The following is a 72,089-nucleotide window of genomic DNA, read 5'->3' as shown; positions in this document are numbered from 1 at the left end:
CAATAACTGACTTTTTTTATATGTTTTATGTATTTATATTTATTTATTTGTATGGTACACTGGTATGTATACACACACACACACACACACACACACACACACACACACACAGGCCTTAGCACAGTACCTGATACAAAGAAATGCATATTAAATATTTTGCCAATCATTTTTATTAATTCTTCAGGTAGAACTGTGTGTGTGTGTTCCCAGTACCTAGTTGTATCATATAGCAGGTATTTAATAACAGTTTAATTGACAACTGCAAGAGTAAAAAACAACCCAGAAATGCATAAAAGTTCTTTGGAAGAGAGAGTGGTGCAGGAAAATTCAATGATATTGCTGTGATAATGCATAATAATACATTTTCTTTACTGATATGATATACAGCTGACTGTAGAATTCTATTCCATTGCAGATGTCCATTAAGCTCAGAATCATCTTTGTTTCAAATTCCAGTAACATGGCATAATCTATGCCAAGATTTTTCCTTGTCATCTCATACATGTAAATCATATTCTTTCTAATATCTAGGGAAGATCAAAGACCTAAAATAATAATTAAAAAGCCATAACTTTCCCAACATCCGACTAAAGAATTTTTTTTTAAAGTATGAAAATGTGTGATCGTGATCATTTGTATTTCTCTTTCCATATGGAAATCTTAGACTGTGATTTATGAGCTTCATTAAAACCATACAGGATAACAATGCTGTCGAACAAAGTTGGCTCCAATGTGCCTATTCAAAGTGTTACCCTGTAGGCTAAAAAATGATTTATTATAAAAGCTTTGAAATCAAAAGATATCTGTCTAAAGCTATTTACAAAAATATTCATTTTGACCTTCAATTTAGAATGTAAATTCTGTAGTTAAAAAATGATATTGACCAACAACAAATGATGATGCCTAACACAGTGCTATGTACAAAGTGGGTGCTTAATTAATATGTGTTTATTGATTAGTAGAAAAACAATCAAACATTGGAGATTGTAGGCAGCACCATGAAAAGAGAGCTGGATTTGCACTTATGGATCCTATATCAAAATCAGAGCACTGCTACTTACTACTCATGTGAATATGTATGATAATAATATTAATAATAATAGTACATACCTAGAGTTGTGAGAATTAAGAGATAATAATTATGAAGCATTTAGCATAGTGTCTCACACATAGCAAGCAATATAAAATGTTAGCTATTAGCTTACACAGCAATAATATTAATATTACTTATTGATATTAACATTAATATCATATGTATCATTTACTTCTACAAATACTGCCTTTGAATACTCAAATATGTGGCATTATTTCATACACCCATATACACACACACACATGTGTGTATATGTGTATATATATGTGTGTGTGTGTATACATATATATGTATGTATGAACCATTAAAGGGGACAGACTTGAGACACATGTAGGGATGCAGTGTGTGTGTGCATGTGTGTGTGTGTATGTATATATATATGTGTGTATGTGTGTGTGTGTATACACATATATATACATATATATGTATGTATGAACCATTAAAAAGGGGACAGACTTGAGACACATGTAGGAATGCAGAGTGAGAGTGCGTGTGTGTGTGTGTGTGTGTGTGTGTGTGTGTGTGTGTACACAGAGCTCCAGGCCTAGCATCAGGAAGACCTGATTCATTTATGAGACATTTAAGAGAGAGATAGAGAGAAACAGAGACACAGAGAAAGAGAGAGATGTGTTTCAAAATATAGAAACATAGAGACAGGTGGATATAGATATACATATACACATATATGTATATATGTGTATATGTGTGTGCATATATATGTATGTGTATATATATATGTATATACACACACACACATATACACATACAACACATACTGTCATGCAGATGCCCTTCAAGATTGCCTTTTCATTATATTCTTGGCTCTTAGTTGTTTCATTGGCTCCTTCCAATCAACAAGCCACTTTTAGCTCCATTTAACAAATACAATGCAATACACCTGATACCAACATTTATTGTTACTTGGTAAAGTCATGTGGTTTTATTCCAAAGACATTTTCTGTATTTTTTTTTACCTACTTACCATTTGCTTTGTAGGAGCATCTAGTTCATCTTGAAACACCAGCCAGCCCTGAATTTGTAGCCAAAGGGGCTGATTTGAATGTTACAGTGTCATAGTTTGCATTTACATAGTGTGCACACATACTCCTCTCATATCTCTCTGTCTGTGTATTGTGTCCCTCTGCTCTCCTCTCCTTTCTTCTCCTCTCCTCTCTCTCTGTCTCAACATGAAGAAATATAGACCAGGAAGACTTGTGTGTTCAAACCTCAAATCCTACCCTAGAAAACTGACTACCTCTCAGTGCTAGAAATTCCCTATGCACTGAAAATAACAGATTTAGTCCCTACCCCTCTGTTTTCATGACTGTAGTAATAGGGTCATTTCCAAACTGTTTTGTCTTTGATATTTGTCTGAACAAGGAATTTACCTGACCATATGCAATACAAAGAAATGTCTGCTTGGTTCCAAAATGCCCCCATGTGTTTCCTTATGTTAGCTACAGACATAGAATTAACCAATGGAGAAAGTGATGCTAAATAAAGTTCAAGATTTCTAGATCTATTGCCACACCCAAATTTGAGGAACAGTAATCATAAATACACAGTAAACAGCAATAACAGATGCAGACTCACAAAGAAGATTATTTGTTCACAACATTGTGATAGACAAATTTATAATTATGTTAATTTTTGTAATAACGTTTTAATCAAAGTGGCCTTTTATTAGACAGCAAAGTCATGAACATCTCTTCTGAGAAACTTGTCTGCAAATGAAAGCTGAGTGTCTTGGATTGTATAATAATACATACTTAGGCATTCAGTAAATATTGTTGGTTGAATTCTTAATACTTTTTTTTACATACAGTTTTAACCTGTATGTAAAACAATGAAATAGCATTGCCCAAGATGAAATAAATATGAAATAGTAAGGAAATAAAGGTTTTTACAGTTGTACTCTTCAAACCCCTGCAGGGCTGTTTTGGCATTCGGTTTACTAAAAGATGTCTACTTCAAAGGAATATAACATAAGGCAAGTTCTTTTCTCATAAACACACGGAAGCCAAGTAATCCTGCTGTCCAGATTGGCAATTAAAACACAGCAAGCTATTTGAAAAATTAGGGAAGGAGAGAATAACCAAGTTCTTGATACTAGATAATTGTCTATATTGAATGTTACAATAGATATCAAGAAACTGAGTTAGTTCTGGCAAATCAAAACGTAGCTATCTGGTCACCTAGCTCACAAATTTATAAAGATTTCTAAGTTTGCAGTGAAATATTAGGACTAAATAAAAACATCAATAAAAAACTTACTAATAAGTCACAAAAGTCTGTATGAGGTAAAAAAAAAACCTTATCTCTATGGGTCACAATTTCAAAACACACTTTGATCTATTCACAAATAGATATGCATGTCAATGAATCTGGATATGAATAGCCCCTCCAATAAAACAGATTGTGACACATCTATCTCTTGCCGTTCCATGCTAATCTTTTCCTTATCTTCCAATGTATTCCCCACAAAAGATTTAATCAATGTACTGGAAACCACAATTTAATTACATTTATTTTTATTCTTCTGTTTTGAACCTATGGTTTCATCAATGTGTGGGAATTTCAGTAAGGGAATTCTCTCCACCAAAACAGAGAGATAGTTCAGGCACTACTTAGAATTATGAACAGTTAACTGGAAGATTGAATGGTTAAATGATTTTCCCATGGTCACTCAGACTGTATATGACACAGCTAAAAGTTGAATGCAATTCTCTCAACTCTAAGGTTGGCCCTCTCTCCACCACAGTTATGGTCTTTCACACACACACACACACACACACACACACACACACACACACACACACACACACACACACACATACACACACACACATACATACAATTATATATACTTATTTTAAAAGGCATAATACACAATTTGACTTTTTTTTCAATACATGCAAGCTATCTATCAATTTGACAACTAGGTGGTTCAGTGGATAGAGTACCAGGCCTGGAGTCAAGAAGACTTATCTTCTGGAGTTCAAATCTAGCTTGCTAGCTGTGTGACACTGGGCAAGACACTTGACCCCATTTGCCTTAGTTTTTCATCTGTAGAATTAACTAGAGATGGAAGTGGAAAACCACTACAGTAACTTTGCCAAGAGAACTCCAAATGGAGTCATGAAGAGTCAAACATGACTGAAAATGACTGAACAATAACAATCATTCAATTTGTGTAAATTGAGAGAATTTAAACACTGAAAACATGTAAAAATGAAAACCAATTACAATTCTATGTCACATTTTTGAGATATTCCAGAATACGTTTGGATTTTAGATGATCAATAAAATAGTTGTAATTCTAGCAGAAATAAATGTAATAAAACAAAGTTTGTCTAAAAATAAGAAGGGAAATGTAGATTAGTAAGAGGAAGTAAGAAAAGGCATTACTATGACAAGGAGGGCAATTTATAGGAATAGACGTTGTTCTTAGAATTGTTCAGTAAAAAGGCTTAAATTTTATAAAAATACCACATTGACACACTTTTCATTTAATTATACTAATTTCTTTTGATTTTCTCCAGTGAGACACTTTGTTCATGTACTCTGTTGCTTTCTAATCCTGAAAAGCCCATCTGTATCCCTCATGCACTTTCCCTGGTCTCCCTGGTGAATGCTAATGCAAAGATGTTCAAGGGGGCAACAATGCCAGTTTTATCTGTCATTAAGCCCCATTTCTTGTTTTCTAAAATGTGAAATCTCCTTCAACAATCACTGCCTCTTTATATCCTGTATTTAGAAATTTCTCTGTCACATTCACATATAATTGCTCCTCATGTATGAAATTCTACTCTGTTATGCTCTATAAATGTGGTTTATTTTGATTCGCAGTGATGAATATCAGAGCTACCTCTATTATAGACAGAGTCTTTTGTCTGAAAGATTTCCGTATCCTAATTCTTGAAAATTTTGATAAGGAAAATACTAAATGTGGGCACAGTTAGGAGTAGGAATGGTATTTTCTTGCTGCTGCTACTGCTGCTGCTGCTGCTACTACTACTACTACTACTACTACTACTACTACTACTACCTACTACTAACTGCTACTGCTGCTGCTGCTGCTGCTGCTTTTTTCTAGGGTTTATTAGCCTCAAGGAAAATTAAACAGTAAATAAACGTAAGCAAATATTTTCAAACTGACTCCTCATCCAAGGAGGAGGGGATACATTGTCTTAATTATTGCTTTTGTATTACATAGATAGCCACAGTTTCTTAGGCCTTTGCATAGTTCATGGTAGTACTGGTCTCATGTCCCTATGCTGTCTAAAATATAATTGAATCAGTCAACAATTAATAAGAATTTATTAAATGCTTGTTATATGACAGGAACTGCATTAAGCAATGAGGATATAAATAAAAAATGAAAATACTCCCTGCACTGATAGAATTTACATTTTAATGTAAGGTATCAGCCCTAGATAGAAGCCTCTCTTCTAATCTATATATGTGACTGCCTACATGCCAAGGTTGCATCTTCACCTCAGTAAAGGTTACCACAATTCCACTGTCTATTGCTCACCTCTGATGAATTTCAAGCTGGAATGGTCCTTGGATTTTATTTAGTGCAATTAACTCATTTTCCAAATTAAGAAAGTGACCCCCAGAGAGTTTAATTACTTCTTCAAAGTCAGATAGAAATACATAAAGAGATGTGACTTCAACTAAGATGTTTTCATTCTAAATCCAACTATCTTTCTAATAAACCACAGTTTTCCTAAGCATGCCACTTGGACAATTCTCATGGATGATTTTAGCAAACAATCAGATTGAGATGATCTCAGGGTCATTTTTTCTAAAAAAAAAATCTCCAGAAACAGTTTATATTATACCTGTGTATGTTTGCTCTTTTTATCTGACCTCCATCACTGAATAACATGGGTACATAATAAAAGAACATACCATAGTGAGGCTAAGTGATAGCATCTCAAGTGTTCCTCTCAGATTTTGTTTAATCTTTTCCATATGGTTTTATACACAGGTCAGAGATCAGATGTGTCCCAAATAAAACCACCATTTTCTGAGGACCCCTTAGGGTGTCTTACAATGATACACTAATATTGTCTCTTCTGGTGTTTCTGGTAAGTATTCTCAAAAGTAACTATCCATGGGCTTCTTAGTACAGCCCATTTTACACTGAACTTTCATTCAGCAAGTGCTTATTAAGTGCCTAATATGCAGCAGGCAATATAGAAACTGAACCCAACAGATAGAAATCTCTGCCTTCTTATATTCTTACATTCTATGGGAAGTGGAAACGTATGTACATAGAAAAATCAATACAATACACATACAAATAATTTTGAAAAAAATCCCATTATAAATAGTTGTAAGTGAAAAACTTTATTTTGTCAAAAAATAGAGTCATTTTATGTGTACCTTTAAAAGGTACCAGTGTATTTATAGTTTCATTTTAATTGGCCTGAATGCATCTTTTCTTTGCTTTAAAGTGTGAAATTATCACCACCTACCTTTGTTGCATTTCCCTGTGTTAATTGAACACATTTCCTTTCTCTTTTTTTTGTGGGGAAAACATTTTTACCTTGGTCATATGTTAGTGACACAACATTTTGTTTTAACTAAAGAAAATATAAAAAATGATTTACTCTGCATGTTCAGCACAGATAACAATTCTGCAAATAATTCTAAAGGACCTAGAACCCTTCAGTGTTCAAAATATTTTTTCTTAGGTGGTATGTTATTGTGGTAGAACTGAAATCTCTCATCAGTAATGGTTTTCTTTATCTTTTCATTCTGAATATCACACCCTCATCTTCCTTTGGTTTTAATACACTGTTCTATAGAAAGAAAATCCCATTATAAATTTTGGTCAATTGTTCCTTCAAATGTCTGGCTACAGTGATTCCATCTGAAATGTCTAGACACTTATTAAATTTTTTTTCCTTACCTCATTGCTTTCAATCTCTTCTTGATGGAAACCATGATCTATTTTTTCCCTTTATTCCATCTACTTCTAAAAATCTTCATATACCAGCATTCAATTTCATAGTTCTAGATGGACAAATGTCCTCACTACCTGCCTATAAAATATCATCAATTAGATGTACATAATTCTAGATTGCCGTTATTTTTGCTTTCTCTTATTGTTATTAAAGTTTCATAGAACAAATCACAGTACTACTTAACAATTATAATTCTGTTTTTTTTTTCCTTCCCTGATGTACAAAATGTTACTGTAAATTAAAGACTGTCCATTTTCACCCTAAGAATCGGCATATAGGAGATGAAGGGAAAATGATGGCTAATAGATTGCCAAAAGCCTCAGTCAGTAGCTGAAGAGGTAGACCAAGGCAGTGGAATCATTCAGGAGCTACAGAACAATGCCTAATGGAGAAAGAAAGCTTCTGTATTATCAAATTTATAAAAATTGTTCCATTGCTTAACTTCAATAAGTCACTAAAACAGAAATAATTACAGAAAGCTTATGATGTCCAGTTCCCTAAATGTCAGTTTCAATTTTTTCATAACATTGCTTTATGTCAGAGTTGAACAGGTAGTACCAGCTGACTAGTGGTTTTCCAGCCTTTTCTTGAAGATCTCTAAAGTGAAGGAAGGCTATCTTTCCAAACACTGATCAATCCATTTTCGAACAGCCCTAATTGTTTGCAAGTTCTCCAGGATATCAAAACTATATCTGCCTCTTGAAAGCTTTATCTATTTTTCCAAGATATTGAAAAAAAAAGCAGAAAAAAAATAAAAATGAGACCTCACTTCCCTTTCCTTGATGGTTGGAACAAATAAAGAAAATGATGGAAAAAATCTGATGAAATTCATCAAAACTATTTCATTGTTAACTGTGGCTCTTTCAAAACATGAAAAGTCAAGTTCTTCATAGGCAATTTGTTGACAGTAAAAATAAAAACAGTAATTCAAAGTGTAGTAGTAGTAGTAGCAGTAGTAGTAGTAGTTCTTGTTGTTGTAAAACAAAGGCAGAACCCACTCTAAGGCTATCTTCTTTAACTCACAGTTATACGCATGTTGGGCTATCACAGAGGGCGGCTACTATCTAAAGTTCAATGGCACACCATTGATCACCACTCCTAAAACTCCTGAACCCCCATTGATGTGCTTATTCTCAATACTTAACTAGTTGACACAATTGGTTAGGAACAATGGCATTTACTAAAATGAATTAATAAGAACAATACATATAAAATGTTCTTCCCCAGAATATAAATCTTTAATAAGTTCCTAATATGTTTAATATAATATGCTAGGCTCTGGAGGAAATACAAAGTGTAGATAAGATGCAATCCTTTAGCACTAAGAGCTTACATTTTTGTAGACTTTTGGCAACCATCTTGGAGTAGCAGGTATACAAATATATATATGTAGAAGTAGATATACAAAAACTCATACATGTGCACAGAGGTACCTATACTATTCATTAAAAAATGCTTCAATTCTAAAAGGATGCTTAATTTCAAAACTGTATGTTTCTTTCACCATTGCACCTCCCAGCCCAACTTTTTATCAAAAGAAAGTCCTTTTGAAATTTCAATGTTCAAAATAGTCATTACCTTAATCCCAAAACAGCGATGAGCTACTTTAAATGCAGCTAGATTGTTCCTCAGCAAGACTGACTTTCAAAAACCGGCCTGTGCCTGAAGCCTTCTTGGCTTTATAAGAATTTATAATCCTTGCTTTCTACTAGAGTAGATAGTCATCAATGAATTATGATAAAGTTTTCAGGAGGCATTCAAGAATATTAATCAATTAAGCTTCAAATTTTGATGATAATCATAGCTCTTGGTACTATAGATGTGAATGAATTAAAAAATAAAATAATCTCAACTGACAAGGAGCTTAAATTTTAATGTGAGAAATGTGTGTGCGTATGTGTATGTATGTGTAGTTAATAAATATGCATATATACAATCAAATACAAGGTGAGAGAGAATGCTAGCAGTTGGACAATGAGATGAATTGAATCATGCAGAATATGGTCCTCAAATTGAGGGTAAAACATGTTCCACAAATGGGATGGTCAGTCTGTTTACAGGGAACAAAGAGGATGATTTAGTACTAGTAGAAATCTGCCACTTGCAGGTAAGTTTTAGAAATATCTTCTTTGATGTACTCACAGTATTTTATAGAGAGTACAGAACTATATGCTAAATAAAGTTGTCATTGATATTCAGTAAATATAAAGCAAAAATCACTGTTTTTTTCAGATTGAGGAAAAGTAAGATAATGGCAGATCCACAAAGCAAATGGAGATCCCGCCATTATTTAATGAATTTACCTCAAGGAGCCACTATTTGGAATCATTCCGATTTTTTCTACTCAAATATGGGCTCATTTCCTATGAGAAAATATTTATGTTTGGAGAAATTAGAGAATGAAAGGGGAAAAAAGAGTGGGAAGGCTTCTACAATCAGTTGTACATATAAATTTGAACTAAAATTAGCAATCCCAGATATCCTAGAATTAGGAATCAGTAGGAAAAGAATCTATTGTTTGCTGATCGTTTTAACATTAGAAAGTGAAGTCCTTAAACCTGGGATTATTTTTGTGAATTTCTTTTTATCCCCAGGGATTAAAGCAATACCAGTCTTTTTTTTTTTGTCTCACTAATTACTTATTCCCTTCAATATTTATTTCAAGAACCTGCTTAGATTAGATTCCAGAGAAAGAAGAAAATAAACTAGATTTCAAGAGAGATGGATTTTTACTTTACTAAATTATTTTAGTAATAACTTTAGTAATTTATTACTAAATTAAAGGAATAGACAAGAACATGACTGTTAATTCTTCTAAAAATCACAGGAAATTTTTTTTAAAAACTTTGTTTCATCAATTTCTGCTTAATGTAAAAAAGCTAAGTTCAACTGAAAAGAATATTGTTTAAATTAAAGCAGTTTACACCGGAAGTTCTAATTTTAAGAAGAAAAATATTTGAAGGAAGGATTGATACAATGACTGATATTTAGAACTTCATCTTTTTCTATGGATATCTTTAGTTGCATAACATCAGAATATTTGGGAATATTCTGAATAGCTTATATATCTAAAGGTTAGAAGGGGAGGGTTGTGGCTTGCTGAAGGTCACACAAGTACTAAACATCAAAGATAAGATTTGAAACAAGTTCTTCCTAGTCTTTAGTCAGTTCGCTTTCCACTGTATCATGCCACCTCCTCAATATACTGCAAAACTCCCTTTTATTATTCTTATAAAATTTTATCAATATATGTGTTATGGTTCTTCCATTGAGTGACTTCACATTCCTGCAATGTTCAGAGATTAGTGAACCTTGTTCATTGCTTCCTTGTCCAGAAGGCCAACATTAACCGCAAATTAAATAGGTATGTTTCCAATACATAGAATTGAAAAAAAAATTTGGGGATTCTTACAAGGTGGTCTGGAGCAGCAAAGGAAGTGAGGTGGAAAAGACAAGAGAAGAATTATCAGTTCCAAAAAAAAAATATCACACTGGGAATTCAGAGTTGTGAATTTGAACAGAAGCCTTCCCCAACATCAGCATATCACTAAATTTAGCCAGTCACAAATAACCTGAAGTGATAATGATAAAGGTGATCCTGCATTCTCCAGGCAGCAACCATCATCCTTGAGACTCTTTCCATGGTCCTCCACTGGCCTGTGCAACCCACAGTTAAGACCACCCATTGGATACTACCTCCCCAGAGGGGAAGAAATCCTATTTCCTGTGGCCTGGAATCTCTGGAGGGATATATTGCCCTTTCCTCTTGGAGCACTGTATTCATGGTAAAACTCTCTGTGTACCCTCCTACCACAGACTTATCCCCTTTAATTAAATTTGCCCCACTCCAAAAATCCATAGTCAAAGCTTGGATATACCTGGGAGGAGGATCTTATTGATGGGTTGAGGCTACATCTAGACACTGCTTTGCCTTATTGGTATCATCCTACTGTCTCTACTTGAATAAATTAAATATGTGAGACTAAACATCAGGATGAATTATGATATTTAATTTATGTTATACTTTTCATAGAAAAAATAAAACTTTTCAAATCTCCAACTAATTTTCATACAATGGATACATTGTAAAGACAAAACAGTAAACAAAATTGGTTAAAGAGAAGGAAGAAATAACTCAATGGCCACTTTGAACCATAAGTAAATGGGGCTAAATCCTCAGTTCAAAACACCAGGATGGTTACTGACAATGATTCCTGTGGAGGAGGGGGGAAGGCATGAAGTGGGGTGGGAAGGAGTCCAGATGTTCTATGTTATGTCCCGCGGGCCAATCATGCACCATTGATTAATATCTCTGTTTGAGCTACTTTGATGAAGGCACTATATAAATTCAAAACATAATCACTTTAAAAAATCACTGAAACAGCTTTCAGAAAATTGCTAAAACAATTAATTTTTTTGAAGGGCTGACTTTTTGATCTAGGCAATTCTAAAGGAATTCTTCTACCACTGGTGAGAATGAAGAACTAGATTAATGAAAAACTATGTTAATTGAATATCAAAAACAATCAACGTAGATGAAAAAATAATAAGGCAAAATTATACCCTGGGCTGATTTTAACCTCTTTAAATCACTTGTTTTCTATATCCTACTATGACACTTTGTGAAGAGTGAAGAATTTAAAGGCAGAGGACAGTTGTTCAAATCTCATTGCTCCTGCTTTCTGCTTTTGTGAAATTCAGCATGTGTCTAAAACGTTCTGATCTTGGTTTGTCATGTATACAAAATGAACTTATATGACTATGAAAGTACCTTCTAGCTCTTAATACATAATTTCTATTTCCTCCATTACACTACATACAATACACAGATTTTCCATTATCTCTCTTCACTGATAATTCATGAATATGTGTTCTAACATGGAGGAATCAAAAAATTTAAGTATTCTGTAAAGTCACTTTGGAAGTTTTTGTAACAAGAAATTGCTTTTGATAGTCTTATTAAAAGTTCCTACTTTTGTGCCAGCTAGGTGGCACAGTGGATAGAACTCTAGCCTTGGAGTCAGGAAGTCTGACCTCAGACACTAGATACTTCCTGGCTATGTGACCCTGGGCAAGTCACTTAACCCTGATTGCCTCATCAAAGAGGGGAAAAAAAGCTCCTAATTTCAAAGAATTTTATTTTATGGTTTATTTATTGATTTATTTTATGATTATTAGTTATTACTCCAGAATCTTTTACAGCATAATATAAGACTGCATGGGTGGAAGCCCTGGGGTAAAATAAAATAACTATCACTATTCAAGTTCTATTTGTCACTCTGGCTAAATTTAATGTTGTGCTGATGTTGTGGAGGCTTCTGTCCAAATTCACAACTCTGAGTTCCCCAGTCTGATGTGTCTTTCAGGAGTTGATAATTCTCTTTTTCTCAATTCATTCCCCTCTGCTCCAGACTGCCTTGTAGGAATCCACATTTTTTTTTCAATTGAAAACATATATACTTAATTCATAGTTCATGCTAGCCTTCTGGAAAAGGAAGCAATTAGCTACTGCTTTTTACATATGCTATGTTCTAGCTGAACCAGACTATTTTTTAAATTCAATGTTCTTATCTTGTCCTTCTGCTTCTCTGTGATTTTGCTCAAACCAACAATCTCACCCTTGGAACTCCATACCAGGTGAATTCTCCCCTTCTTTATTACTATTTTCAAGTATTGAAATCCTTCCCTTCAATTGAGATGGGGGTTCACTCTTCCAGAAAGCCTTCCTGACCACTTCCAAACTTCACCCCTGCTTCCCCTCATCTTACTCTTCCTTGTATTATAGCTATTTGTGTGGCTATTTGTACCCTTCATACACCTTTAGCTTATGGTACTTAAGAGCAGAGACTATGTCCTATTCATCTTTATATCCCCACTGTCCAATAATGTACCTTGCCAACAATAGACACATAATAAACATTGAATTTGAGTTGTCCTAGTATTTCTGGTCTTCTACTGCTATTATTGTGTGTGCATTTGTGTATTTGTTGGCGGGGGGAAGGGAGTCCTTTTTTCTAACATTTCAGATTCATACCTAGTTGTTCAATCAATTGTAATCTGGCCTGGGGTGAATATGAGGCCATATTTGCCCAAAATGGTGTTTATGTTGATCTCATATGAATAAGCAACATTGCCAGCCACATTACCAAAAGGATGGTGATACAGGTACCATCAACTTCACACTGTTCATTTTTTTTCTTCTTTTAATATAATTTAACCAAGCAGCTTCAATAGTCTCACAAATACTTTCCATCCCTCTGGAGAGTATCTGTCCTCACAGAGAAATTTAAAAATGAAGCATGCTCCCTAATGTTTCTTTTAGCTGTTAATAGCCCTCTTTTATCTCACACTGCTTTGCTACATGGGTCAGAAAGTATTGTCTGTTCATGTTCTTACTCACTAGCTATCAGCTGGAAGGAGCGAGTGGCAAAGTTATAGGGAAGCATTTCTGCCCCAGTCTTTCAAGTTGCATTGAAATCCACCAGAGAGATCTGCTGCAGCTGCCTCCAACCTGCTGACTGAGGCACCTTTCCTAAGTGTAGAGCAGTGCCTCATCCAGGATGTCAGTTATTTCATTCTCAGCTCATCTTACTTGCCTTTTATGCTTTATCTAGAATCCTGTAAAACTGATATCAAGGGAAGTTACTAGGCTCTTTATAGGGTACATCAAAAATTTGCGACAACATTAGGCTTTTCTGTTACTAATGGACCTTCTGACAGATTTGGGCTTTGTAGAGTGGTTACAGTCTGGAACAATTCTATTATCCTGCTGAGGTTTCCGTCTGCTAGGTCTGCATCTAACTTAGGGGAAAGAATTGGGATATTGAAGTTCTAAAAAGTTCTTCATCCTCCTTTACTCCCCCCATTGACTACAGAAGACTGTCTATGGAGATCAGGTTGGGGAGCCAGGAACTTCTCATGAACTGTATGGCTTACACACTATCAGCAGATATCCTGCTCCTAACATGTCCCTTGATGAAAGGACTCTACCATCAGGCTTCATAGTCCATGTGTACCTGTAGCAACAAAGTCCCACAAGAGGGCAGTTAGGGTTTCACTTAGGAGAAGGCAAACTGCATAAATACCAAAAATAGAATGGATGAAATGGCTTTTGAAAGAATAACCAAAAAAAGGGTTTTGAAGAAGTGTTTTCAGGGAGTATTTGTAGGTGAACTAGTATGGAATCATGTTCACAGAGAAATTCAGTTCAGTGTTTGGTAATGAGAAATCATTATGCTTGTACCATACTTTTTGAAGGAATCTTGACTGAACAAAGTCATCAATTGGAGGATAGGGCTGAGAGGGGCACTACAAATAATGTTTTTTAGAGTAAATAAACAAATAAAATCCTAGAAATTGCCAAAAATACATGGTTGTAATTATGCAAGAAAAGTGACTAAATGTTCCACACTCTGATTTAGAAATTCAGTTAGTGGGCATATAATACTAAGTCAAAGATAGAAGCACAGGTCCAATATATACTGAATTACTAATAGGAGCATTTGGTGATAACAAAGGACTAGAAAGAAAGCAGATACCTACCAATTGGGATATGGGTGAATAAACTGAAGAATAAGACTATAACGGAATATTACCACACATTAGGAAATGACGAAGAAAAATAATTCAAAAAAAAACCTTGAAGAAATGCTAAGTGAAGTAGGTGGAACAAAAAAAAAATAATATATTCAAAGATTACAAAAATGTAAATAAAAAAATTAAAAAGAAGCTAAACTCTGAGTAACTGAAAAACCAATAACAGATGATGAAAAAATATACCTTTCTCCTGTCAGCCAAGAAGTGGGGGGCTATTCAGGGAGAATGCTGTAGAAACTGATGGTTTTGTTTGCCCATTTTTCCTCATTACAAATGAATGTTCAATGTTCAGGACAAGAGGAAGGAAGGAAGTTATTTCCAGAAATTATTATAATTCAAAAACAAAATTCATCAATAAACTATTAGGAAAAAAAAGTAAATAATTAGCAAGCATTTAAGTGTCTACACCTACTATGTGCTAGGCATTGGAGATCCCTACCTTCAAAGAACCCACATTCATTTTGGGGAGACAAAGAAAACATTATTGGGCACTCAAAATATATATCTGCCCATATGAAAAGGAAAAGGTGCTCAGAGAAAAGCAAAACAAAACTATCCACAAACCCTTATAACTAAACAGGCATTTTCAGGTTATTTGTAGGAGAAAAAGAATCATTCTAAAAAGTAGGAAAAGATAGAGACCACAATTTATGAGCAAAAAATTGGACAAATAATTAGCTTCTTTGGATCTCAATTTTCTCATTTGTAAAACAAGTGGGTTTGACTAGATTGCCTCTCAGTTCTCTTCCTAACTCTAGTTCTCTGAATAGTTAATGCCTCATTATAAGTGGAAGAAAAAAAAAAAACATGATAGATGATAGGAAACAGACTAGAAGTCTGATGGGTCAACAGAAAAAAAACCCCACAGTATTTGTATGGACAACTTTGAAATATAGTAGACAGTAAAACACTAGATTTGGTGTGGAAAGAGATTTGTCTAAATACTTACTCTACTAGTAAAACCTTGAGAAATCATTTTTGGGGTCTTATTATCCTCACTGGTGAAATGAAGTTAGACTAGAAAACCCCTGAGCTCCTTTCCAATTTTGAATCTATAATGCCATGAAATTGTGCAGATCTTCAAAGTCATTGAAGAAATTCATTAAATAGGTTAAAGGAAAGAAGAGAACTACTACCATTGATTGATTGCTTATCTACTTCTGTCTGGTAGGGAGAGGGTACTGTTGTATATGGGGGGAAAGCTGAGTTATGGGGAAAAAAATCACTAAAAGAGATTTTTTTATTCAGTTCCTATCATATATTAGGTACTTAAAATTATTGTTGGTTGATATTTTTCCCCACAAGATCTCTTGGGTAAATTGCAACTTTTTTTCACTTTATACTTTCTCTATATTTTCTTCTTCAATATTGTAATAATTGTAGTGTACTCATATATAAAGAACAGTAAAACTTACAGAATAAACTTCTCAACCCCATTCTATGTTGCATTAGAGTGTTACAACTGTTATTATATCAGTTTTACAGGTGGAGAAGTCACTAATTTGATCAGGTTGGCAGAATTGCTTGACAGGATGAAGTAGAGAGCCAAGTTTCTCTCTCTCTAAATGAATGAAGGAACCCAGTTCAGTGTTTGGCAAGAGATACAAAAATAAGAGATATAATTATGCAATTACCATACTTTTTGAAGGAATCTTGACTGAACAAAGCCTTCAGTGGGATGGTAGGGTAGAGAGGGGCACTGTAAACATTATTTTTAAGAGTAAATAAATAAGAAGAATCCTATAAATTATCAAAAATACATATTATATCTTGCTAAGCCAGTTTGTCATTTAAATGGCATATGGATTAAGAAAGTTAAAGATACCTAATATTTTATTACATAAATCACATTTATTCAGCATTGTTCATTAAAAGGTTAGAGCTCACTGTGGGATAGAAACATCCATGAAGACTTCATGAAGGAGATCTGTAGGTGGTAAAGTACTCCTTATGAAAAAAAAAATTGAGCTCAGAAATTGTCCCTCCTCTCAGTGACTTTGCTACTAAGTGATGGAGACAAGATATAAAAGTTTTCCAGATACATTGTCAATTACACAATAAGAATACAAACCCATCAAACATTATCCTAATTTGCTGTTTCCATAAAGAATAACCAAGTCAGTGGATCCTTCTACCAAGTTTTCAATTGCCTTTTCAAACATCTATAGTACCACTACAGTAATGAGTTATGTCTTGTCAAATATCATTGTTATATAACACACCTAGCACCTCTAACTATTGGAAAAACAACATGTGTATTTTTAATGAACTTATTAGAGCTGGATTCCACATAAATGATTCCTTTGATCACCTATCCCTAATTTACCCATTTACCTCCAGTGCTTAGAAACAGTGTGTTCACCAATGGCTTCACTGTATCTCAGTGGCTGTATCCTTAGTGTTCTATTGTCCCTGGTTGTCTGTTTTTCCATCATGAGGCAATGGATGCAAACACTCCTTTCTAATTTAAATTGTCTCAACAATCTGGTTTAAAATGTATTTCTTGTCCTTTGACCAAGGTTTGATTTGTAAAACTTGTTCAGGTTGATAGAGTTGCTAGTTAGAACAATGTTGGAAACAGAATAAATTAGGGAAGAAAAAGATGGCATCTGGTAAATATTTTAGGAGGCTATCAAAATAGCAGAGGTCATAGGACCCCAACATAGAGGTGGAAGGGATGTTAGAGCCAATCTCCTCCAATACTTCTTGTTTTAGAGATAATTCTTAGAAATGATAATTCACTTATTACAGTTAACAGAGGTAGTATTTACCTCTTTGTCAGAAATTAATTCATGAGAGCCTTTGCTAGAGTTACATTAGTAGTAATTGAAAGTAAGCAATGAATGTAAGTCATTACTGGAACAAATAAAAATGGTACCTAGTGATAAATTGCACAAAAGAAAGTGAGGAGTAAGAGCTATGTCACATTAGGAGTTGGAGATGAATCCAAAAGATCAAAGAAGGTGGAAAATAATCACCTTTCTTGTTGGGAAATCATACATGACACATGACTAACATTCACGAGATAATTAGAGAATGAACAAAAACAGTATATAAACAAGCACTCAAGTTTTTAAAGATGGCCATTTTTTTATTCCAATATTTTCTTCATTTTGTCAATGTACACTAGTAATTAGCTAGAATAGTTTCATCAGAAATAACATATCAATTTATATCTGTGAGTTGGATATAAATTAATCTTATTGACTGTGCTACCACTAAAAATAAAGAATTTGAAGGATATAGAAGAAAAACAATTAGTAGATCTAATATACCAGGTTATAGTCTTCAGATAAGGACATTTCTTCCTAGTAATACTCTCAGCACTTTGCAAAGTCCATTAACTTTTTTCTGAGCTTTCACGTATTACTCAGTGTATTGATTCAGTGATTGTTCATATAGGGCCCAAAGGAAACTGGGTGGAATTGTACTGGGGGTTGGGACACTGGATATCTATGACTATAACAAAATTTAGAACTACAAGAGACCTTGGAGACCAAGTACTTCAACTCTCTTATTTTACACAAGAGGGGAATGAAGACTAGAAAGGGGGATTCCTATGTGTAAATTCACAGTAGTAGAGGCAATGCCTGGGTTTGAACCCAGGAAATCAGATTCTAAATCTAACGCTATTTGCAATATATTTCTCCATTTATGGCCAGAATCTGGGTTTTCTGTATACCCTTAGTCATGCCCCTTCTCCATTCTGAGTCTTTGGTTCTTCTATTAAATGTCTATAATGGAAGAGGTGGGAAGAATTTTGTTCATCTAGATTGTCTCTACAGCCCCTTCCAGCTATAAAATTTTGCTGGAGTTCTCATCATTTCCTCTGTCTCTATGCTCTGTGTTACTCTTACACTTTAATCAGAAGATACACCAAAAAAACGTCAAAAATGAAAACTTTTTTTTTCCAGAAGGAATTATTTTCTAATTTCTAACCAATATCATGATTAGTATCTTACCTCAAGTAGGGTGATCCCTCAAACAACGTATCTAGTTATATGGTCCATAAAATTCATCTGTTGGCTATTTTAATTTAAAAAATAGACTACACTGACATTTTGGTGGGGACACTTTTCTCTCTACTAGAAATCTACCAAGAAAGTAAGAAAGTTCTCTTAATTTCTGCTTTATTTGTTTTTAATGAAAGCCTACGATTTTCACACCAATGGAAATGACAATTTATTTGGCTATTGTATTTCAGGTGCTGATGATAATTTAAAAGACAAAATTTTTGTTCTATGGGTTAAAAACACACCTGACTAGAGGTTTTTTTTCCCCTTGCTGTGGATATTTCTTCTCATCCTTTTATTAAAGATCTAAGCTGAAATTGTACACATTACTTTTAAATTCACAGATAGTATGTTGTCCCACAATACTTAAAATCTTAATTCATTTTCTCAAAAATAAAATTCTTCTCTCAACAAAAAAGTACTTCACAATGTTAAGAAACTCTAGGCCTTAAAGGAGAACATTGTCAGTAATGCCCTTTGCCTGAGTCAGACTACACTATGGACATAGAGGTCACTGGGCATTTCTCTGCTAGCACTAGTTCTGCTTGCTATTTTTTCATGTAACAAAGGATGAGATAAATATCTCATCAACCAAATCCCATTTCTAAGCTAAAGCTGGAATTGACAGGCAAGTCATTTAACTATTGTTACCCTCCATTTCCTCATCCATAAAGGGATTTAGTGGACTAGATCAACTCTAAGGTTCTTTCTAGATATCTATATCTATATATTCCTAAGTCATGATCAAATTGAAAAAAGTTGTACAATTATTTCATAAATCTTATTCAAAAAATTTTCAAAGGATATGAGATTTTTTGTTTGTTTATATATTTGTCATGGACTACAACAGTTTGTTCTTTAAAAGATCCAATGAAGTTTTTTTGGAAATATTCTTTAAAACATTTATTCATTCAATGAACATACATTGTTTTGTACAGAATAAGCACTAAAAAAAAATAAGTGTTTTACTGTATTAAGAATCTGGGTAGCTAGGTGACTCAGTGGATAGAGTGCCAGACCTAGAATAAGGAAGACCCAAGCTCAAATTCGACCTCAGACAATTTCTAGTATATGTGTGACCCTGAGCACATCACTTAACCTTGTTTGCCTCAATTTCCTCATCTGTAAAATGAGTCACAGGAGGAAATGGCAAAGTACTCCAGTATCATTCAAGAAAATCCCAAATGGATTCATGAAGAGTTGGACAAGACTGAAAAGACTTGAAGAACAAACAATTAAGAATCTCCTGTATTTATAGTGCAATGTTAAATGATGAGAGTCATGGGACTCTCAAATAAATGAAAAGAGTTTGGATCAACACAATCCCTCTCTTTAAGAAGCTTAGAATTAGATAGAGAGGGAAATAATGAGATTTTTTTTTAAAGAATGGAATGAGGAGATTAAAAAACCCACATAATTATCATATATAATGGGTAAGTAAACATAGTATGTATAAAATCTGAGAAAGAAAAGATGTCAAAGAAGTAGAACAAAAATACAGCCCAAGAGATAGATACAGAGATAGAGGAAGAGGACTTTAATATCAGAAGCTTAAATCAGTTCTCAATAAGATTATTGTTAGGCATGGTAGGACATAACTGTACTATCTACTATTAAGGAGGCTGAGGCTGGTAGATAATTCAAATTCAAGAAGTTCTGAATTGCAGTATGGCTTAAGTCAATTGGATGTACTCATTAAGACCAGCACCAATAGGGTGAGTCCCTGTGAGATTGGGAAAAAAACTAGGCTACCTAAAACAGCTCAGGTCAGAAACAGAGCATGTCAAAAGGTCCGTATAATTCAGCAGTTGGGTATGGCCTGTATTCATAGCCACCATATTTTTGTCATTGGCAAAATAAAAAGAACTTCTCATAAAAAAATAATACAATACAATACAATAAATAATAATATAGATATCAGCCAAAATCATAGAAAACTTTGAGTCTTGAAACTTCATACTTTATAATTCAAATATGTATATATGTGTGTGTATATGTATATATGTATATATGTATTGTGTATATATATATGTGCATATATATATATATATATATATATAGTTTATTAAGAAATCTATGTGATATGTGAGTGGAGTGCCTTCTCTCATTTTATTCTATATGCTTAGGTATAATCCATAAATATAAAGAGTTAAATACTAACCATTTGAGATGAACATTTATCTTTGATAAATACCTAATAGATCTAGGCTATAAACCTTGAAAAACCCAAACAAAGCCTTAATTTCTTAATCAAACAAGTATTGGGGCAGCTAGGTGGCACAGTGGGTAGAGCACAGGCTCTGAAGTCAGGAGGACCTGAGTTCAAATCTGGCCTCAGACCAAACAATTGACATGTACTAGCTGTGTGACCCTGGTCAAGTCACTTAACCCCAATTGCCTAAAACAAAAACCAAAAAAAAAAAGTGTGTATGGTATCATAGAAGTAGTAAAATATTTTAAAAAGTCAATTATTCTTATTTTAAGCACAGCACATACTACAGAATATGTAAAATGACATAATATGGAGAGGTTCAAACTTTGATTCAGAGTTACCTGAGTTCAAGCCCTACCTTTTACATATTCTAGCTTTCTGATCAGGGGCAGCACACAATTTTTCAGTAGACCAAAGCAATTTTCGATGACCCTAAGTTACAAATGACTTGCCATGCTTCATTGATGGGTGAAAATTTCCACTGTGGGAGTTCTCTGCATCAATTAAATCCTAGCTCAAGAACAATCTCCTTAGATGCTCAAAGAAATGTGCAGGATGGCCCAGCTATAGTCCATCCTTGGGAACTATTGTGTACAATTGATTTTTAGTGGAAATCACCTTATAACAAGACTTTCAGTAGCTAAATAGTTCATCTAAATTCTACAGAAGAGTACTGCTTAGGGCAGTTTCAGAGCACTGTTAAGATACTTTTTGGAAATATAAAGTATTGTATGTGAGAAGGGAACATCGTTAACAATCTTCAGTTACTCTATTGCTTCTAAGATAAAATATAAACTCCTCAGCCACAATATGGCAACAACCCATCTTTTTGGACTGATTTCATATTATTCCCTTTCGTTTGTGCTGTATTCAAGCCAAACTGGCTTTCTGTCTGCTCCTTGAATTCATCATTAGGGATCCCCTCTCTCTGTCTTAGCACACTGTGTCCTACATCCCTGAAGGATACTCTCTTCTCACCACCTCCTCTTACACTTTTCTTCAAAGCTCAAATGCCACTCCATACTGGAAGTTATATTTTTTTGTCTCCCTGACTCCCTCAATTGTTATTTAATCATGCACATATTTTATCCCTCCCCATCAAGAAGATGTAAAATCCTTGAAGGCAGGGATATTTTCACCCTTTTTTATTTTTACATCTCTAGGAAAAAGCACAGTTTCTTTCTTTTTTTTCTTTTATAAAATTGTTTACAAGACTTGGGATAGGAAAATCTCTGTAAGGGAGCTCCCTCTACCAATACAAACTTGTATTTCCTCTGTAATTCAGAGGTCTTAAAAAGTTGCCTGGGCCACTGAGGATAAATAATTTGCCTAGGGTGATCAAGAGTCAGAAGCAGGGCTTCAAATAAGTCTTCTTGACTCTGAGGTGGCTTTCTATTTACTGCAGCTGGATGTAGCTACTTCTGTCATTCAATTAATCAACAAGAATTTATTAAGTGACAACTATAGACGCTAGAAATATGAGAACAAAGAATGAAGCAATTTCTACACGCAAGGGGGTTAAATTTGAATTGGGAAGGCAAAGAGTAAATATATAAATGTATATATAAAATAGAGTTAATGAGTTTGAATATACACAAAGTAGTTAAATATTAGGACATTTGTAAGGGAGGCTACTAACAATTGGAGTAGGGTGAGGAGAAGAAAGTGCTTCATGAAGAACATGAGGCCTTCTCTGCAACATAAGAAAGACAGGGACTCTATGAGGAAGCATAAGGAAGAAGAACATTCCAGGCATGATGGATACCCAGTATAAAGGTACAGAGATGAAAGTCGAAGTATCATATGTAAGAAATAGAGAGGCCACTTTATCTGGAATTCAAGAACAGGACAGGGAGCAATGCACAATAACATTGAGAAAAAGATTGGGGCCAGCTTATTAAGGGTTTTAAAAACTAATGGAGTCGATTGAGGAAGGAAATGACAGGGTCAGTTATGAATTTAAGGAAAATTACTTAGGCATTAGTGTACTATATAGTATGGAACAGAATGGTGAGAGAATTGATACAAGGAAAACAATTAGGAGGAAGATACAATATTCTAGGTGAGGGATGATGAGAGTATACAGTAAGGTGGTAGCTGTGTGAGTGGGGAGAAGAGTCTGGAGGGTAACAGATGTTGCTAAGATAGAAAAAACAAAAATTGCCCACTGATTGGATATGGGGATTGAGGGAAAGTGAGAAATCCTAGATAATGTGGAGGTTAGGAACCTGAGAAATGGAAAAGATTTTGGTGCCTTTCAGAGAAATAGAGAGGTTTGGAAAGAGAAACCGTGGTGGGGGAGGAGATAATAAGTTCACTTTTGAGTTTAACATGTCTCGATGCAAGACTGGTGATCAGAGAAGAAACTGAAATGGTATTTTATACCTGGGAATCATTTACATAGAGATAATAATTGAACCCCTAGGAAATGAGGAGGAGGAGGAGAAGGAGGAGGAGGAGGAAGGGGGGAGGGAGAACAGAGAAGAGGGCTTAGTATAGAACCTTAAAGAAGACCCACAGTTAGAAGGGATTGATCATGTGCTAGTAGAGGAAATGGAAAATGAACATTCTGATAGGAAGGAGGAGAAGCAGGAGAGATTATTGTAATTATTATGATCATTGTTGTTGTTATCATCATTTGTTTGTCTATTTATTAACCTCTATTCAGCAGGCCTCTAGTCAGATGAAGACTTCATTCCCTAAATGTTTTATTACACTCCCGTTGAGCTCACACAATGTTTATAGAGCAACACTGAGGTGTGCTGGTAAATGTTTAGAAGAACCAGGATGGCTAGGTTGGCGAGAAGGTGTATTCTCCAATACCTTTATGTTAAATCTTCATTATTAACACTTTCTTAGGTCTATACAATAAACAAAACAATAGTTGTTTGGCAATTTCTGAGGGTAAATAAGCATACTCACACTGAAAATAGGCACTTAAGCCAGCACACCCCTAAATTAAGTTATTTGAACCTCATTTTCTTATTTATAAAATAGGTGAAACAGTTGAATTAGGCATCACATATAGGGATTTTGTTAGTATTTTTTTCTTTCTGTAAATTTTAAAATGCCATATAAAGTGAATTATTGTAGTGAAAACTACAAGTGAGCTTTCAAGAGACATCTCTATTGAAAAATTATACTTTCAGAAAAGTTATTTAACTTCTATAGGTCTCAGTTTCCTCATCTATAAAATAAGGATAATAAGAATATCTACCTCAAAGAATTGTTGTAAAGAACAGAGGAGATAAAACACTTTGTAAGTCTTAAAGGGCCATATTAACGCAAGCTAAGAGGCAATGGTTGTTGTTGGTGGTGGTGGTGGTGGTGGTCCTTGGAGAAGGAAAGATCAAATCATTCCAATATCTTTGCCAAGAAAATCCCAAATGGGGTTATGAAGAGTCAAGCATGACAGAACAACAATATCATGCAAGCTAAGAAAGCTTCAGTTAAATGATCTCAAATTTCACCTTGCCCATGAATTTATAAATGCATATAAGTTTTCAATAGATGAAATAATTTTAAAATTAAATTTCCTGGTTGATAGGTTGATGACGAATCACCTGGAAAGATAATTTTATATTTCCAAAAATATTTTAAAGATATGGTTAAATTATTTTAATAAATAATTATTGGATTCTGGAAGTCAGGCACGTTCTCTATTTGTACCTGAACTAAAGCATTAGAAATGATTTCTAGAACAAAAGTCTTTCATCTTACTTTCAGGTCAGAAAATTTTCTTCACCAAAGATCTGAAATTTGGACATCTTAGATGATCTCCTTAACTTCCCACAACTTCCTATAGCTCTATTATAACCCTGATATTCCATCTGGCCTCTGCTTTAGGATTGAGCTATTCAAAAAGGGAATAGGAGGCTTTGTAATGTAATGACCTTACTAAAAAGTTGGAACTTCTTCCTCACATACATCCCAGATCTCCCTCATTATAACATCCACTTAATAATATTAGTTCTAGAAGTATGCAAAATTGGTGTCCTGCCTAGTCCATATGAAGACTTATTAGTGCTCCTCCATGATCTCCCCACCCCTTTTCCAATTAGACAACATTTGTCTCTCATCCACCGCTTTATAAAGGAGAAGAGAAATACAGACATTACTCATAGAGGAAGAATTAAGTGGGCAGGCAAAAAGGAACAGGTATTGGCAAAGTAAGGATACCAAAGTCATATTTTATTTATTGATTTTGCAAAGAAATTAAGGTTTTACACTCTCATGGTGAAATCACATGAGATAAATAATTCTGATTCCTAAAGAGTCCTATATATATATATATATATATATATATATACACACATATATATATACACATATATATATACATATATATATACATATATATATGTATATATATACATATATATATATACATATATATATATATACATATATATATATATATATATATATATATATATATATATAAAACAATAAAGCATAGGATCACAAAATGTTAGAACTGGAAAGACATATTTAAATACATCATTGTAGAGATGTGGAAACTACCTCCAAGAATTTAATTGAATTTCCTAAGTCATCCAACTGGGTTGTATGAAATTATAATATCATAAATCCAGAGTTGAAAAGTGCCTCAGAGATTTTGTAGTGTAACCTTGCCATTTTACAGACAAGGAGACAGAGTCCCAGAGAATTTAAAGTGAGTTGTCTGATGTTGCTCTGGTAATATACTTCACAGGTGAGATTGGAACTCAGATATTCTGACTCCAGCACCAGTGACCTTTCCATCGTATCATGCTGAAACGAATTTCCTTCTGCTTTTTAATTTACTTTTCTTGGGTGCTATTGTAACTCTAAGTCTACTTAGATTAACTTTATTTAGTGACATACATAAGATGTGCTTTAATAAAATTCTCAAAATATGTTTACAGTCATCTCTGTTGAAAATTAATTTATTATTTTTAATGATATATGGTTTGAAAGTTTTAGATGATGCCTGATCCTCTTCCAAATGAAATGCCACCCATGTTATCCTTAACCTAGTGTACTAAGTCATTCCAGAGTCAGGAACCGTTATCTCTGTGAAGATTTAAAAGTTAGTTTTTATTGCATGGCAGTTTTATGCCTTTGGTGATTATTCAAGTATTCACATCTGAGTAGCTCATTCAAATGATGTAAAGAAAACAATATGGCCATAAACAGTGACTAAGGGTTGAAAAATATAGAAAATTTTCTATTAACAAGGTTCATATCTTATTTGACTAGGCAATAAGAGCACAGAAAATAGATAGACCTTTAAGGTAGCTTAAAAGTCATCTAGTATCACCTATTCATTTTAAAGAGGAGAAAACAGGTTCAGGATCTTTGTATTTATTCAAAGCCACACACAGATAGCAAGCATCAGAGCAGTACTTAAAACCCAAGTCTTCTTATAAAATGTTTCCATACTGTTTTCCATGGTAACCACCCTGACCATTAATAGTGTAAGGGACCAATCATAAATAGTAAATTATGCACAGGAATGAAATTGTATTTAAAATTCTGAGTGCATATAAAGTGAAAATGATTGACGAGTCATTGATAATGACTAGCAATGGGGGAGAGGAGTGGTATGGGATACGGATAACCTCTCTAAATGAGGCAACACTTGAACTTTTAAGGAAGATAAGACCGATTTCTGAGAATTAGAAATGAGGAAAGATTGGATTCCAAGTTCATCATGAGTAGGGATTGTCTTGCTCTTTGTTGTTGTGTCACTAAACATATAGTAGACATATACTAATAAATACTTGGTGATTGACAAATATATATATATAGTATAGGTATAGAAATATGCAACTGAGTAGATGCTTAATACATGTTTGATGAAAAAAATGAAATGGCATATAGTATTATGATTTTGTGACATATCCTTTTGCTTTTCATAAATGCTGAATGATTTGTTATCCACACTACCTCATTTTGAAAATAATCATATATTATTTGATATCATGGCAACTAGGTGGTATAATGGATAAAGCACTGGGCCTGGAATAAGATTTGAGTTTATATCTGTCTTTGGCCTCAGAAATTATTAGCTGTATGATCCTGGGCAAGTCACTTAATTTCTGTTTGCCTCAATTTTGTTAACTGTGTAATGGAAACAATAATAGCACCTTTCTTCCAGGATTTTTAAAGGTTCAAATGAGATAATTTTAAAATGCTTAATGCAGTGAGTGACACATAGTAGGAACTTAATAAATGATTGTCTCCTTCTTTCCTGCTTTCCTTCCTTCCTTCCTTCTTCCCTTCATCCCTCCTTTTCCTCATCCTTTCATTATGCCTTACTATTCTTGAGGAACTTTTTCCTGTATATAATTCTTATGTCCCAATGTAGACTTACTTCCTTGAGAACAAGAATGATGTCCTATGTTTCCATGTATTCCCACAAATTTAGAATGTGGTTTAGTATATGGTCCCAGTAAATGTTGATTGTTCAAATGAGTAGAGTTTATAAGGACATTAGATTAAAATATAGATAAAGAATCATTAAAAAAAATAAAGATGGAACAAAAAATAAAATCCATCCAATAAGTATATTTTTATTGTTTCTTCTTCACAATATTCCTCTTTTCTAAAAGCCCATTTGTGATCTCCAATAGACTGCCTCTGGACTTTTTTTTTAACTTACTTGCTCATTTACAGTGGTGTTGTGGTTCCCTGAACTTGGCATGACAGTTTTAATTAGGATTTATCTACAAATGTTTCATTCTTTAGCCTGGTATGCTGTATTGCTTAAATGTATACAATGCACATTTCAAATAAGTCATCTAAAGCAAAGTAAAAATGACTTTTCTAGTATATATAATGCACAAACTACAAAGAGATTCTCTCTCTCTCCCTCCTTCCCTCCCTCTATCTTCCTCCCTTACTCTTCTCTTTCTTCCTTTTCTCCCCCCCTTAAAAAATCATTCAACTACAATATTGCAGTTGGAGTCCAAAAATGGGAACTTTAAACATAGCAGAATTCCAGCCCTACTGTTCTCTAGTTCTTTGATCCAGGGCAAGTAATTATCATTCCTGAGTATTGTTTTCCTCTTTTGTAAATTAAGGATAATTATACTTATTTTACAGACAGAGAAACTGAGGCAGACAATGATGAAGTGACTCATCTGGTATAATACAGCTAATAAGCGTCTGAGGCAGGATTCAAATACACCAATTAGCTACCCTTAATACTAAGAACAGCAATAGAGGTTGAAGAATGTTGAAGGTTATTCTCACTTTCTGTTATAATCATTTCTCTATTTCTCCTAGTTCAGGGATTCTTTCCCTCTTTCCTAAACTGCGACTAATGCCAAAAAGTAAAATCTGTCTCATTGCAGCTCTTCCTGCTCCTGAGACATGGTATTGAAAGAACCCTGGAATAAGCATTTAATTTGATATCAAAAGACATTGGTTTAGCACATAGTAACCACTTAATAAATGTTTCTTGACTGATATCTTGGCTGGGTGTGAATCCTGAATCATTATTTTTTACCTGCCCTTTGATAACTAGAAAAATAAATCGGCAAAATATGTTCATGTTCAAAATTGTTTCCAGTAATCCTTTGATTTATTTATACAACATTGTCAAGTTATTCATCTTAAAGCATAGGTCTGATCGTGTCATTTCCCCACTCTCTCTCCTGTGCTGGCACCCCATTGACCAATGAATGAATGTCCCTACTCCTTAGTCTTCCATTTATGGCCTTCTATAATTTATTTACAATCAAATTTTTCCACATTATTCTCCATGAATATCCTTCACACACACTATACTCCTGACTAACTGTATTACTCTGTATTTCTAAAAGGGATGTCCCTTTGGTTTGAGTAAATATTCTTGTAGTGTACTTCATTTCCTATCTTTTCCTACAGAAAACCTACCCAACCTTTAAGCCTAAATTCACATTCTCCTTCTTTGTAATGCTTTCACAGTCCTCTCCTGACCTAATTATCCAAACTTTTCTCCTCACTTTGAACTTTCAAAAGATTTTCTTTCTTTTGCTCCTCACCCCATTACCTTTATCTCAGCCTCATTTTCTTCACCTGTAAAATGGGGATTATAAAAGTACTTATTTCACAGAGTTGGACTGAGGATCAAATAATATGTTTAATGTGTTTTGGAAACCATAAAATATGATATAAATATTAGCCATTGTTGTTGTTACTTTTATTATCTATGTTAAGTATAGAAAAAAAGAGTGTTTAGAGTATATTTTTAAAGTATAGTTTAAAAGTTTTTCAAGATTGGCTAGAGGTGTCGAGACATTGAGTGACTTCCCCAGAGTCACAGCCTGTGTATTCAAGCAGCAGATTGTCTTGAATCTGTGGTAGTTTCTATACCTACTGCTATGTGCTACATCTTACTGTGGATATTATTATCTCCATTTTACTGATATAGAAGCAGTCTCAGATAGATTATAAGACTTGTTCATGGCAACACAGCTAGTAAAGGTCAAAAGTAGTATCTGAATCAGGGTCTTTCTGAGTCCAAATTTCAGCAATCTAGCTACTATATCACACTGATGCCCTGACATCAGAACACCTTAAACCTGCTCTTAAATCAACATCAATTAATGAGTTATCTTTTTTTCAAATTGTTCTCTGTCATATCCCTGGAGGAACAAAAAAAGGGTAAAGTAGTTATTTCACACCTGCAATATCAATGGCACCAATAAGACAGAAAGATGAGGAAAGAGCAAACAGCATCTGCCCATTGTGGAAAGCTTTCTAATACTGACAATCAACTTCTGGAACAAATATCTTAAATGTGAATCAAGGACAAGGAAGGGAGCCTGCTGAGTGGTTCAGTGTGGATTTCAAATCTCTGTGGAGGATCCAGGTGTTTTCCTTAAAGAAAACAGTAATGCAGGCAGCACTGTGACACTTGGGTAAATTAAACTAAAATAGATGTTCTGTCTATTTATGTTTACTTTCTCTTGAAAGGTTAATTCAGAAGAATTCAACCTAAGATTTCTACATTTATAAGCCTACACTTAGCAACAATTTATAGCATTTTGAAACAACAAATTAAAGTGAAACCTCAAAACATATTCTGAATTAGAGGGACTGGTAGACAAAATGCTTCTCTACCCAATGTATTTCTGTTCTCCCTGTCTTCAGATTATGTTGTATAATTTGATTTTTTTTCTTTTCCTTTTCTTTTCTATACTTATTTATCTCTATACATGTTCTCTCACTCCAGTAAAATTTAAACTCCTTGAAGGGAAGAACTGATACATGTTTCTGGCCTTTGTAATCCTAACTCCAAGAATAGTGTCTTTCACATGGACTTTTTTGAGGGGGAGAAATGTTGATTTATGATTTCTAAAGTGCAGGGGAACTGTCTGTTTGGAAATTCTTTCAAATAATGCAGACTGACAATTTGTTTGTAATTTAAAGTCAGAGAGTTGCTTTGCAATCCAAGAGGTTTAAGTGACTTACCCACGGGAACAAAGAAAATATTTGGGAGAATAGTACTTAAACCCTGATCTTTCTGATGCTAGTCTATTCAGTTTAAAACACATCTACTCCATACTACTATTCACCTTGTTGTTATTTTTGCTTTTTAAAAAAATATATACAATTAATTTATTTAACTTGGTGGCACTGTGATTAGAGCTTCAGAACTGAAGTCAGGAAGAACTGAATTCAAAGTCAGATTCATACACTAATTACCTGTGTGACCCTAGCCAAGTCAATTACCTTCTGCCCACCTCAGTTTTCTCACCTCCACAATGAAATAATAAGACTTACAGCCAATGATTTATATGACATGGAAAAACAAGGTATTTGCAAAGTACTTTGACAAATTTAAAGTACTACATAAATTCCAAATATAATTTATTTAGTTGCCTATTCATCTGTTCATTCATTCATGTGTTTATTTCATTCATTGGTTTGTTCATCTACTTGTGTCTTTCTATCCAACTATCATCTATCTATGCTTACGTCTTCTATTTTACTGGTGTAGGGAACTCATGAACAGAAGTCTAAAATACAGTTATCAAAGTCAGTTGTGTAAAGTCCCTTCATCTTGTCCTTTGTCCTTATCTACTTCAGGGTCTTACCCCCTTTTATGGCACCAAGAGTGATGCAATACCCAAAGCTCTTACTAACAGATTCTGCAATGTGTTCCCCAAACCACAGAATGTTTTAATTGTATGCCTTTTCTGATAACCATTAGATAGCCTGGATCTACCTGGAAAGTTCTTTGATTCTTTACCCCTATGTATAAAAGTCCATGTCCTTGACCCCATTATTGACTATGCTTGCACATATTCTGAATGATTGCTATTTCTTGAACCTCATAACAAAAGCTATTCTATTTCCCTCCAATTTCGGTATCTAGATTTGACCCTATAATAACATATTCTTAAAGAGTTTCTTGGGAATGTGGAAAGGTTAAGTGACTTCCTTAGAGTCAGACAGCCAATATGTAGAAGTGCCAGTTGAGTTGAGGGCTTCTTTTTTCCAGTCTCCCTTATGAGTGCCAGTTCCATGTCACTAGTTGTCTATTCAAACAAGATATCCTAGAAACAACTCAAACTAAACATGTCTAAAACAAAATTCATTGGTTTTCCCCTCTAAACCATATCTTTACTATTGTTTTTTTTAATGTGTTCCTTTCTATCAGATTAATAACCACATTTTCTCTGATTATTCATTATAACACACACTACATATTCAACCAGGCCCAATGTCTTCACATTTCTTTCACAGTATCTCTTGAATCCTACCTCTTCTTTTTATTGACATAAATACCACCTTAGCTCAGGCCTTTATCATATCTCACATAGAAAATTGTTTTGACCTCCTAAACGGCCCCTTGGCCTGAAGTCTCCGGGTAGTCCAATTCATTCTCCACACAGATGCCAAAATGATTTTCCTCAAACACAGATATTACTATGCCACTACTCTACTCAACAAACTCCATTGGCTCTTTATTGCCTCTAGGGAAAAAAATGTAAACTCCTCTTTTTCCGGTTTTGAAAGGCTTTTGCAACCAAAGCTCTATGTCTGATCATCAATATGTGTTATTCTTCATTTACAGTTTATAGCACAGACAAAATGACCTCAACTCTAATCCAGACACACTATACTTTATCCTCTCATCTCTGTGTCTTTATCCTTGCTGTCCCATATACCTGAAACACACTCACCTCTTACCTCTGGCTCATAGACTTATAAGAGCAGCTTAATACCTTTTTCATTTTTTTTTTGGCTATGCAATGGAGTTAAGTGACTTGCCCAGGGTCACACAGCTAGTAAGTGTCAAGTGTCTGAGGCTAGATTTGAACTCAGGTCTTCCTGACTCCAGAGCTGGTGCTGTATCCACTGTGCCACCTAGCTGCTCCAACACCTTTTTCTACAGGAATTTATTCCTGATTCTTCCGACTTCTGGTGATGACCTTACCAGACTGCCCTCTATTTATCTCATATTCACTCTAAATGTGTATGCATTCTCTATGTAAATATGGTCTAGCCATGATAAAATGAGGAAACCTTGAGGCTTGAGATTACTTGAAGTTTTGTATTTATTTTCACAAAACGTAGTATAATGCCTGACACATAGCAATAGTTTAATGCAAACTTGGTAATTGATTGATTGAGTACCCTGAGGCTGATTCTCTATCAACTATACAAGGGTTGCATCTCTCCTTGCAGATATTTCAGATAGGTTTGTTGAACTGTTAGGGTACAATCATTTAGAAACTATACTATGAATTTTTAAAATTATTCAACAATCATATTAAAACCCAAATACTATCCTCAAATAATGAATGTAGATATAATTTTTTTTAAAAAATCACAATTAAATATACAAGTTTTGCTAAAGATACCATTTTGAATTACATTGAAACAATTAATGCAGTTCATAGTGAGTTAATGGCATACACATGTATGTCATGAAATTTTTTCATTTTAATTTCATCAAAATCCAAATTTAAAATTATCCTAGTAGACTGTCACATAAGTTATAAATAAAGACAGCTAAACAAGTCCCATTATCTTTCCAGGGTGTACTGCTATCCATCACCAAGCCCTTGGCAGAAGGTATACTTATTTTTATAGGACTTATGTTATCCAAGTATGTCTTTTCACTAATGGCATTAGTTATTTAGCATAGAAAGACTAAAATAGGTATACTGTCTTCATTCAAGGTGAAATAAAATCATGGCATAATCCCAAAACTTTAGTTGGGCTAAAAAAGTCAAATTCTTCAATAAAAGTCTATTTATTTGTACATATGTATCTCTCTGTATGTTTGTGTGTGCCTAGATGGCAATTTCTCTCAGGATAATAAAAGATCTAGGGGTTTTAGTTGACTGGAAGCTCAGTGAGCCAATAGTAAGACATGGTATAATGTATGCAATATAATAAAAACAACAAAAACAATAGCTAGCATTTATATAGCACCTACTCTATTTCAGGTACTGTGCGACAGGTTTTACATATATTCTCATTTAATCCTCACAACTACCCTGGGAGGTTAAGTACTATTATTATCTCTTTTGTTTTTTCAGTTGACAAAACTGAGGCAAACAGAGGTTAAATGACTTGCCCAAAGTCACACAACTTGTAGTTGTCTGAGGTCAAATTCGAACTCAGGTCTTCCTGATTTCTGAACCAGCTGTCAACTGTACCATCTCTGCCTCTAATTATTGTATAGAAAGGTTTTTTTTGTGATCACTGTTAAGCTCATAATAAAAGAAAAATTTTACATTTTTAAAAGAAAGTTTGTGTAGCCTTTGACAATGTTAAGAGTCAGTATCCAAGATTAGGGATATGATAATAATACTCTATCATTATCAAAAACATATCCAGAATATCATGCTCATGTCTAATTGCTACATGTTCAGAAGGATGTGAATAAACTGGAAATTATCTTAAAGTGGACAACCAAGATGGTCAGAGGATCATATATTTAGAATTTCAAAGGTTCATCTAATCTAATTTCCTTATTTAGGTGAGGAAATTAAGACCTGGAAAGGGCAAATGACTTGCCCAGATTCATACAGAAAGTAAGTGGCAGAATAAGGATTTGAATTTAGGTACTCTAACTCCAAATTCAGCTCTTCTTCCATTGAACTAACAAGGGCTCAAAATTATTCCATATGAAAATTTGTAATGGAAACTGGCAATGGTAAGGAAAGAGTACATAAGAGTGGAGGGTGAGGGGTCTATGGAAAAGGCATTTAATTGGCTTAAAACTGGAGTTGGAATCATAGGTGTAGGAACAATTGTTTGTAGGAGTCATTTTTTATACTTATATTTATAGAGTTTTTATATGTATCTTAGGATGCAGTCATTTCAAATGAAATTTCTTTTTTCCATTCTCTTCTTGCAGGGGTTTTATTGATGTTATATAGAAATGTTATTGATTGTTATGGACTTTTTTGTTAAATACTTCATTCAGTTTCAGATGAGATCATCATTATATTATTCATTTAACCAACAGTTTTACCTTCATAGAAGAGACTTCTCACAATGTGGTAGTAATCTACAAATGTTATGTTAAAAAAAAAACCACCAATGAAATGAAAAGTGACAAGAAAAAAGAAATGTCATAGAAAAAATGGGTAAAAATCATATAAGAAAATTGTTATTTGATGATAGGAAAAATAAATATCTATAACAAGTGAACATAAAGTAGAATGGACTACCTTATGATGTAGTGGGTGGCACTTCATTGAAACTCTTAAAGCAAAGTTTTAATGATCATTTTTAAGATATGTTGTAGAGAAGATTTTTATTAAGTATGGTTTATATTATTAGATGGTTAGCTGGGTCCCTTTCAACCCAGCTATATTTTTGTGGGGAGGTTATAGAACCTAGGGGATCATGAAAGGCTTCATGGAGAAGAAGGGAGAAAGGTCATGACCAATTGTGGGTAAATCAAAAAAGGCTTCATGAACAATATCACATATGAATTGGGCTTTGAAGAATAATTAACCACTCAACACAAAGTGATGAGGAAAGAATTTCCAGGTTAAAAGGGAGGGGGTCAATAAGAAGTGGAAAAGAACAACTTATATTTTAGGGCAAAGAGTAGTCAATGGACTTTGAAGAGGGCTTAGTGTACATAGGATTATAGGATGAGTAATAAATAAGGCCATAAAGGCTGGGTGGTGCCATATTACACAGTACCTTAACTCCGGCCAGAAAGTTGATTTTATTAATTAGGCAACAGGGAAAAAAGGAAAATATTTAGATGAGAGAGTGTGTGTGTGTGTGTGTGTGTGTGTGTGAGAGAGAGAGAGAGAGAGAGAGAGAGAGAGAGGAGAGAGAGAGAGAGAGAGAGAGAAACAGAAGGAATGTATTGGTTAAGTAATGAAGACTATATTAGTATTACAACAATATGAGAGCCAGGAAAGCATGTATATAATCTAATATAATAGGCATGGTAGTTCAAGGACATTTATTGGAGGAATGCAATAGGAGTGGAGAGGAAGGATGAATACAGAGAAGCAGAGTAAGATAAATGAACTGGTACAAAAATGAAGTACAAAGAACTTGAAAAAATACATTCAAATACTGCAACAATGGAAATGGAAAGGACAGAAGTAAATCAATTGAGTCTGAATGTTGTAAATATATAAAAACTAATCTTGGTCCCAAAGATGAGATATGAAATTGTATCTCACTCTGAGTATTTGTAGAATTAGTCGACTTTCCATGTGGAATATTGTCAATAAATTTGGATTTTTTGAGAAATTGATTTAGTTTTGATTTTTTTCCTTCTTTCATTTTTGAATGTAGAGAATGGCCCTTTGAGAGTGCAGAGAAAGGATACACTTGTAGTTGAAGGTGATGAAAAAGAGGCAATATCAATACAATTATTTGTAAAAGAAATAGAGAAGAGGGCTTTAATGAAATAAAGAAATAAGGCAGACACAAAATTGATAGGAATTAGCAAGTGATTGGAAATGAGAGATGAAGGCAAGCAAAAAGCCAAAGATAACACTGAGGGCTCAAACAAGGGAATCAGGTTGAAGAAATGACACTGACAGACAGAATTAATGAAGTTATAACAAGTAGCAAGTTTATTGAGAAAGATAATAAGGTCAATTGTAGGCACAGAATCATAGTTCCAGAGATTTAAAATTGAAAGAGGCATCAGAAGGAATCTAGTTTAACTTCTTTTTTTTACGAATATTGAATTTGAGGCGAGACTGAGGATATCTAGGATCTTTAGGTGGTCACCAATGTGTAAACGTTCGAAAAAATGTTATGGCTGACAACAAAGAATTGGTAGTCATCCCTCTGAGGCTAAGCATTGTCACTTGCAAAAACAGAAATAATATTTCCCTCACAAGATTGTTGTCAAGATCAAATGAGATAATCTATAGAAAGTGCTTCACAAATCTTAAAGGATCCCTATATAAATGTGATTTGATTTGCTGTTGTTCTCGTTGTTTAGAAGACTCAATGGAGTTTACAATTAGAAGGCCAGTGGAGAACTTAAGGAAAGTAATTTTACAAACCATATTACAAGAGGTTATAGACATAGTGGGTTATGAGCAAGTAGAAGAATTATAGTTAGAAAAGATAGCTTATCAAGTTTTAGCAGTAAAGGATAAGAAAGAAATAAACTGATATCTAAATAAGAGAAAATAGTCAAAAGAAAGGCTTTTAAGTGATATAGAAAAGATGAGCATATTTGTACGACATGCAGACAGTGGAGAAAGATTGAAGATTCTTGAAAAAAAGTAGGAAAAAGTGGAATAAACAGTGTAGGTAGAGTGCTTACCTATAGCAAGGAAAAGAAATGAGTTGATGATGCTAAGAAAGTTGGAGGAGTAGAAGAAAGGATCTTAAGAAGCTGACACGATATAGACTTGCTCTTCCCAGTGAAAGAAGAGACTAAAGCATATTAACTGCTTAGTAGATATTTTAATAGTTATCCCTTGGAAAAGAGAACCATCAGTAGGGTGTGTAGTAGTGGGGATTCCACCGGGGATATTGGTTGCACTAGAGAGACACAGAGAGTCTCTCTACCTCTGTGAGTCTGCTGCAGGTATATTCAGGGCAAATTGTGGTTGGAGGTTTGAAGAAGGGGGAAAAGTGTTAGGACACTCACTATGAGAAAGGAGATAGGTCATAGATAAGATACCTCAATGATATCAGGGCAGCTAGTTGGCACAGTGGATATAGAACATAACTTGGAGACTTCAAATTCAAATTTGAACTCAGTTATTTACTAGCCATGTGATTCAGGTCATTTACCCTTTTTCTATCTCAGTTTCTTCATCTATGAAGTAGGGATAATAACAGCACCTTCCTCACAGGGTTGTTCTAAAGATCAAATGAGTTAATGTAGGTAAAATTCTTTGTAAACCTTAAAGTGCTATCTTATTATCTCCTTCTTATACCACTTTAGGCAGGCTCTGGAATGTTCAGGGACTTTCCTTCTACTTTATATGTATCTTGTATGTACCTGTTCGTATGCAAGCCATCTCTCCCATTAGAACATTATCTTATTGATGTTAAGGACTGTTTTCATTTTCCATTGGATCCTGAGTTCTTAGCACACTGCCTAGTATATAGGTCTAAATAAATGCCTGAAGACTGATAGGGATTTTGTGAAATTTTATATCCTGTATTATTCCAGACCATAGTTGCAGATCTAAAACACAATTTTTAATGTGTATATTCAACCAACATGATACATGATTCTTAGTAGAAAACAAAACTGGCACAAACTGAGAGGGAAAACATAAAATATGAGAATCTGCTAAAGTTGAAAAATCATATGTAAGCAAGTATGCCTCAGATGAAGCTGATTTCTCTGAATACGTTCTATTAAAGAACCACCTAAAACATCTCACCCAGGAGGGTGAATTACCCATTCTCCCTATTGCCCAGCAGGAATAAGTGTTGATGCTGTGTTAATAAGCTTTGTGTTTATTGGGTTCTTTTCATGCAAAAGTCCTGCCAGGCTGTACAAATATCTTCACATTATCCTTCACCTAGTGATCAAGTTACAAAGCTAGAAATTGAACCTGGGACTTTAATTTCTCCTCTTACTAATACTCAAAACAACACAAAAATGTATTTATTGGATAACTATACAAAGATAACACATATGAATTTCCTGTATAAATCCCTTTTGAAGAAAAAAAAGAAAGAAGACAGATTTACTTACTTGTGTTGATTCCTTAATATAGAGAAGTCACACCATATTTGGAAGATTATTGATTCTCAGAAACATACTTGCCATACTTTCTATCACTTACTAGGTTCCTATACTGGATTATTCATAATGAGTTATAGCCTGAGTTGTTTAGGGTTTGTTTTGCATATCTATACCAAAGATATTTCCTTAATTAATTCAAAGATAATTTCCTTAAAAGGCTATCAATAGCTATGTCCATGGATGTTAATGATAATAATAACAGGTAGGATTTATATAGCACTTTAAGGTTTGCAAAAAATTTACATGTTATTGCATCTGATTATCTCAATAACCTTGTGAGGTTGGTGCTATTATTACCACCACCAATTTATAGATGAGGAAACAGAAGCTGAAGTAGATTAAATAATTTGGCCAGGGTCGCACGGCTAATAAATTTCTTAGACTGGATTTGAACACAGGTTTACATGTCTCAAGTCTAGCCACCTAGATCCATCTTTCACCATTTATGTCAGTGTGTATTGTGGTTGCAGCAGCCAGAACCAGCAATAATAGCAAGACCTCAGATAAGGGGTGAATGATTGAGGAGACTAATAGGGGAACGGGCAGAATCTGGAAAGGAACCAGCACAGGATAACTTCTCAGGAAAGTTAACAAAGTTATTACAAGTTTTGTTTGCTCAATGCCTTCTGGTCCACCAACTTGCCTTTCTGTCAGCTCTGCTCACAAAGAACCTCGATAAAGTACCTGAAAACCAAAGCTGTGGTGGTTTTCTTTGACTCAGTATTGAAAGGTTTTTGCCTTTTAAGAACGTCGTACCCTTTGAATTACATAATTTTAGAGTAGAAAAAATTTAGGCCAACCTCACTCAAAAAAGTTCAGCATAAATTTAGTCCAAACTGTGCTCAAAAAGCAATCTCTAATGCAACATTCCTGAGAAGCAGTTATCAGCCTTTGCTAGTAGTAAGGAGTATATAGAATGAAGGAGTACTCCTTACATTGTACTTCTTTTTTTTTTTTGGCTAGGCAATGGGGTTAAGTAACTTGCCCAGGGTCACAACAGCTAGTAAGTGTTGTGTGTCTGAGGCTAGATTTGAACTCAGGTCCTCCTGACTCCAGGGCCAATGCTCTATCCATTACACCACATAGCCACCGGTGGCACTGTATTTCTTACAATGAGGAAGACCTCACTAGCTCCTGAGGCATCCAAGTTACTTTTGGATATCTCTAATTCCCAGGAAGTTTTTCTTTATGCCTAGCCTAATTTTTCTTCTTTCTAATTTCCAATCATTGTTCTTGGGTTTGCTCTCCGAGGCCAAAAAGAACAAATCTCATTTCTATTACATAATGAAGTCCTTCAAATACTTGAAAACAGCTATCATGGCTCACCAGGGTCTTCCCTATACTAGGCTAAATATTCCACTTTCCTTAACCCCATTTTCTTATGACATTGACTCAAGCCCCTTAATCATCCTTGTTTACATTCCTTTGGCCACATTCCAGTTTATCAATCCCCTTGTTAAACTTTGGAACCTAGAAGTGAAAATAATGCGTTAGAAGTTTCTGAGCAGTACAACTAGGATATAAGCTTCTTATTCTTAGAAACTATGCCTCTTGATATTTATCTCTATTGAACATCAGCCTTTGAGTTTCATCCCAGTATTCTGTCCTGTCAAGATCCTGCATCCTGATTCTGTCAGCATCCAGAGTTAGTTATCCCTCCCAGGCTTGTGTCATCTGCAAAGTTGATGAGCATGTTGGTTCTGCTTTTAGTGAGTCACTGATAAAAATGTTAAACCCAAGAGAACCTTTAAAATGATGCCTGAATAACCATTCAATTAATCCATTTCAGTATTCAAAATATTGTATAATTCACCCTATAGACAGGAGTCAAAGAAGGAAAGGCAGCAAAGTACTGTTACAAACCTGAAACTGCAAATCAGCAGCAACCCCCTGGTATCAGTGATGTACTGCTAAGCAGAAATTAAGCCAGAAAGCCAATTGTCAGCAGAAATGAATAGGTGGAGAGTCAGAATTTCAGCTCTAAGCCTTAGTTTAATTTTCTTCTCTGATAACCTTTACTGTAGGCTGCTATTTCAAAGTCATCCTGATGTCGCACACAGATGGACAACTATTACCAAAGACACCTCCTTCTCTCAACATATTTTGTAATTATATTCATCTTGATAACATCCCACTTGACAATTTTATCATTGATGGAACTTTCAGCCTGTGAAGGTTATTTGGATTCTCTTCCCCTCCTGACCTTATTTTCCACCACAAGTGCTCTCGAGAGCAAATACTATTTGTTATGTTATCTTGGGAAACTGCCATGATTCGTCTTCCAGGAACTAAGGCAAAATTTTATTTATTTTTTCTACAGTTCGTCCATGCCTGTCAAGTCTTTCTAATGGAGTGGAAGTAAGGTCTCCTGCCACCCTTCATTGAAGTTTATTCTCTACCAGATTTCATTAGGTAGCTGACACACTGTGGAGGTACTGCATGACTCTTAAGATTTGTATTGGAATAGGGAGTTTTTCCCCCTAAATCACTTGTCCAAATATGAACCAAGTGAGTGCACTTAGAGAGGATGAATCAATCAATATTTTCAGAGTTCTAAGGCATTCCATCTCTCCTTCTCACCCCACTTCTTTTTCTGCAACTTTTATTATTGGAGAGTAAGGGATAGCTTTTTCTTTAAATTACTCAAAGTCATGCATATTGCAGATAAAATATAGGTAAGAATCAGTCTCAGGGAGAAGCTTAAGGTTATTCAAAGATGCTAATGATGCTCTTGAGGCAATCCAACTCACTTACTTCCTCTTGCTCAAGAATGAACCAAAGTATGATAGAGAGGCTTCCAGTGCTTTGTACAAAGAATATTTCAGGAGATAGGTTCTAAAGAGTATCATCAGAGGAATGTATGACAGGGGCAAGAAATGACAGGTTAATCAATAGCTAACCTGCCTGCTCCATTAGTATTGAGACAATGATAAAAGAATGTGAAAAAGCATGCAGGATGCCAGACATATATCTTAGGAAGATGTTAAAGAAGCTATGGAGAGTCACATAGGGTAGGCAAGACATGGATGGGCTGTCAGAATCATTAGAGTACACACATACAATAGTACTTCTCCATCAAATTATAAAAATGAAGAAAGCACCCTGCTCCATCTTCTCTAGAAACACTTTCAAACAATAAGTGCCCTCTTTTTGTAATCTGAATTTGATTGGTATCACTACTCTAAATCAATGTCATTGTGTTTGACCATAAGAAATACTCATCATTATTTTCTTCAATAATGCCACAACTTGAAAACACTTTTCCTTGTGTACTTTCATCATTTTCTTCAATGCCTTCAGTATCAATGTTGATTTCACTGATTTTCATTCTCTTTCTTTCTGTTGGTCTCTATCTCCATCCAGCCACATGCAAGTAACCTCTTCGAGTTCATCATCACAAAACCATTCCACTTCTGTCCCACTAGTTGCTTGTCAGATTCAACTACAATTTTCTCACTGGCTTATCTATGCCACATCCCTATACCGCAACCTACAGTCACTCAATACCTTTCAATTTGCCCCAGCAAGGAGCCCTCTCCTGGCTTTGATAAAATCCACTAGATTCACTACCTAACTCAGTCTACCCAACTAAGCATTTTGGAACTTATCTTAGTCCCATCTATAATTCTCATACTCTACACCTTCTTCTATGTGCTCTATGCCAATTTCCAAGACTGAAATCCACCTCATTACTCCTGCCTGAATCTTTTACCTAAGTTTTTTGGAGAAATCTGCAAAACCATGCAGACCAGCCTGTTTTCAAGTTTGCTAGTCCTTGATGTAATAATCAATATCCTTTCATTTATCTAATATAAATGCCCTAAAGATGACAAGACGCATTTGAACTCTCTAATTTTACTGACAAAGAAATGTCACCCCAGCATATAACTGATTTCCCCAAGGTCACAGAGGCAATACTTAGAATAAAGAATTAAACCCAGTTCTTCTGATTCAGTGACCTGGTTTCAGTGTTCTTCCTTTTTAGGATATGGTTAGGATCTCTTAGATATACAAGTGGTTATAGTGAGCAGAAAAAAATTAAGATCATAAGCCCTGAGAGGGGTACATGTGGCTATTCCACATCATTTTCCCATATCTTTATTTGGACATATGTATATATAGGAGGAGGAGTGGTTGTGTCACTGTTTGGGATAAGATGAAGGGAAGTATCAGCTCTGCTGGGCACACATTGTATTTTTCAAAGGAAATATATAAAATATCTAAAGAAGGAAGGTTATTTAAGAATGATTTAACCAGCTGGTAGCATTTAATACCATGGTCCTGTCAAGGCAAATACTTATATTTAAACAAATATTCATTATCCATCTAGTATTTCTGGTGAATACTCCTACAATTACATAAATAATCAAACAGAATAGAGAGACTAGTAAATTGGGAGGTGTTGGTTTAATAAAAATATTAAAGAAAGCTTCAAGATTTTAATCATGTTGCATTTTTCAAAGTCCATGTATTCCCTTATTGTTAATGCAAAGTGGTCACAGTGCTTTACATGAGTAAAAATTTTAGTGGCCTTATAAAACAATCCAAAATATAAGATGCTTTAGGATATGGATTGTTTCATTTTTTTATTTCTTTCCTTAATACCCAGCATTATACCTGGCACATATTAGGAGCTTAATAAATGCTTGTTGAATTGAAATATATGTGTCTATATCCTTCTCCCTCCCATCTATCAACATTATATTGTTTACTTGGAGGAGAAAAATAATTACCAGCAAGCTGCAGTTGAAAACATATTTGAAATAAGTAGAAAAACTACTACTAGGTCTTGGGCAGTGTGCTGTATTATAAACAATGCTGAACTTGGAATCAGAAGACTACAATTAAAAGTTTTCCTCTGTTACTACCTTTCAGACCACTAGCAATTCACTTTACTTCTCAGATCAGTTTACTGATCTTTAAAATGAGGGCTTCAACTAGATATTCCCTATGGTTGCTTTTCAAGCTAAATCTATGATGCCAAAATTTACCATTCACAAGACTTTTCACAACTCACAATGCATTGGAATACATTTTCTTAACTCTAGCAATAAGAACATGGATTAGACCTGTTATTTCACTGTTGTAGGGAATTATTTGATGAATAAATCACCTTCTATCAGTGTAGGTTAGCATATAATCAATTCTAAGTAGTATTTTCCATTTTTTTTGCAGAAAAGTCTGTGTTTGCAGGCAGGGACATGTGGCTGGGAGATGGAGCATATCATTTACAAGTACTTTCAACAGACAATCTGAAGAATAATAGGCAGACATACTATTGGAAGAAAGTGGCCATGTTCATTTTTGTTTTCTCCATAATTTTTTTCTGACCTGAACCCATTCACCCTTCCTGAGGTTTCCTGGATGCTTAGTGGACTGTTTCTCTAGAGGATACAACATAATGGTAGCAGACTTAGGGCACAACCCAATTGGTTGTAGTCACCTAATGCATCTCAGGACTTTTGAGCTCAAGGCGAAGGCATCCTCTTTAGTGATTTGTAGGAAAATATGAATACGGTTTTCATAGGATGAGAAGACATGGAGGGGAACTGGTTTGCAAATGTGAAATAAGAAAACATACCAATAATATTGCAGACTAAAAGTACAAGAAATAAATAACAGAAAATTTACAGAGATTCATTTCTGGATACTGAGCTCTTCACTGCCTTGTTTTCAGGGAAAAGTTGAAGCCTTCCTTTGAAGTAAAACTTTTCAGGGTTGTTTTGTTGTTGCTGTTTCTTTTTCTGTTGTAACTGTGGTTTTCTATCAATCCTGGGTAATATTTCTGTCCTTTTGAATTGGTATTATATATTTTTGTTCTTCATAGGATATTTTGGATATGAGACCCTTAATTCTAAAGGATACTTAATCCTAAATTTGAAATTCCTACAACCCATTCATCATTTTCTTTTCTCCCATAACCTAAACTTTGATATATCACATTTGCCTTTGGGCTGGCCAATTTGCTCACACCATTATCCCTTCTTGGAATATCCTACAGTCTACTCAGCAGTTATCTGATACCTACACCACCAAATTCAAATCTACAGCATCTATAAAATCTTCAACCAAAGCCCTAACCACAAATCATCTTCTAAATTTCTGTACCATTGATTCTCTATATCACACAATGGACACTATCATTTGCAACCTGATTCTTATTTTGATATATGTTTCATTTTCACAGCTCTAGACTGAGAAATTCATCATGGCAGAGATTGGATGTGTATTTACAATACTTGTAAGCTGGAGTCCTAGAATAGTGCCTAGAAATAGTGACTTCAATAAATGTCTTTTAATAACTGCTAATGAAAATCACAAAAATTACTCATGAGTGATAACTCAACTCATCAAAATATTTTTTAAAAGCCTGGCAACAAATATTTTGAAAATTCTTTAAACAGCTTTTCCAAATGAATGTGTGGGGGGGGATATTTTTAAAGGATTAAAAAAATGATTTAGTTGAAAGTGCAGCAGGAAGAAAAATACAGACGTAAGATGGAATGAAATGTGGACAATTAGATTAAAAAGACACAAAAGTTTTGCTAATGATTTTTTAAAGAGAATGATGGATGGTTTTTCTTTGAGTAAAAGAAAAATATTTCAGCATGAATAATAGCTATTTACAAATGATGTGGCATTGCAAAATCATTTTATTAATAGCTTGAAAAGGCATAATTATCTTCCATACATGTAGAATGTCTCAAGGGATAATATTGCTTGAATTTTATGATGTTACAATTTAGAATGCCCACTGGAATACCAGAACACACAGCCAACCTATTTTATTGATTTTTATTCCTTCAGCTGTTAGAATGTGATTCTAAATATCTTTCTCCATAAAATATTCTATCCAAATAGAAGCCAGAAACAAATTGAAAGAAATATTTTTCAGATACTACAGTGTAATATTTGTTTTCAAAGGTACTTTGCTTCATCTTAAAACATAAATTGTGTTTCCTATCACAAAATCATATTGTAGGGGAGTATTTATCAGGTTAAATGGTACTTTTCAAATTTTAACTCAAATTCTACACCAAAGTTGGTGTGATATTGATTCCAGTATATACAAGGAAAATTTTTTTTCTCTTTTAGCCAATAGCATATTGTTTCTACATTCAGATAAGCATACACTTGAGAAAAATAGGCTCTATTTGTTTAATTTGGGCCATATCAGAAAGAACATATCACTGGGAATCAGAAGACCTGAATCCTAGTCCTTACACTGCCAGAAATTAGTTAGGTGTCCCTGGACAAGCCGCTGATCCATCATATGACTTAATTTCTTCTATAAAACAGGGATTTAGGGGCAGCTAGATGGTGCAGTGCATAAGCTCTGGCCTTGGAGTCAGGAGAACCTGAATTCAAATCTGGCCTCAGATACATGACACTTACTAGCTGATGGGCAAGTCTCTTCACCAGATTGCCTCACAAAAAAAAAGGCAAAAAAGAACAACAACTCTTTGGGGCAGCTAGGTAGCACAGTGGATAGAGCTCCAGCCTTGGAGTCAGGAGGGCACATGTTCAAATCCAGCCTCAGACACTTGACACTTACTAGCTCAGTAACCCTGGGCAAGTCACTCAATTCCTATTGCCTCACCAAAAAGCAAACACCCCCCCCAAAAAAAAAACACAAACAAATAAAAATGAGGATTTAACATTTATGACATTTAATATCCCTTCTTTTTTTTAATATATGGAACAAAACAAGCATTTCCATAACAAGCACAAGAAAAAAGATGATTGTACATGAAACTGCAAATCTACTATGCACAACTTGTTATTTCTTTCAAATATTCATCAAAATTATTATGTAAATTTCTTTTTTTTTTCTTCCCTCCTCTACCCTAGAGATGGCTACCATTAGACACAAATAGGTATGTGTATATATGTATATATTTATATGTTATATACATGTAAATTTATTCTACATATATTTCTATTTATCAGTTCTTTTTCTCTTCACATGTCCCTTTATAGTTAATAAACCAATATTCCTTCTTGCACTGCTATGTTTACATTATTTTCCCTATTGTTCATGGACTGGAACTTAGTACTCCTTGATTCCAGTTCATTATTCTCTCCATAGAACCATGCCAATCTCTTCACTCTTCACTTTTCATGGATAACTAGGGAAATACTTTTTTGAAGGAAGATGGTCAGTAGAATGTAGGCCTGGAATTGTGCCACTCCTACATAATTGTTCATTGCCACCCCTGGAATACTATTACATCAAAACTTGGGGGCATTTCAACACAGAGGGTGTGTTTTACCATTAAACAATTGGTGTATTTCCTTTTGTATCCAACACATAACATAGATCTCAATAGCACATATCAGGTCTTCAATGACTTTCTTATCTTTTAGAATTCTAAGTGATAGATAGTTGGCCTTCAGTAAGTCCCTACTTACTTGAATTTTAAGAAAACTACATTCAGACATTTGCATCATTTTCCACAGTTCTACAATATAAATTTCCAACATTAGACTTGGTTTATATTCAATAAGTAAACTTCTCAATGGACAATCAAAAACAAATTTACTGAGCACCCATAAATAAAACAATCAGCCATACAAAACAGAGGGTATAGAAATATAATATGTTGTTTGTCTCCTGAGGGATTTCATAGTTTAACCAGGAATGTAAGAAACTGTCATAAAAAGGAAATAAAACAATTTAACATTTCTCAGATCCATAATTTCATCCTCACTATACAAGTGATATGGTTTGTAGGCCTCTACACTTCAGCAGATATGCTTTGTGAGTTACTGTGGCAGAAAAATTATAATTGTTATCATTATTTGTTAGCTGGACCTCTGGTGGTAAATCTTCCTAAGCTTAAGCTGCTCATTGGATGACAACTATCTAGTCCAATGCCTAGCATGTACACAAAGCAACTTGTTAATATAGTATTAAGGTTCAGAATGAATACTATCCTTGTTGAGCTAAACCCAAAATATTCTATTCAGTTCTAGACAGCTCATTTAAGGAAAGGAAACAACAAAGTATGTTTCCAGGAAAAAAAATATCAGAATGGTGAAATGACTGAGAACCCCAATATAAGATGGTTAGATGAAAAAACAAATTGTAGGTAGGAAGACTCAAATAATTTATCAAAGTTATCTTTCAATAATTACAGAACTAGATGGAAGAGGCATAAGATATGGTTTTCTTTACTCCACAAGGTAGAACTATAATCATTAGGCAGAAATTTCAGAGATGCAGATCTCAACTCAGTAGAAGAGACAGTATGAACTGTAACTGTTCATTAATGGATGTCAGGCGGTCCCAAATATATTATTATGGCAGGTGCTCAACTGCAGGTGTTGAAGAGTGATTTCTTCTTTAGGACTGTGTTGTGCCAGATGTACTCTGAGGTTCCCTCTAAAACAGAGTGAATTCTTCTGTGAATTTCAAGCTTTGCAGAAATGTCAGTTTAGGCTCAGCTATTAAAATGTACTTAATTGATAAATTAAGAATATTGACAATGTAAGCTATAGGCATTTAGGAGGGGATGAGCCCTCTAGCCTAGGATTGGGCCTTAAACCTGGGCCTTAGAGATTGCATATTTTGAAAAGCTAGAGTGCTATATACCTAGAGACCCATGCAAAGGATTCATTTTGTGCCTCCTGAGAATATAATTTCAAGGAGAAGTATGGCATTAGTAAGAAAACAGTAGCAGTTAATGAACCTTTGATCAATAAGATCAATCATGAAGGTCAGACAGATTAATCTAGATTCTAGAACACATGGGTAAAAGTTTCATAACCATGCCTCTCTATGCCATATCATCTCTATTTGAGGAACAGGGTGTTGTTGTTCTCGTTGTTGGTGTTTTTAATTTGCATTCTGGAACTGGGGTAAGGAATTTTAACTAGAATTAAAATTGTACACTGTCTAGCACATAGTAGGCACTTAATAAATGTTTATTGACTGACTGACTACAGTTTTTTGGGGGGAAGCTGTCCTCTTAATGCTAATAATTTGCTATTCATTTATGTTTTGTGATTATTTGCTTTTTTTGTTGTTGTTTTGGTTTTGGTTAAGAGCTTTGATTATATCAATATGTTTTTCCTCCCCTAATGCAGAACAAAAGCCCCTATACCTTACAGTATTAGACAGTTGCCTGGGGGCATTAAGAGGTGAAATGATTGTTATTGGCACAAAGATAACCTCTCAACGTTACTTCTTGAACTTACTATTTCCCAACTCCAAGGTCCCTTTATTTACTCCATCACACTACCTCTGAAAATGTGTATTCTCAAATTATATGTGTGTACATATACACACGTATGTATGTGTGCATGTATATATATACACACACCCCTCATTGGTGTTAGATAAGTATGTAGATAGATCAAGTTGCATTCAATTTTTATATATGATTCAAAAATCAATTTCAATTGGATACAACATTACTATGCATATTTTTAACTTTAAAACATTTCCAGGATACACTCAATCCCAAAATATTTATATAATATAAATTTGACAGAAAATATTTTGCACCCACCTGAAGAATTAGTCTTCTTTCTTTTTCTTTTTAAAATCTGTTGATTTCTTTAGACTAGAGTGGATTTTGTTTTAAATAATCATTTTTGAGGCTACATATCTATAAAAATTCACTGATTCTAACTTTTAAGTGAATCCACCAAATGTAATGAGACTTGATAGATACTTTTTATCACAAACTACAAAGTTTTACTGCCACTGCATATTTTTCTCTCAGGGAAAAAAGGAGGATTCTCCACAAACACAAAGAAGAAACATAGCATGGTGGATTAAATGTTAGATTTAAAGTTAGGTGATGTGGCTTTCTATTCTGCCTGAGGTAATTAGTAGTGGTAGGATCATTAGGAAGGTATGTAACTTCTCTGAGCTTCAGTAACCCAATATATAAAATAGAGATAATGATACAATGCCTATCTTGCTGTTGTGAGGAGTTATTTGATAACATGAAAGAACTAGGAAAGTTATTATTATTAGGAAATATATTTGGCCTCTCTGATGATAATATAGTGTGACTGAAAATTCATAAATCTATTCAATAATGTTAGACTGAGAGCTGTGCCATACATATATAGGTATTAGGTATATTATATGGTATACACACATACTGAGTTGCCTTGGAGTTTCACATGCTCCTGACTTTTTAAAAAATGCACAATGAAAATGAAGGGAAAAAAGGATAAAGCTCACATTCTTCCATTTCAGTGAATATAAATAGAATAAGAGATCAGAATTGGGGGGGGAGTGGAAATAATATCCAAGATAAAAATCTATTTTCTTGGCATTTTTTCTACTTCTATATCCTACAGGACTAACTATAGCCCAAATTTTCACATCTACAAAGTTTTTTTTATTTGATTTCTGTTTTGCAAGTGTATTCTATGTCTACCCTAATATATTATAAGCTCCATGTAAGTTAACTTGCTTAAGCTTAAAGTACTTCCTTGTGTATATATTAGAATTCCTCTAAATGACATTATCTATGTACACATAGACACTAACATCATAGAGAGAGATAAATAGAGATGATAGATGATAGATAAAAAGATAGATATCTCTCCAGATATACATATCTCCATATGTAAATATGATATATGATATGTATACATATACATGAATTAGTGAGTATGTATATGTTGTATGTGTATGCATGTGTAACCACAGGCATTGCAGTCTTGGTGCATGATATAAATACGTCCTTTATATACAAATCCATATTAACACCTAGCTACTGACATGGTTAGCATTGTTTTGGGGGCTAAAGCAAAAAAAAAAAGAATTACAAAAGGAAGTCATAGAACTTACATGAATTTTATAATCTAGTTTGGAATAAAAAGCATATACAGGTGAAAAATAAATAATAAACAATTGTATTGTTATGTGGTACAATCTCAAAATAAGAAATGTGTACTTTTGATTGATAAAATTTGAATGTCAGGAAAACAAATCTTTAGATTGATCAGTAATCAACTAGAATCCTAATAATTATCTCCATGTTATCACAGAACATATGCAAATAATAATCACATCAAAATATATAAACTTTGTGACTTGATATAAATTTTCTGTGAACATATATTATGTGTGTATATATATATATATATATATATATATACACACATATATGTATACACATGTATATCATGGGTAAATTTAAAATTTTCAGTAGTTGCTTAATTATTATATAAATACTTCCTTAAAGTTGTCTACAATTGATTAGCACCCCAGTGATCAACTCCATATTGTCATTTCTTTCTCCTTTTAAGTGACAATTATAAAAAACACAAAGTGAAGAAATCAGCACCAAAATGAAACCCATATACGCTGATTATAGCTAGGCAATGAAGTAAATAAGCATAACCATAAACCTTGGTAAATATACAAAAATGTAGTTCAGAAGGAGTTGTGGAATTAAACTGGATGATTTTCTATGACTTGATAAAGTTAATTATAAATATATGTGCATATATGCGTATATATTTAAGAATCTCAAATAATGCTTCTAATTTATGCTAAATGTACATTCATTTGCAATTCTTTCCCCCCCTCATTTTCTTTACTCTGTACTTAATAATTATGACATTGTAGATGAGTCAGGAAGATATATGTAAGCATGGATAAGTTATATCATTATGTGATTTAGAGTTGGAAGACTTTCAAAGTTTTATTCCAAATCCCTCAATTTACAGGTGACAAAACCAAAGCCTAATACTGCTACATAACTCATTTAAGTTTCTGCAGAAATCAATTAATCAACATATAAACAGTTAAAGTCTATGTTCCAGGTACTGTGCTAAGTGCTAGGGATACAAAAGAGGCAAAAGTCAGTCTCTAGGGGCAACTAGGTGGTACAGTGGATAGAGATCCAGCCTTGAAGTCAGGAGGACTTAAGTTCAAATCCAGCCTCAGACACATGACACTAGCTGTGTGACCCTGGGCAAGTCACTTAACCCTGATTGCCTCACCAAAAAAAAACAAAACAAACAAACAAACAAACAAACAAACAAAAAACAGCAACGACAAAAGTCAGTCCCTGCCTTTAAGGAGCTTCCAATCTAAGGGAAATAAGTAGCAAAGTCAACATCTGAATCCTGGTCCCACACCTTCAATCTCTCTTTATTCATTAAGTCTTATATTTAACTCATAAGGTGGTTCCGAAGCTCAAATCAGAATATATGTAAAGTTCTTTATAAATGTCAGTATTTATAAATATCAGATATTACTGCTTTGGTCTTATTTATATAAATACCTGTATTTGTCACCTGACGGTAAAACTAAAATATTTTTATTTTATAAAGCCCAACTTAAATGCTCACAATATATGTTACATTTGATCCTCCTAGTGTCCTATTGATTCCTATTATTTGTAGATAAAATTGGCCCAGAATGGGAAAAAGTAGGTTTGAGTCAATGCTGAGTAACAGTGTGAAATAAGATGAGATTGAAATGAGATAACAGTGGAAAAACAAGAGAGAAAGCAAAAGGATGATTAATTATAGATTTAGTAAAACAAACATGATTAGAAAATTAAGATAGCCCATGTGAGCTTAAAGTAGATTTCAGGGCTCTTCTGAGCTCAAGATTGAAGTGGGAGAAAGGAAAAAGCAAAACCCTAGCATCATTGATTCAGTAGACAGATAGGCTAATGCAGAGGTGGGGAACCTGTGACCTCAAGGCCATATGTGGCCCCCTAGGTCTTCAAGTGCAGCCCTTTGACTGAATCCATACTTCACAGAACAAATCTCCTTAATAAAAAGATCTGTTCTGTAAAACTTGGACTCAATCAAAAGACTGCGCCCAAGGACCTTGAGGGCCACATGTGGTCTTGAGGCTATAGGTTCCCCACCCCTGTAGATATCAACAAAGCTGTGGAGGTCACTGGCTAAATAGCTACAATTAGCAGAGATTATAGTAACTTCTACCAGTTAGTGTGAGGTCCCAAAAATCAAAAAATAAAATAAAAAGCAGTTGTTCCTCAGGTCATTATAATCTAGGCAATTATAAATTGAAGGCAAAGTATAATTCCATACACATAATTATACAGTAAGAAATCATAATACGTAAAATGTACATAAGACCACATTATGGTCTGCTATGAAGGGTGATAGATTTGTAGTTGCAGAATCAGAATTCTAAAACATGCTCTGTTAGGTCACCTTTCTGAACTTGGACAAGTGACTTCATATTTTACGGCCTAGTTTTCTTATCTTAAAATGAAGAGAACTGAATAGATAATTCTAAGGTCCCTTCCAACTCGAAATCTTTAATTAGGTAATCTTATAATTATCATCATAAAAGATTGATATCAGAGTAGAAAATTTTCTTCAGGTTTACCCCTTCACCTTCTAAGAAAATCCTCTGAGATGGGGGATTAAAATAACATTGTCTATTTTTTTTTTGGTAACTACTTGTCTAATAGAAAGATGATATACCAGGAAATCCTGAGTACTGATACTTATAACACTAAACAAATCACCAGTGTTATCTGAGTATCTCTCTGTTCAACGTGAGTGATTATAACTATGTAGCATACCTCATGGGGCTTTTGAAGAAAATATTTTACAAATCTAAAAGTCTTATTAAAATATAGCCTGTTATTATTATACCCAGGAGATCTTTACTGACCTGGCTGTTATTATCTATGTGGAAAACAATTGTGGAAACAAATAAATGCAGTACTGTTGCTTCAAATACAGTTGTTGTTTTTCATCCTTCATTTAGAAAAGGGAACAATGACATCATGGGATGATATTTTGACTTTTGCCTGAATTGGATTTAAGAGAGGCAGAGTTGTGCAAAGTAACAGCCTCACTCTCTTTTCCAGAGTAATTAAAGTCTACTGGCAATACAAAAATCTAGATGACTGGCAATGACTTGGCCTCTGTGATGTCTGACCAAGCTTTAAGTACTCCAAATCACCTCTTTCTGCCACCTTCATAGTTGTTGGAACAAATTGTTTTCATCTGCCCCTTCCACTGGGGGAACACTTCACATTCTTGGGTTAGACATTCCCCTAAGTGTTCTAATAACTGAGGATCTAATAAACACCTACAAAATGAGTATGTGTAGCTAACAGGTTAGGTAGTCTTAATGGGCCACAATAAAATATTTTCCCATTTATCTCACCTCCCCATTCCCCCACATTTGGTCCAAATCTAGGATTTTTTTTTTCATTTAGAAAACTACTGGAAGTTTTGACAAGTTAAGGAAGGGGAAGAAAAAAGAGAAGAGGAAGGGTGAAAATGAAAGAGGAAAAGAAGAAGAAAAGGGAAAGGAGGAAGAGAAGGGAAAAAAGAAAAGAAAGGGGTAGGAGGAAGAAGAAGACAAGGAGGAAGAGAAGAAGGATGAGGAGGATGAGGAAGAGGAGGAGAAGAGAAGGAGAAGGAGAGGAAGGAAGAGAAGGAGGAGAAAAGACAGCGGCAGAAGAAGATGAGGAGGAGGAAGAGAAAGCTAAGAGACTTGTAGATGGAGTTTACCATTTCAGTGAACTGAGAAAAGATGAAGATCAGGATGAACATAATTTTTGACAACGAAGATGTGTGGAGTAAAGGCAGCTTAGGATATAGTTGGGAATCAGTGTGGAGGCTTTGTTCATGGCAGAATATAATAAAAAGCTGACCTATCACAATCAGTTGCACCAAAGACAGAGTCCAAAGAGGAACTGGGGTGGGGGAGAGATGAAGGTGGACTGAAATTGGCATGTTTAAGAAATCACTGGAATGTCTTCTTTTTATGGGAAAAGTCATAGTTTTGTATATTTTCATAGGAGACAGAAGGTAATGAGTGCATGACATAGAAGCTCAAAAAAGCATCATCATCAAGCTGTGATAAGGATGTTACAAGAGATTACTTCAGGGAAAAATCTGTGCAAACTTCATCTTCCTACTCAGCATCACAGAGTCAAAATAACTTCAAAATTAGTTCTTTAAATAGTTAAGTTTGTGTTAGGCCAAAATATCTTTGAGAAACAAGAGTGTAGATGCCTGACCCCCACCCCCACTTAGGATCAAATACCAAGATTTACCAAGGGGAATACAAAGGGCAAAACAAAAGAAAGCCAACACTATTATTAAGATTTTCCTTTTAATATGCCATGAGTTACCTTGATTGTTTTCTAAAGTTTTATATCTTACCAGCTTCGTCTTCCCAATCCTCCCAATAGAATTTGCTCTTTTTGTTCTAATGGAAGAAAAGATGCTGAAGAAAGTTCTTTTTTTTTTTTTTAAGAAAGCAATACAGTGTCAGAGGCTTGGGTTGGCCATATACTCCCATATGAGAAAGGGGGGAAAGTACACAAGCTTCAGAAAACTAGATTTTAAATATTCCCTTCAATTTTATATTGGATCAGCTTTTTAATCAGTAAAAAAGTAGTAGTTGGTCAAACATTTCTGCTGAGGCATAACAGATGTAGGTGTGGGGGTGGAAGCCAAGGCAAGGGAAGGAGCTGGAACTCAAGCCACAGATTCTGCTGTAGATGACCTATCTGTAGTAGTGGCAGCAGGATTTGATTGTTGAGTTGTAGCTAGTGATGAACTCACCGGCAGGTCTGGAATGCAGCAAATGAATCCACTAATTCATCAGGGCCTGGTTGCTACCATCATCACCCACTCTGACATCCCTCCTGCCCCTGGAATATCTTCTTAATTTTCTTATTCTTGGTTAAGAATTGCTACACCACTTTTTGCATTTATTATTCTATTGTAAGTTTCATTTTGTCTGGAAAGTGGTATAACTCAATAACCAAGATATCTTGGCAACAGGAAGATGCATGAAGAAGTTAAGAAGCCAGGAATTAAAATTGGGTAATAGAAGAAGAAAGAGGTAGGACAAGAAAGAATGAACACTGGGTTGAGAAAGTAAAGGTAAACAATGAAAAAGAAGAGGATCAAAGATCAAAGTCAAAATTAGAAGGTATTACAGAGATCATCTAAAATACAACCTGTACCTGAGATGTCTCTATACCTTGCCCTTCATGTAGTCATCTAGTCTTCAGTTGAAGACTTCCAGTGTTGGAGAACTAATTCATTTCAGAGGCACTTCATTCCACTTTTGGATAGCAAAAATTGAAGTTCTACATAAATGTGAAGGCATTAGTATTTTTAATGTTATTGGCAGGAGGAGAAGGAGAAGAAGGAAGAGAAGGAGGAGGAGGAGAAGTTGTTTTAGTAGTTGTGGTGGTAGTAGCAGTAGCAGAAGTAGTAGTAATAGTAGCAGTGTCAAAATCATCAACATCATCATCTCATTTCATATATGGTGAAGTTGAGATAGAAACATTCTCAGGGCAACTTTTTGTCCTATTCTTTTATTATTAATCTCAATGGACTATTGCATAGGATTCGTATAGCCAAATAGAATACTTCCTCATTTTATTCTTACTCTTATTCTTATCATTATTTTCTAAGTTAATAATCTTTTCAGTATGACCATTGTCAAATAAAAGTGCATGATCCACAAACTTTTTTTCACCTCAACGATATCTTGCTTCTCAACTAAAGAATTTCATCTACAGGTTCATTTCATTTAAAGGATGATTTTTCACTTATTTATTCATTCAATATTTACTTACAGTGTTTTTTTACATACCCTTAATTAAAATCCTATGTTGATGCCTCATCATAACATAAACATAATATTGTGTTCTTGAAAACTATACTAGTGGTTAAAAACTTCTCATGAGTATAGAAAAGCTTAGGTTAGGACGCTGACAAAATCTTTATGTCTGAAAATTGAGAAACAACCTAGGAAATTTTGTAAAAATTCATCAAGAATTTGGCTTCCTAGGGATGATGATGATGATTTTGATTTTTTCTACAAAAGTAACGCAGAACACATCTAAGTTGTTGTGTTCAGTTCTGGGCACCATAGCATAAGAAGAATATCAATAAGTTGTTGAATATATAAAATACAAAAGTATAATATTACCATTGCAGCTGCAAGCAGCTACCTTAACAGTGATTTAATTATCCCATTTGCTAAAGCTCCTGTTTGTTAATCAGATTATTTTATAGCATATGGGGGAAAAAATTCAGGCTTCACTATGAAGATAAGCAAATTCAAGATAAGACTCAGGTTGATCTTCAAGACTGTTGTTGAAAGGATAATGTTCAAATAATGTAGAAATGCAAGCTACTTGGCTAAGTAGTTTTCCTTTGCTGGATCTATATTTGTCTCTCCTATAGTAATTCAATAGTTGTTTGCTCAAATTTGAATTTTGTCCTGTCTAGCTAGCAAGGGTTGTAGGATGAAAAGTTCCTCACAATGAATCCTATATTATGTGACAAGGCTTCCAGTTTAAAAGTATTGTCATCCAGCTTAAGTCTTTTTGGGTCAATTCATTCAGCTAAACCAGTGTTGGTTTTTGCTTTCCAGTAAAACCACTACCTACACTCAGATTTCTCATAGTATCTTCTTTCCTAATTCTTTACTGCACTTATGTAGTACTATATATTTTAACAATCTATTCTATTTATATTCCCTCTATTAAACTGTGACTTCCAAGAAGTCAGGAAGTGATTTTATCTGAACTTTGGATGTCCACCAAAGAGTAGTGTGTAAATATTTGCTGTGGTCTAAATAAGTCAATATTCCAAAGATAATTCTGCTTTCATCAATGTGGGTAGACCTTTGGCTTGGTAGATCCGCTTTAAGAGGTGTGATGTTCATGGCTAATGTGACAAAATAGGAAAATTATAAATGTTGGAGAAGATGTGGGAAAAGTGAACACTAAAGCGTTGTTGGTGAAGTTGTGAACTGAGCCAGCCATTCTGGAGAGCAATTTAGAACTATACCTAAAGGGTTATAAAACTGTGCATACCCTTTGACCTAGCCATATCACTTCTAGGACTGCATCCCAAAGAGATCATAAAAAACGACAAAAGGATCCACACGTACAAAAATATTTATAGCAGTTCTTTTTGTGGTGGCAAAGAACTGGAAACTGACGGAATGTCCATCCAACTGGGGAATGGCTGAATAAGTTGTGGTACATGAATGTAATGGAATATTATTGTGCTATACGAAATGATGAGCAAGCATGCTTCATAATAACCTGGAAAAACTTATATGGACTGATGCTGAGTGAAATAAGCAGAACCAGGAGAACATTGTAAATAGTAACAACCACAATGTGCAATGACTGACTCTAATAGACTTCGCTCTTCTAAGCAATGCAAGGACCTGTGACAACTCCAAAAGACTAATGATAGAAAATGCCATCCACATCCAGAGAAAGAACTTTGGAGTCTGAATGCAGATGGAAGCATACAATTGCTCTCCTTTTCTTTTGCTGTTTTGTTTTGTTCCTTCTTTCTCGTGGTTCATCTCATTCGTTCTAATTCTTCTTTACATCATGACTAAAGTGAAAATATGTTTAATATGAGTATATAAGTAAAGACTGTATCAGATTGCATGCCATCTTGGGGAGAGGTGAAGAGAAGGAAGGGGAGAAAATTTTAAACTGAAAATCTAATGGAAGTGAATGTTGAAAACTAAAAATAAATTAATTCAAAAAAAAGAGTTGTGATGTTCATTTATTTAGTAATCTAATAACAATTTATCTAATAATTACTATTGTTTATTATTAATTTATTACTCCATGGCTAACCTAGAAATGAAACTTTCTGAACTTAGCTTAGTTTAGTTCTTGAATGATAAACACATAGTTCATTACTAGGCCAATAATCAAAGTCTTCCAGCATTGGACCAGCTACAGCTGGTAGTCCTTTAGGAGGGCCTTTGAGAACTCAGGGTAGAATCCTGATACAATCTATGGTCTATTAAGGAAAGGTCTTTTTCAGTTTTGTCTTTGTATCCTTGTGCCCAACACATAGTAGGACTTAAAAACTGCCTGTTAATGAATAGATATGACATAATGAAGCATTGAAGGATGACTTTGGTAGAATTGTATTCTAAAATGCCAGCCAAGTATCTAATCTATTTTGATTGTGCATAATTTTGAAAATTCACTCCTTTGAATTCCCTTGATGTGTGATCAATGGACTAGGGTGACAAAAAGTTTTTAGTAGGGGGAAAAAACTGCTCCTGCTGAAAAAAGGTGAAAGGGGAAGAATGGCACAATGTCCTTGACATTTATTCAATGAGACAGGTTGTCAAAACTAATACTGACTGGAGTCCTAAAATTATACATTCCCTCACAAAATCATCATGTCCTGACATACAATTTTTAAGTATCTCCAGGACCCAAAATTCAAATACCTCCTTAAGTATTCTTCAGTTCTTTTCTTGTCTTCCTTGATTTTTTTTTTACACCATTACTTTGTGCTTTATTTATTTTAGCTTTTTTGACTTGGATGTTTGATATTGCTTGAAACACCATTTACTGATATTTGTTTAACCCATCACAAGTGTAGAGTGCCATAACAACAAAATTGGATCAGAAAAGGTTGAATGATTTTATTGTGGAACAATTCCAAATCTTCTGGTTCTTTCCAGTATCCTTCCTAGTACACCACAAAAGTCTGTAAAGGCTGACAGGCAGCTCTAAGAAAGAAAGGACATCTGAGAATTAAAATTCTTTCCTTTTTGCTGTTAGGGAAATTATCTTGTCAATGCAGAAGTGTCCTACTGCCTTGAGGGGGAAGTCCTACTTCCACAGTAGAGGAGATAAGTTTTCCAGTGAGAACAAATGCAAAGAAAGAGTTTTAAATAAAACACTTGCCAAAAGCAGTGACCTACTATTGCTTCCTGAATTGGGGCTATTTCTCTTCAAAATCAGCAATAGGTAGAACTAAATGGTCACTATTATTCTGACATATATGAACTAACTTTCTAATTTAGCAACTGATAATGCCAAGAGCACCTTTCTCTACCATCTGATAAAAGGGATTCATAACTGGGAAAAATCCCCAATGAGCATATCTATAATAATGTGAACTGGATGAGGTAACTCAACCCTCGTTATTATTGTGAACGTATGTTATCTACCACTATAGGGGAAAGTCTCCAAAAGGTAAATACACACACACACACACACACACATGCACGCACACACACACACACACATACATATATACATGTGTGTACATAAAAGCTTCACAGAGAGCTTTGCTCAAAACTAGTTTCTCAGTAACTGCTTGTCCTACAGACAGTTAGAGTCAGCTGCCCCTTCATAGTATAGTTTTGGAAGTGCCTTCAAGGCTCACCTCTTCCCAAACAGCTCCTTCATTTTGTCAGCATGTCTTCTACAACTATTGAAATTTAAGCCACTGCTAATCAAAGCATTTTCCAAGAAGGCTGGAGTTAAAAGAAAATCATAATATTAAATCAAGAATGCTTATACCAGTTGCAGCCACCAAAGTAAACACCCTTATGTGCCCATTTCCCCTTCCCTTCTCTTCCAGGATGCTATTTTGACCTCACAACTGTTTGTGACATTTTCACTAACTAAATGTTTGCTGAGCAGCAAGAAAGATATACCTAGAAGAATTAGCAATGACTTTAGACCCTGAAACCCCTTGAGAAAATACCATCACCACCACTGCAATCACCAGCTAAAGGACATCTGGTTGGGAAAGTAGGGGAGATTAAAGGTTAATAATATAGTCATATCCAGCAAAGGAAAACTTAATGAAGTTTAAGGGGATGGTGGTTAAAGAAACTGACCCTAGGCAACAAGCACAACCTGTATTAGTATAAAATTTTAGCAAAAGTCTAGCTGTTCCAACTATGCAATGATCCCCTTACAGGTTATAAGTTCCCATCTGTAGCTTGAGTTCTTTGAGAACAATGACTATATTCCATTAATTTTCATATTGTATTGCATACTCTCTACCACCAACACCACTGCTTCAGCCATCATCATCATCATCACCATTATCATTATCATCATCATCATCATGAGAATTGGTAACTTATACCACATGTAAAGCTTTAAGGATTTTAATATACTTTATAAATGTTATCATATTACATCTTTGATACAGCCCTGTGAGATAGGGATGTTATTCCCATTTTAGAGATGAGGAAACTAACACTGACATATTAAATGATTTGCCCAGTGTCATACAGCTCATAAAAATCTGAGGTAAGATTTGCATTTAGGTCTGATTCCAATGCCATCACTGCATCTGCTATGCCATCAAGATGCCATCAGAGGAGCTGACATACAATTGGCTTTCCAAGTATTGGTATGAATGGATTCTTGGTTTCTTAACTAATATTAACTTAGCACCAGTCACAGAGTTCTTGATCTGTTGTAACATTTATACTGTGTTTTAAATTTTTCAGCTAACTTTTCTCACAACCATCATGCAGATAGATATCACAAATATTATTTTGTCCATTTTACAAATAAGGAGATTGAATCTTTGAAAGGTTATGTGACTTGCCTGTAGTCATATTACCAGTAAATTAAAATCAAGCCTCCTGATTACAGTCTTCCAACTCCTGAAAGGCAAACCCTTTTATATAATGAATGAATAGGAGAAAAACCAGGACCAGGATGCCCTAGAAATGTGTTACAAAAACACGAGCAAAATAACATACCTAAGAATAAACAGCTTTAGAAGAGAACCCAATGTTCTTTTTGAAGCTCTATGAAAAAAAAATTCAGTTCCCTTATCCCTCATGTAAACTGTGTCCAGATTAAGTCATGTCACACTTTTGTTGATGAGGTATTACTGGTAGAAAAAAAAAATATGATATTTTATAATCAAAAGTTTAAAAAGACACTATTCTAATTGCTTCACTATTTCTTGAAATAAAATCTGAAAGCTTAAATGCTGGACATATAGGGAACAATAACCTCATTCCCTGAAGCCTCTGTAGTGCAATTTCTGGCACTTCTGTCCTTGTGAGATTATGTTTTATCTGAATTTCTACTGACACATGGAAACTGGCTTATGGTTTTAAAATCTCAAGTATAATCTCTATTTCCCCCAGGCCTTGATATTTGAACAGGCTCTGTTAAATTTTTCCAAATTATCCAAGCCTAGGAATCTTTTGCATTTTCTAAGTCAAAAGTAATAAGAAAGGGAAAAACTATAGCTATGAAGGATTTGTTTGTAAATGATTCCATTATATTACAGGAAATGTAGAACAGCAGAATAGGGGAGAACTGTGATTCATAGGTAATTAGTTTTAGAGAAGCAAATGTACAAACTGTTACAGGTTAGCCTAAGTAAGTGAAAAAGTGTTAAGAGGTAATTAAACCCAATTTGCCATTAATCCTGCCTTAGTATTGTCCTGTGACAATCGATTAAAAATATATTTAAAATTTAATAAGTGAAAAAGTTTTTTTGAAACACTTCATGCACATCTATTGTATGCATGATTCTTCATGAAGAAGGAAGAAATAATATTAAAATGCTAGTGAAATGAGACAGTGATTTGAAAGCCATATGCAGAGTGAAAAATAGAGATGTGTGCCTAAAAAGTAGTTTAACACTTAATATCATGGACTTTGGATATCAGATCATTATTTTTAAAATAAATAAAATCCCATTATTTCATATGTATTCAAAAAATCATAGTATCAAATACTGTTCTAGGAAATACTCATATAATTAACCCCAAAAAATGAATCAGTAATTGTTGAGGGAGAAAGATTCCAATTTATCAAATGTATCTAGGTAAGAATCCACCATAATATAAAATGTACTCCAACAGTTATAAAAACATACAATCAGATTAAAAGGGAAGCTTTAGAACTTCCAGGGGTGGAGACAATATGGAGCAAGAGAAGGGGGAGGAGGAGGAGTAAGAAGAGGAGGAGGAGGAGGAGGAGGAGGAGGAGGAGGAGGAGGAGAAGGAGAAGGAGAAGGAGAAGGAGAAGAAGAAGAAGAAGAAGAAGAAGAAGAAGAAGAAGAAGAAGAAGAAGAAGAAGAAGAAGAAGAAGAAGAAGAAGACATCAAATTCTCTCAACATCCCTCCTCTACCAAAAAACTTTAAAATAGTGCCTCCAGTTGAATTCTGGAGTGCCAGAGCCAACAGAACATCTGGATGAGACATTTTTCCAGACTAGTACAACTTAAGAGGTTGGAAGGAGAGCTCTGGGACACCAGGGTAGGGACTAGCCAAGATCCCATGTGGCAGCAACACCAGCTGTGGGCCAGGTAATGACTGCAGCAGCAGCAGCGGCTGGAGCCAGAGACTATAGGTAGAATCTGGCCACTAATCAGAAAGAGATTACAGAGGGCACTGGGGACAGCACTTAGCACCACCCTGTGTGATTCTTGGCAATTCCATTTCCTATACCTACTTCTGGATCATACCTCCAGGGTGGAGAGGAGCACTTAAAGTAAAAAGGAAACATGGACCAGGAGCATTATTACTTGCAATCACAACAGATCAGGGGCCCTGAGAGGGACTATCTCTTGTAGCTGCAAGGGAGCAGGGACCCTTCCTGGGACAGTACCAGAGTTTAGACTAGAAGAAGAATGAACACACCTTTCCCCATAACTCTGAAAACAGCAGTGCAAAAAAAGGTCATAGCAAGTAAAATGGGTAATTTTGATTAGATGAAATAAAAAATTAAAAAGTTTTTGCACAAACAACAAACATAGACAAAATTAGAAGGAAAGCAGTAGATGGGGGAAATTACAGCATTTATCTGACAATGGTCTAATTTTTCACATATTTAGGGAACTAATCTACATTAATAAAAAATAAGAGCCTTTCCCCAATTGATAAATGGGGATTTGAACACATGATATCAAAGGATATGAACAAGCAGATTTCAGAAGAAGAAATCAAAATTATCAATAGCCTCATGAAAAACTTCTCTAAATCACTATTAATTAGAGATGTGAGAAATAAAATAACTGTGAGGCATCATCATCATGCCTAATATGACAGAAAAGGAAAATGATAAATTCTAAATGGGGTGTAGATAAAAAGTATACTCATGCATTATTGGTGGAGTTGTGAACTGGTTGGACCATTCTGGAGAACAATTTGGAACCACACCCAAAGGGCTATAAAAATGTGCATACCTTTAACTTAGTAATAACACCACAAGGCCTGTATCCCAAAAGAGATAGATCAAAGAAAAGGAGAAAGGACCTATTTGTACGCTCTCTCTCACTCTCTCTCTCTCTCTCTCTCTCTCTCTCTCTCTCTCTCTCTCTCTCTCTATATATAATATATATATATATATATATATATGTATATATATATATATATGTATATACACACACACACACACAATATATACATATATGTGTGTAACTGTATATCTGTGTGTGTATATATACATATATACACGCATGCATATATATGCGTATGTGTGTGTGTGTGTGTGTGTGTGTGTGTATTAGCTCTTTTTGTAGTGGCAAAGAATTAGAAATTGAAGGGATACCCATCAATTGGGGAGTGACTGAACAAGTTTTGGTATGATTATGACTGAATACTATTGTTCCATAAGAAATGATGAGTAGGATGGTTTCAGAAAAACCAGGGAAGGCTTATATGAATTGATACAAAGCAAAGTGAGCAGAACCAGGAGAACTTTGTACTGAGCAACAGCAATATTGTAACAATGATCAATTTGTGAAAGACTTAGCTGCTCTGATCAATACCATGATCCAAGACAATTCCAAAGGACCTATGATGAAAAATGCTATCCATCTCAAGAAAGATAATGAATTCTTATTACCGATTGAAGCATACTTTTTTTTTACTTTGTTTCTTGCTTTTTATTTTTTACAATACAGTTAATATGGAAATGTTTAATACAATTTCACATAATTCATATCATATTGCTTATCCTCTCAATGAATGGAGAAGGGGGAGAATTTTTCACTCAAATTTTTTTAAATATAAAAATAAATAAAACTTTGAAAGGAGAAACTTTAACTTTAAAAAATATTTTGATGATTTCCTTTTTTTAGATCACAGTCTTTTCCAAATAGCATCCCTACCTCAATACACTTACAACAAACATCATAAAACAGTTATACAAAACCAAACAAATTAGTGAACTTATTTGTGTTTTCAACATTCTACATCCATAATTCTCCACCTCACTCTTTAAATGAAAGAGGTGCTTCCTTGGTCTCTATTTTTTATTAGTAAGATGAATCTATTAAGTTCAATTTTTGTCATTCTTTTTTGTATGAGATAGGTGAAGAACTCACAGTCGGGGTATGTACCTATAGCTTGATTAGCTGAAGCATGGAGGCCTCAGTCATGTGATGTTAGATAAGGACTGGGCTGCATACCATTGTCCTAAAAAGGAATCACCTCAGTCACCGCATTCCATTGTCCGAATAAGGAAAGAAAAGTTTATTTAGCCAATCACAATGTATAGAAGGTGGAATTTTCGGGGTTCTTTGTGTAAAATGTATAAAAACTACACACGTGCTCAGGGGAGTGGCCCTCCTGCTATGAGCATTTCTGTTGTCCTTTCAGCTCGCAGTGGGACTGCCCGCTTCTCATGAGATTCTAATAAATTTTCTGCACCCTACTTGGAGCGACTCCTGAGTAGTCAATTTGGGTAGGGGTCTTCGCCATCCCACACATTTTTCATTTACATTGTTGTCATCAGCATTTATATTTTTTTCTTGGTTCTGTTTACTCCATGTCATAGCAGTTCATTTAAGTTTCCTCTTGTATCTCTAAATTCCTCCTGTTGGTCATGATTTATGGCATGATAATATTTTATTACATTCACATATCATTATTTTTAAAATCCATTACATGAACATCTGGAATATAGGCAATATAAATTGGTTGTATAAACAGAATTATATTAGTTTGAACATATATCTCTCCACACAAAATATTTAAAATCTTTTTTTGACTGGATCTGTGAATTAATTTATTTAGGAAATTTCCTGAGAAGAAATTCCTTTATTTCAATGCAAGTCTGTAGCTACTCTCCAATTTGTAATATCAATGTCAGAAGTGAGAAGTTAAATGACATTTCCAGATTTTCACAACTTGTATATGTTAAAAGCAAGACTTTAATCCAGGTGCTCCTAACTCCAAGAAGTTCTTTGTATCCACCGTGCCACACTTCCTCTCATATTATATATTAATACAAATGTATACATGCCTAGATATACACACATTCACCTATATGCTTGTGCTACCCTTAAGAGAATCTAAGCTCCCTCAAGGCAGGGAATACTTCATTTTTGTCCTTGTATCTTAAGTATCCAACCTAATACCATTCCTGGTTCATAATAAAAGCATTTATTATTTCCTGATCTGAATTGAATTCATGTTACAAATTATAAGCTAAAATGAAAAAAAAAATACACAAAATATTATAAAGAAAGCAAATTAAGAAAAAAGAATTAAGTGATTACTACTATCAGGTATCATAGCCTGGGGCTACAAAAACAAAAGTGAAACATTCCCTGTCCTCAAGATACTATCATTTTATCCAGAGAAAGAAAATGAATATGTACTTACATGTAGATACAACATATACACAATATAAACATAAGAAAATCTGGGAGTAAGAAGAAACTGGAAAACTAGGTAACTAGGAATTCTATGAAATAGAAAAGAATAAGTGGTGTATTTTTGACATGGGCTAAAGCTTCTGTGAAGACAAGCAGGCCAGTTTATTTGTACCATAATTTGCAGGAAGTATCTAAGAAGTCTGTAAAGGTAAGCTAGAGCCAGAATATAAAGGGCTTTTTATATTGAAGGAGAAACCACTTCAAGATGAGAGAATATAGCATACAAATGCATCAAACACTTATTAAGTGCCTACAATAGGCAGATCATTGCTGTACTAAGGCTGAATAGATGGATAGAGTATCAAGAGGCAAAGATAGCTGGTAAAGAGTTCCAGATACAAAGAATGTAACGAAAAAGAGAGTATGTGGAACATGTTCAGGAAATGGTGAGTAGCCTCTGGTTTCATTGGACAGTAGACATGAAGGAGAAGAGTAAATAAATATATCTTTAATAATAACAACAATAATAAATATAGGTTTTAATAACAACAATGAAGATGATGATGATGATGATGATGATGATGATGCTAGCATTTATATAGGACTTTAAAATTTGCTAAGCTATTTTATTTGATCCTCACAACAACCCTGGAAAGTGGTGCTATTATTATCCCCCATTTTAAAGATGAGGAAATTGAGGCTGAGAGAAATTAAATGATTTGCCCAGAGTCACATAGCTAGTCAGTATACAAAACTGGATTTGAACTCAGGTCTTCCTGACTCCAAGCCCAAAAGCATAAGTACTGTGCCATTGATAGGGGCAGGGCCCAAGCCAAAATCTTCACCCTTTGCCCCAAAGGGAATCTGACTCACAGGCCCCAGACCCTCTTCTCCCTTTGAAAGCCTTTACCTTATCTTTTAATCTTATTCAGATTAGCCCTAAAATAATCAGGCTCCCTTTTGTCTATAGGCCCCAGAAAGGCCTTCCTTTATCTCCTTTTGAAAGTCCTAGCCCCACCTTGATTTTGTGCAGATGCCTTTCAAACTTCTGCCTTGCTGTTCCCTCCATTATCTATTACCATTTTCTATTCAATCTCTCTGACCTCCCCAATTAGAATTCTTACCTAGACCCTTTTCCCAACCCCCTTCTCTGGCCACCCAAAGTTACTTTAGTATTTAAGATCCACCTTGGCGCTCATTCAGATGCTGAGAATCTCAGGCCCACAAGGCTGAGAACCTCTCATGCCTCCTTGTCCTTATGGGCGTCACCTGGCATATATGTTTTACCACTAATAAACTGTTCCTCTGGTTGAAGAAGATTTGAGTTGAATTCTTTCAGACAGGGCCCGGTATTGTGATCTTGGGGTCCCAGCAACCCAAAACCCCTAGACCTCTTCACCATCAAGCTATATACGTATATATAAAGTACAATAGTGAGGAAAAGAGCTAGAAAGAAAGCACAGATTGTGAAGGTCTGTGAATGGGTAAGTATTTTGGAAACGTTAAATCTAACTTAAACCCTCCCAAACAAATTGTGGAACACACACCTTAAAAGCATTGTGTTGTTTTTTTGTTTTGTTTTGTTTTATTTCCCTCGCTACAATTCATGAACCGGCCCAAGTGTTTACTTTTTTATCAGCAAGATTCCATCTTGTTAAAATGAATTATGGTATTTCAAAGGGCATGAGGCATACAGCTGATGCAAAAAGAAAAATGAGGTTCAATTGCTGACTGATCTTTAATTTGGCAGTAGATCCTAGTACAGTTACATTGTGTCTTTTTTCCTCCTTACAACAATGTAATGACCTGCAAATACACACAAATCTAACAGGACCCTCACTCTTTTAAAAGGAACTCTACGGTGAATTTTAAAAAACTGAATTTTTTTTTTTTGCATTGTGAATAATCCCTTGATTGAATGTATTTTGTACATAGAATGTAACATCCTTGAGGGGCATATTGTGTTTCCCTTATTGATTTTGTATACCCTGTGCCTAGCAGAGTATCTGGTACATAGTAAGGATTCAATCAGTGTTCACTGAATTGAATTGAAGATTTTGCATGTGGATATGTATTTTTAATTTTGATAATCTGTATGCAAACTAAATATGAGGGCCAGCCATGATTTGGGGCAATAATAGCTCATATACCACTTCACAGTTTTCCAAGTTTATTCATCACAACAAGCCTGTGAAGCAAGTAGGGCAAGGATTAAGTCCACTTTACAGAGACTTGGACAATTACGGTGAATTGCCAAGGTCACAGATAATGTGTTGCAACAAGAACAGAAACAAAGGACTTCTGACTGAAATTCCGTTATTGCCTCTATTTCACTATTGATATTATATGAATGATAATAAGTAACATGTAAAGGGAATTACAATAGATTTCAGAGATTATGCAGCCTTTCCTATTTCTCCCTTCTTCAAGAAAATTCATTTCAAATACCTGGCCCCATCCAGATGCAATAGTAACAAATGTAATAGAAGCCAGGTAAAAAAAAAACTGACCACCATAATTTATAGGAACAACCTTTCCCCAGGGAAGCTTTTTTATGACTGGAAATTCCTTTCTAATAGTTAAAATATTGAATTTGTTAGTTTCTCAAGATTTTTTAGAGAGGTTAAAACACTAAAAAGTTCAAACAAGAACTTCCTAGAAGACAGTGAACTCAGTGGGAACAGTGCTTATTACACAGAAATTATTGGAGACAAGACCTGATCTTGATCTTCCTGTCTCTTACATATATGATATATCCCCATTAAAATGACTTCAAGTCTATAAGCAGGAACTAGTTCTAGTCTAATATTTTACTTTCTCAGGAATATACCACCGTTCCAGGCAAACACTTACATGATATCATGTTTAAAAATCATAAATAAGACAGGAAGATAGGCTCAAATAGACAGATACAGAGAGAATACAGACAAGTGATTTCATTTGTGTAAGTGAAAAAAATTCTTCTATGAAAATTACTCCTTTTTCTGAAAATCTTGATTTTATAAAATTGCCTGGGTCACTGGGAAATGAAGCAACTTACTCAGAGTAAAACCTAGACTTGAATCCAGGGCAGAATCTGAGGTTCACTGTATATCTACCATGTAAAGCTACCCCTGTCCACAGATCTCTGTCCTTCCATCTGTATGTTTCTCTCTACACATATGCAGATGTATAAATATGTAATATGTATGTATGCATAGGAGTATTTAGATCTGAACGGGAAAGGAAACTTAGAGAACTCTTAATCATTGGATCATACACGTAGAGATAAAAATGAATTCAGAGATTCTGTAGTCCAATCCCCTAATTTTGCAAATGAGGAAAAATATTTAGAAAAGTGAAGTTAGTTGCACAAGGTGACACAAGTATCATGTATCAGAGGCACAATTTGAACCAGATCATCTGACTCCAAAGTCAAAGCTCTTTTCCCTGTGTCATACGTATTGTCTCTTTTTATGTGACAAATGACACAACCGAGACTCAGAAACATTGGGATTCACCCTATATAATAAGCTGCAAAGCCAGGATTTGTGGCTACATTCTCTGAAGCCAACAATGTTCTTTCCATTAATCTATACATCCACATCTACATACATATTTCTTGAAGAACAGTATTTAATGATAATTTGCTTGCTAAAGTCAGCCTAATTTTTATATTCTTTTGCAATTTATTCACTTATCCCTGGTATATATTTAATTTCAATTGCCTCCTCCCTTTACAAAATAATAATAACAATAATAAGCTGGAGGAAGAAGCAGCACGGGAAAATAGAAAGAACATTGTTTTTGGCTTTAGAGAATGTATGTAGCCACAAATCCTGGCTTAGCAGTTTTCTACCTTTGGTGAATCCCAATATTTCTGTGCCTCAGTTTTCTCATCTGTCAGATAAAGAGAAACAGTATAGGACAGTGGGAAGAGCACTGACTCTGGAGTATAAATTTTGCCTCTGATGCATACTACCTGTGGGACCTGGGCAACTGATTTAAACTTGCTAAATCTGTTTCCTCATTTGTAAAATGAGAGGGTTAGACTAGACAACCTCTGAATTCCCTTTTAGCTCCAGATCCATGTTGAGACCTCCACGTTTGCTTCCAATTTCAGATCAATGTTCCTCTTTTTAATATATACCAGGATTTACACAAATTGATAAAACTGTAAAGTTGAATAAATAGATGAGGAGGGGATACTCCAAATCCTTGAAATATAGAATATGTTATAAAGTATACTTTGGATATGAAAACAAAACAACAATATGCTCTAGATTGGAGCAGGTATAAAATGCTTCAGATATAATGACTAATATCTTTGGTTTGTTCAGAGACATCCAGAATATTTGAAAATGTTTATGAATACCTGGCATAGTTCTTCCCTTAATCCTGTATCCTAGATGAAGGTTCATTAGTTTCAGAAAATAAGACAGACAGCAGGAGGTGACAGAGGTGCAACAAGCCCTCCCTGCCCCCTAAAAGTCTCTCTACAAGACTTGACCTACTTGGCAAAAGTGATTAAGGTTAAATTTTCTAACATTACATAGAGTTGGCCATATGCATTTGGGAGACTGAGGCAATAGTTTCACACACATATACACACACACACACACACACACACATGCACACACCAAAACAAAACAGTGAACAAAACCTTTTACTACTGAAGAACTGATCTTTTCCACTTCAGCATTTTATACCAAGCCATGAATTCAACTGCTAGTTAATGGTCCTTCAGTAGGTAGCTTCTGCTCAGCAAAAACTGTTTTAGATAATCATCTTCTCTTTTCTACACCCATCTAAAGTCCTCAGAGTTAAGCTTAACTGGGCTTTACTTTAGAATGTCAAAGGATCCTTTCTCTGACTGTAGTAATAGATGAGGGTTAGAGAGATATAGTGAAAATAGGAAACTAGATCAACAATATTGATCTCTTTTCAGCCCAGAACAGGGGTCAAATGCTCCTTTCTATCCTTATGTATCTAACTTTGACACCTAACACTATTAAAACCAATTTGAGTCCATTAGCAGAAATGGAGTCTCTTCTTCTGTCTCAAGGGAAACCTATCAGGCAGCAATGGGGAATTATATAGTATCATTTTTAAAGATCAGCATTCAGTCAAATTCATTCCACCCTCCGTCTCAGTCTCTACTGGCTATCTGTAGATAGCTGAGTAACTATTTTAAGTGGAAAAACCTGATTTTTTTAGGCCCTTAGAAATTTAAAAAAAAAAAGAATAATTATGATACGTAAGAGGGGAGTTAATAGAAATCTGATATGTAGTTTGTGGCTCAAGGTAGACTTGCTGTAATCAAATTACCTACAGTGAATGAAATATAAAAACACTGTGTTTTTTTGTTTTGTTTTTGGCTTTGGCTTTTTTTTCCCTCCTACATACAAAGTTTGAGCCATTCCATGACCTCTGAGCTAATACAGATTAGTTTGGACATGCAGAGAATCACCTGAACAATATTTCATCCTAGGTTTCAGGTCACTAAATGGTACTTTAATGACACATAGGTGATCCACTTTCCAGATTGCTGGATGTATTCTGGAGTACATATTTAATTGCAGGACAGCATTTTTCTTTATGTGTATGCTTCTAAAGCTCCTCTTAAGAAAATTCTTTTTTGTATTTCTGAAGAAAAAATTGAATGTTGGGGCAAGGAATTTCTTGCCAATATATTAAAAATTACTCATTTAAAAATTTAGGTTAGAAAAGGTCAATTCTTCAATATTCAGGACCCTGATTCACTTTTTGAAATATAAGATGTCTTCTAGCTCGAATAATCTATGTGTTCTGACAAGGGTATGACTCTATTTGTGTTTACACTGTTACAATATTTGTTACAATATTTTCTGTGAGGCAAATAAACTTCTTTCTAGGAAAAATATGCATAGTTCAGCCCTCTTCCTAACCGTTGGACAACCTTTTATGACTTTGCTAATAATGTGCATTATCATCATAGAGCAGAGAGTTTGGCCTTGGAGCCAGAGTAGTTAAAAACTGAGCTGACAGAATATTGCAAGGAATTAAATTTTTTTAAAACCCCTTTAAGTCTGAAATCTTTTAAAGCATATTTGCTATAAATACCACTGCCCTCTCTAACTAATCTGGCCAGCTAGTATACATTTGGTTTCGTTTTGTTTGGTTTTCAACCTGTCTACGTTCTGCTAGTGCCATTTCTATTGTCCAACAGTGGAATCACGACGTGCAGTCTACAAATTAACCAAAGATGAAAAAAATGATAATAGAATCATTGATTTTTAGGGAAATTTCTAGTAAGACTTATGCTTTTGGAATATCAATCAGCATCTGTGTTGCTTACAAGAGAAATATATAGATACAGATATACACATACATATACAGACATTTATATATGTGTATATCTATAGATACAGATACACATATACAAATACACACGTGTACACACATACATATGTTCATATATACTATATGTGAAACATGATATATATAGGAATATAAGAATGCATATGCGTATATATACATAGATTGCATATATATATGTGTGTATATATATATATGCACGTGCACATACATATACATCTGTTTGGATATATATTCCTATGTGGTAATTGAAGCCTCAATGACTGTGAATAAGAATGATGTG

This window comes from Phascolarctos cinereus, unplaced genomic scaffold, assembly GCF_003287225.1.
Source record: "Phascolarctos cinereus isolate Bilbo 61053 unplaced genomic scaffold, phaCin_HiC Scaffold_2;HRSCAF=192, whole genome shotgun sequence".
Lineage (NCBI taxonomy): Eukaryota > Metazoa > Chordata > Mammalia > Diprotodontia > Phascolarctidae > Phascolarctos > Phascolarctos cinereus.
This window is presented reverse-complemented; position numbering follows the sequence as displayed.